Below are 72089 nucleotides of genomic sequence, written 5' to 3' on the forward strand. Positions count from 1 at the left end.
GGAAGGTGGGGATATTTCGGAATTATTTATATCTTCAAGAGGACCACCAAAACCAGCCACCAGGACAGTTATAGGGAATTGGATAAGGTCAGTACTGTTGGAAGCAGGGGTACAAGAACCACCAGGCAGTGTCCGCTCAGTGGTGGCTTCCTTAAACTGTAAATATACACAATAGATCATATCTTAAAGAGAGGTAACTGGCATAGTGAGTCGACATTTTCACGACAACTACCAGAGAACGATGGACACACCACCATCAGAAGGGGAAGAGAGCCCATTAACTTCTCTATTCAACCATATACATTTAAAGTCACGATGGTATATACCTCGTCAATGAATCATTGTCACATACAGGAATTTGGCATACCCAACACCAGGTGATAACAAACAGATATCTCAAGGACTTCAAAGTCAAATTCGAATAATGAAAGGAGTTTTACCTACCAATAAAACTCTTATTATTCATGTTGACTTTGAAGTCCAGGTAAATTCTACCTGGTTCCTTGAGCCATATCATAATGAAGACAAAGAGGTCCCAAACTCCCTACATAAAAAATGGACGCGCGGGTATGACCAGTAAATAAAAATGGAGGAATGACCAATGACAAGAAAAAGGAAAATAAATTAGTAGAATATAACCTCACGCGAAGAAGAAAGAGCAAACCCTATCTACAAGGTCTTCAGAGTCAACATGAATAATAAGAGTTTTATTGGTAGGTAAAACTCTTTTCATTATTTGATGCGACGTAATTAGGAAAAAAGACGTATCCAGGTAGGTAACTGAAAATTCAGTTGAAAATGTCCCTCTGAGGCGGACAAAACCGGTCCTAATTTATTGATTAAAATTGGAATAAGTAATACAAAAAAATGCGTTTTTTTTTAATTAAAAAACAATACTATTATTATGTTAACTAAATCTACCTTTATTAATTTAATTTAATAAAACCAAAGAGATTGAAAGACTGGAGAGGGAACACGCTATCATTTATGTACTAAAAAATACGAATCGGAGAAAGACAGTTGGTAATGTTGGTATTCTGGAGCTTCTTCAAGTTCGTGTGGTAAAACAACATGGCGGATATGATATTGTTATTCTCTCGATTTATACGTATTATACGTTATTATTCGGTAAAAAAATGTTTATTAATGGAAGAATACAAATGAGTAACAGCATTTCGGAACAATATGCATACTATTAATTATTTATACATTGATAGTTTTTCCTAAAAGATCTTTTACAATAACAATTCAAAACTTTTACATCAAACGTCAAATGGTTTATTGCGAAAAATCCAGGGCCGTATGCATAATATTATTTTGAACCCAAAATATATGATGTCTTTTTCAAAGTAAAAACTGTTAGTGCTAGTTAATGACATTCATTATTTACATAGATTTTATATTTCATTTCAGAGTTAAATATATTTTTAAGAATACCAAACAAAAAATTGTATTTATATGAAGTATGTAATGGAGTATATGTAGCAATTTTATAATGTTATAGGTATGAATTAAATTATTTCAGATTTCCGAAAAATGAAGTTCTTCGGAAATTGTGGATTGATGCAGTCGGGCGGGAGAGCTGGGTGCCATCTAAATATTCATTACTATGTGGGAAGCATTTCTCGGAAAGTGACGTTAAATGAGTGTTAAAGTTAAATGAGAGTTAAAAAAGTGAGTTAAATAGATAAAATATTGTAATTAACTATATAATCAAATGTTCAACATACCTACCTGTATTTTGTCTCTAATAGGTTTGTATAACCAAGTAATTTTATACACAATATGTCAAAAACAAACCCATGTTATATTTTTATTTCATAAAATATTTTCAAAATACACATGTGTAAATAGGTAGGTAGTGTAATAATTTTTTTTTTGTTTGTAATTAACTCTAATTATTTGTGTTTTTTATTTAACCGTTTTATCTAAACAATAATGCTATGTTATTTTATATAGAACAATATGTAAAAACAAGACCATATTTCTTATTCCAATATTTAACCATTTGCTATTAACTGATTTCTGTATAATTTTTCGTGATATTATTGTGTTTTTTGTGTTATTAAAAATAAAATACTTACATCCATTTGCATTATTTTTTCTTACCCTGAATCCTAATAAAGTTTTTATTGCGGGAACTTTTTATAATGAAAATACGTTTATCATAAATTGGTTGTAAGCTTGTGTTGATAAAAAAAAATACTCAGTGGGGCGTTTTTATGTCCAAGTATGGCCCATTTGCAGCAAAGTGTACCTAATTTCAGGGAAGTAGAACTTTCTCTCACAAAACGAGTACACACTGACATTTGTGTGCTACCTCTGGGGGAGGAGTCCAATCTCTTTGAATAAAACGCAAATTTTTATTATACTTTTTCCACTTAATTAATAATTATATTAGGTATATGAACTGGTTTCATTAAAATTATAAAAATTTGCGTTTTATTAATTTAAATTAATAATTATTATTCGCTATTGACTCTGAAGTCCCTTGAGATGTTGATCGTATTTTTTGCCTTGTGTTCTTCTGTGCTGGCCCCTTTTTACCCCCTTTTCTTCTCGATTATTCTCCTCTCTGGTTGTTCATCTTGTTTTACCGGCTGGCAGGACTGACGCTTGTATCGTGGCGTGCTTTGTCTTTGGTTATTCAATTTTGTTGATTGCTTTTCCTTTGTTCGGAAGCGAAAAAATTTTGTCAAACGTTAAAGTGCAGTTAAATTGTGAAATTTGTGCATAATGGAGCGTAATGAAGCCAACAACGTCGCGGAGGGACTAGCGATGGAGACCGACTCGAATGAATCGGAATTGCTGTTGGACGATCCAGTGGGTGAGCTAAGGGCAACAGTAAGATCACTGGACAACAAGGTATCACAAACTTTTTCAATCTTGACCCAACAGGGTCTGCCTGCAGTGGTGCCTACTCCGCAGAGGCCGATGGTAAACATCGACTCTCCGGTAAGTTTTTTACGGCCACCCGCAAGGCCTGAAACAGCGGAAAAACCCAACAGGATTCCGTTGCCTGTTTTTAGTGTCGTAGTTCAGGAGCCTGCTTTTCCGACGCCAGACAAAGCTCGGGTAGCAGAACTTTCCAGGCTCCAACTGTTTAACACAGATAATTGGGCAGGGGTTCGCTACGCTGAAACCCAAAAACAATATTTGGCGGCCCCGTCTTTCGTTGAGTTGGGACTCAACGATGAATTACGCCCCTACGATCATTCATCGCAAACGATTCATCTAATGGAGCGTACGATCGCCGGCCTCCAAAATGCGATGCTCGCTCAAAAGGAGTGTATTCGGGACGCGCTACAGCGAGTGGTCGACTCTGTCAGCAACCACATCATCGGTACGGCTCTTTTTGGAATTGGCAGAACCATCTCCGAGCTTCCTCTCAACCCTGTTCCTAGTAAGGAAGCAAGACGGCAGTCAACGACCCGTCTTCAACCTAAAACGCCTAAACGGTTTCCTACAACCAAGGCCGTTCAAACTATTCCACCATTTCAAGGTCCCAACATTCCTGCAAAGGGAAGACTGGTTAGTAAAAATAGACCTAAGCCAAGCGTACCTACATGTACCTATAGCTATACAACATCGCCGATTTCTTCGGCTGGTTTACCAAGGAGAACTCCTTCAATTCACGTGCCTTCCGTTCGGACTGTCGGCAGCACCAAGACTGTTTGCCTCATTAACAAACTGGGTGGCCGAACACCTCCGGGGAAAGGGTATGAGAATCGTCACTTACTTAGACGACTTTCTGATGGCAAATCAGTCCAGAGAGATTCTTATGTCGCAACTGACTTATATGATAGATTTCATGCAGGCGCTAGGCTGGATAATCAACAAGAAAAAATCTTGTCTGATTCCAAGCCAACAGCGGGAGTTCTTGGGTATCACGTGGGATACTCACAACAATCGGAAATATCTATCAACAGAGAAGTGCACATCACTTCGTCACCACCTGCAATTGCAGATCCAAAAAGGCAGTTGGTCGCTCAGGCAGGCCCAACGCCTCCTCGGGCGACTCAACTTTGCAACCTTCGTCACTCCACAGGAGAGGTTGCATTGCCGACGTTTACAACGTACGAGTGCTCAATTATCAAGGAGCCACCCTCACAAATCAACATCCAGTCCACCACAAGCTCGAGAGGACATCATGTGATGGATTCGAGCGGTGGGCTCCTCAGGAAAGATTCACAGGGCAACCTACAATCACTTCCTCACCACAGACGCAGCCGATTCAGGCTGGGGAGCACAGTTAGACGAGTGCCACCTATCAGGTACAAAACGCCAATCCACGTGGCACTCCAACCGAAAAGAGCCACAGTACTCTCAGCCATACAACTCCGGGAGCAAACGCTCAGGGGATCAGAATTACGCCTACAAACCGACAACAAGACAGTGGTGGCCTACATCAACAACGAGGGGGGCACAAAGTCCACAACCCTACTAAGTCTTTGCCGACAGATCCTGTAAATCGCCAACCAGGCCAGTATATCATTGACTGCACAATACCTTCCAGGAAAATACAACTGCGTGGCAGACCATCTCTCACGCAGCAAAATTATCTCAGAATGGCACCTAGTTATGGCGGCTACAGCTCCCCTATTTCAAAGATGGGGACTCCCAGACGTAGACCTGTTCACGTCCAGCACAGCCCATGTTGTCGCAACGTATGTCTCACGAAATCCGAACGATGCCCTTGCACTGTTCCACGATGCCTTCAGTCGACAGTGGGACTTCAAACTAGCCTGGATATTCCCGCCACCGAATCTAATTCCACAAGTATTAGCACACCTGAACATGGCAAGGGGAAAATAATTACTAGTTGCCCCATGGTGGAAGAAGTGTTTTTGGAGCGCAGACCTACAGCAGAGATCACTGGAACCCCCCTACCCGATCCCGCACTTGGAGTCATTTCTAGTGGATACGGTGACAAACCATCCACCTCCACAAGTCCTGGACCTATCACTCCAGTTATGGATAATTTTGGGTGGGCAGAGTTAGTTTCTAGCTGGTCGGTAGAGGACAGATCACTTCTCACTTCCGGCTGGCGACCATCCACTTTGAAGACTTATAGACCTGCATGGGACAAGTGGAAGACATGGTGCATGGACAACACGATAAGCTATAATACCCCCGAGCCAATTGAAGTGGCTAGATACCTGGGTCACTTATACAATAAGGAAGGTCTTTCATATAACACTATTCTTGTACATAAGTCAGCCATAGCTACTTTTGCAAAACTATGATCAGTAAAGACATCAGCAGTAACATAGTAGTGCGTCATATGTTAAAAGCCATATCCACCCGCAAGACTAGACCTACAAAACCACCGATTTGGGATCCAAGAATAATCGTGGACTACCTCAAGAAAACAACACCACTAGTATACAACCTGTATGAAGTTTCACGCAGAACAGCTATACTATTATTACTCGCATCGGGACGACGGGTTCATGACCTTACCCTACTCAGCGTAGCGGATAATGGCCTAGTTGATAATGGCGACCATATAATTCTATAGCCAGTGTTTTGTTCCAAGACGGACACATCAAGGCACCGCCAATCTGGATGGAAATTAAGCGCTTCCAGTTGCCAAAACATCGATCCAGTATTTTGGCTACGAAAACTTATCTGCGTTTCCAATGAGAGAAGAGAAGAGGGTGGTAATATTCCGGCATTATTTATCTCGTCACGAGGCCCCCCAAAACCGGCGACTCGAGCAGTCATTGGAAATTGGGTGAAGTCAGTACTCGCTGATGCAGGGGTACAGGAATCACCAGGCAGTACTCGATCAGCAGTCACCTCTCTAAATTGGTTAGAGAACCAGTGACGTCCCTAGACAAAATGCCGCCCCTAGGCAGCGTCAAAATGCCGCCCCATTTTTTTTTATATCTAAGAAATGTGTTGTATCGATGCATTAATAACAAAATATATACCACTAAAACATACAAAATTAAATTTAGATATTAAAAGCGAATAAACATAATATTAGTTAGACACTTACCCAAATCACCAGAGTCTGAGATTCTATTTGTTGATATGTCTGACAAATTTAGTTTGCAGAGTACCATTTAGTAATAATACGCAGATGTATTATTTTCACACTATTTTTCTATGCTATTATTGTACAACATGTAAACAAAATCATTCTCCTTATCATTCATTTAATATGAACATACTTTTAATCACAAATACACTATTAATTAATTGTCTCAACACTCAACCGTTACAATAAACAAACTTTCCTGGCCTTTTTTATAGCAAAGTCCGTAACTATGTCATCCAAATCTAATTTATATGCCATTTCTGCTTCAATAGACAATATTGCAAGTCCATTTAGCCTTTCTTCGGTCATCCTAGATCGGAGATAATTTTTAATAATTCTCAGTTTTGAAAAACTCCTCTCTGCGCTAGCCACCGTTATTGGCATTGTCAATATTATCCTAATTGAAGTGACCGTATTTGGATAGATTTCTTTCAAATTATTATCATAAATAAATTTTAATACGTCATGTGGCGAAGACTTTTCAGTCACAAGTCTACACAGTAATTTTAAAGCCTCCCCCAAACCAAAGCGAATATTCGCGGCGAATATTCGCAGCGAATTATTCGCCAATCAAGCTCGTATTGGCTTACGGGACAGAGCACGCTTGCGCGACCGCCTTGCGTCTTGAGTGCGAATTTGCAGCGAATATTCGCTGCGATTTTCGGGAACTCTGTCGACAGCGAATTTATTCGCGGCGGACAATTTCGCCAAGGGAATTAGTAAAATCAAAATGGCGAAGACATTGAGCAGCTGATCGAGTTGGTCCGGAAATATCCAATCCTTTATGATTTCTCTGACAGTGACTACAAAACATAAGAAAGAAAGATAAGATATGGGATGAAATTGGCAGGGAAATTGTTGAAAATGGTATGAAGGTCGTCATAATAATATTATGTAGGTATCTTTGTCTAACCAAAGTATGTAAAGTTTTTTGACAGGATGAATACGCTATTATAAATAAATAACTTTAATCTAAGGTCCCGATATTTAAAAAATACATATTATTAATTTGCGTCATGCACAGCCTTTAATAACAGAAACTTTATAACTTTGATTGTTAGGGCACTGACAGTTCTAACTTATTGCGATCGTTTGACGTTTTGGTTTCGACTTTCGAGCAGTCATATCAATAATGTTATAATTAGGTATCTTTTACATTACCTACTTCAATCATATTCGGTATCGGTCACGTAAATACCCATTTTATATTCGTTGATAATATTTTTTTAGGTTAGATAGGTAGTCTTTAAGATTATTTTTTTGCATCAAACATTATGCAGCATAGCATTTCTATTGTAGCTAAAGATATAATATACATATAGGTAGATAAGTAGGTACTCCATGTCGTCATTGTGGTATTTTGTAAGGTTTTAGACCAAAAACCTTACATACTACTTACTATCGGGTTATTTACAGTAGGACATAGGTACCTAGGTTGTTTGTTTTTTGATCTCAAGAGACCTCAATCACAAAAACGATATTATGTACCTATATACCTACTAGGTATATATTTCCTTCATTATGTATAGGTATATTGAGCTAATAAACTGGTTTTGCCCAGTGCCGACCGCGAACCAAGATAATATTATCTACATGTTCCATGTACCTACCTAACATAACCAATGTTTTCTGTTTCACATTAATTTGTATACCTACAAACATTTTAAACTTAATTGAGATGTTATTAAACTTCTGTTCATGTAATATTATGTAGGTAGGTATATCTTGGTCTGCATTAGGCAATAAGATTAATAATTTTATGTGCATGTAAATATAAAGGTCAGGTACCTCCTCTAAGTACATAATATTATATTATCATCATGGATACCTACCTGAATGATGTTGGAGATATACTAATGCTTTGTGATGAATTTAATTTTAGCAAAGATCTTCAACCTTTCAACGTAGGTACAAAGCACCAGAAGAAATTAAAAATGAAACCCCTGGCATTAACAGGAATAAAATAATATTTCATCATAAACATCAGTCGGGGTCATTCCACTGCTAGATGAAAGCCTCTTCTAGCTCCTTCCACTATTTTCGGTCTCTAGTTCTTCGCTGCTACATACTTTTATTGTACTTCACGTGAACAAAGAGATCAACTAAGTGAAGTGTCAATCAACAAAAGTGGCATTTGTGCACAATGTTAATGAATTTTCCAAAACATTAAGTGTGATAATATAATATACAAGGATGAATAAGGCGTGGGCGAGGGCCAAGGTCCATTTTATGATTCCTCTATTGATGTACCTATTTTTATTAAGAAAAATGTTTGCCGTAGAATGGGGTGAATACTGAATAGACCCTTTTTAAAATTTCTATTTTTCTGCTACACATTATTCGGACAAACATGAATGACTTAAAACCTGTTTCTATGGACATAATCATACTCTAAAATATTTTTCAACTACCATTTATTATCAAACAGCCAATTTTGTGTGATGTCTCTTTCTATCCAGCGTTGGGGTGATTATAGACATGGCGGGTGGATAGAATCGAATAATGGTAATTTCCTAATGTTAAAAATGTAATTAAGTACCTACTGTACATTACAAATTTATGTAGGTACATTTAAGTATGTAAATGAAAATCAAAAATATAAATTTAAATGTTATACAACACAGTATCATGATAGTATTTAAAAAAACATATACTTACATAAACATCTATTTATCCAAGAATTATTTGATACTTGAATCTGTATTTTATTTACCATATTCGATGGATGTATGTGGTGTATTTTGTAAAATATTTGGTATGTATTTATTATTTAACTAAGCGTATTTAATTTGCTACGTGACCTGTAGCTCTTTTATAATCACAAATTATTGTTGAATGTTCCGAAAATGAGTTTATGTGCCGAAACAGCTGTCAAGGTAAATGACTCAGTTAAAGTAGAATTAACAAAAATAACTATATTTCAAAACCATTATAATCCATCTACCATGTAAACACCATTTCAAGTAATAAAGAAATAAAAAGTCACCTAATTAAATAATATTATACTAGAAAAAATATACTATCTATATGCCAACTTAATTTTCATTTAAAGTTGTAAAACGCCCGGTTACTAAATAGAGGAAGGACAGAGTCTTCTGGCACGACCGAATCACATTGGAACGGTGTTATTGTCATTTGAAAGTAACAATACTGACACCTAAATGAGTCGCCTGCACTGCCAGAATCATCTGAACCCTGTCTACCTATCTATATACAATTTATTGTTATTTTTTTTCATATTTGTCCATTTTATTACAATATCGTGTTACTTTTAAAGCTCATTGTAATTCTAATAATTATATAAATATTTTTCTTGTATTCTGTGCAAAAATGATTATTAAAACTTTCTTAACCTAAACCAAGTATTTTTTATTGAATGATCCTGCAAAAATATTCAAGTACAGTTAAGTGACATATTTTGTTTCGGTGTATAAGCCATAAATAAATATACATAAATTATATTTAATATATACATGTATACTGTATGTATAGCCACGGTTGGTCTTGCACTTGTTGCTGTAGCTATGCGATCTGGTGTGGACCATTATCCAAAAACACTCAATCACATCCCTGGTCAAACAGCGGGCAGCCGTGTAGTGAGTCTGGCTGGCCTATGGTGGCACTAGAATGATTTCAATATACACAGTCTGTTAATTTGAATATGTTTTCGACTGAAAGTTGTAAAAATATTAGAAATCAGGATTTAAATAATTAAAAAACTGTTTCATTAAATATCATATTCATACCTATGCAAAATTTTGATTCCTTTGAAGTACCTATACAAAATACGGATGAATATAAACCAAACAAAAATATTTGTTACTGGTACTGCCATAGTAAAGTAAAGTTTAACATACTTCCCTAATAGAACAAAATTCCCAATTCTTGTCGTTCTGTAGATGTTTCATTTCAGTTTTTACCAACGATCCATTAAATATGAATTGGTCATAAACACTCAAAGGAAATCTGGCACTCACTGCCAGAATGTCCATGTCAGATACCTGCATAAAAATAAATGTCATGTTATGATATCATACGTAATGAATATGAATGTATCAGAAACAACATAGATTTTATTACGAATTTTACATTTACAGAAAATTTCCTGCGCTCATTTTTGAAAGTCTCCAAGTATGACGGGTATATTCGCACATGGGTGCAGTTAATGCACCCAATGATTTTCGGGAAACCTGCCCTTTCTTGAAGTCTGAAATTAAAAAATATTTTTACCGACACAAAATAATATTCCCGTTAAATTCTTATTGAGTAGGTAATTTACTTGTTGTGTCTATGCGCAGTTACTCTAGTTACATGACATGTACATTGTAATATTGTATAAATTGATCAGAGGGTATCAACACAACACTAAAGACTGTCAGCGCTGTATGGCGACTGTATGTAAGTATTACTAAGCACTGCTATTATAGCATCGGACACGTTTCCTATGCATCTGCTTACTGATGCCTGGCTCATTGCGCAGAAGACTTGGCCTACCCGTTTTTGGTACGCTCCCTCTGCGTAGAAACGCAAAATAGTCAAAACCTACAATTCAAATAACGGAGACATGTTATTTCAATAGCATATTACCTTCAAATCCTGTTAACCCTTCATGGTAAATGCTTATTTATAATATGTGCAGTTATGAAACTGAGTAAATCTATCTTATCTATGAGCCATGGCAATCTTGCCCTGTCATAAAGTAAGGTTATATTAAATGTCGATGTAATTTGTCGCACGCCATCTCATTATATCTTCAGCGTGTAATAAGCATTCAGAAGACGTGTACATTTTGTCAACACACAACTGTCACTTTGACATTCGTATATGTATTTAGTCTATGGCTGCATCCAATGCTGCCACCTTGTTTCAGATAATTAAAATACACTTTACGCAAAGTGGGTAAAAGTTGTAGCAATTCTGAAAGCGCTATAGTGTACGTATATTTTTCATATTTAATTCATAAAAATTATAGAATATTTGGCGTAAAATATTAATATTATTTACAATTTTTAAATCTGGCGCGTAAATAAAATTATTTAGTCTATGGCTGCGTCGCTGACGCTTTGGTGTGGGGCCAAGCGCGAAATTCGCATCAAATCCAAGCGGTAGCGACAGCGACAGCGAGGGCGTTGCGAATTCGCTGCGAATATTCGCTTTGGTTTGGGGGAGGCTTAACTCCTCACAAAGCTCCACTGCATCGACATCAGATTAGCCATTTGCAGTGAGTTTAATTTCTAAATTTTGACAATCTTCCAATAAATTTTCAGGAGTCATATTTCTTAAGAGGCTAATATTATACATAAATTTGAAAAATCTTCCGTGATATTTTAATTCCTCAAATCGATCTTCAATTGAATTTATAGCCTTATCTACTACCTGATTGAAAAACTCGACTTCAAATTTTTTTCAGGGTTATGTAGAGGCGTTTCATCACAGCTCTCATACTCGAAATGTTTCGGTACTCTTCGTCTTCTGCAATCTGTTTCTTTGGGAAATTCTGCAGGTATTTCGAGGGCTTCTGCTAATTGGTGTGCGATTATTTTCATTTGTACTAAGCCATTTTTTCTATAATTGCGCAAAAAATTTAAAACAGCTTCAATGGAATCAAGCGCGCTGGTTATATTAAATTCTATCATTTGCAACTGTTTACTGACTGGATTTATAGAACTCAAAATATCATACCAAACTATGAGACAATTTATAAATTTAAAGTTGCATATATTTTTTGATAATGCGATGGCATCATTTTTGGTCTGCAAACTATTTTCAGTGTGTGAATTGGCATGTTTCTCTTCAATATATAATAAGGCATCGTAAATTTCTACCAATTGGTATCTAATAGGCCTGATTGCTTCGATTCGGGACTCCCATCGCGTATCAGAAACTGCCTTTAATGTTAATGATGGTAAAAATTTTAAAAGTATATTCCATCTATCAGTAGATGCCGAGAAAAAAACATAAATCTTTTGGATTAACCCAAAAAATGATATCGCATCTAAGTTGCATTTTGCAGCATCATTTACCACTAAATTTAGCGTATGTGAGTTACAAGGTACATAAAATGCACGAGGATTTATGTCTCTAATATGCTTTTGGACACCATTCTTTTTTCCCCGCATATTCGCACCATTATCATAACTTTGACCTCTCATGTTATGTATATTTATGTTTAAATTTTCTAGTTCTTCAACAATGCGTTTTGCTAATCCTGCTCCAGTTTTATCGTCAATTTCTATAAAACCTAAAAAATGCTCACGTACTTCCTCTGAGTGTTTTCGAACAAATCGTACTATAATCGACATCTGTTCTATATGTCCTATGTCAGGTGTACAATCTAATATAAGAGAAAAATATTTTGCCTCATTTAACATATTAATAATTTCTGATTTGATTTTTTGCGACATTATGGCAATTAATTCATTTTGAATTCTTGGTCCAAGATAATGAGTAGTGCGGGGCTTACAGCTTATGGTTTTCAAAATGTTCCTTAATAACATTATCAAACAGTCCAAAACATTCAATTAATTTTAAGAAATTTCCATTGTGCAGTGTGTTGATTGTGGACTTAGGTCCGCGTAAAGCCATATTCTGCACCGCCATGACTTGCAAAACTGCACATAATCGAGTTAAAATTGACCGCCACCGTATAATTTCTTCATTGAAAAGTTTTTGTTGACAACAATCAATTGTTTTATTTAGCTTTAATCTGATTAGAATATCTTGCCAGATTGAAAAGTTTTCGTGGTGATTTTTTGACTTTCGTGGGTTTGTATAGTTTGCGACAAGTTTTTCCAATTATCATAGCCAACTGATGATCCCATTCCAGTCTCACATTTTTTTTTATTAAATATTATACAGCAAAAGCAATGCGCAGAATCATTTTTTACAGAATACACTAACCAAGTTCTTTCATATGTTTCGCCATTTTTCAACGTACGTTCATAATATGCATTGGAAAACTTTCTATTGCACGTATTGATAGGATAATCAGCAAGTTTTTTCTGTATAGGTCCTTTTTTTAATATCATTATCCTTGTACTTTCATCAAGAAAACTTGGCCAAAAATGTGGATCATCAAAATTATTGTCTTCTTCTTTGTCTAAATAATCAAAATTATCGTCGTCTAAATTATTATCGTTGGCATCGTAATTTACATTCTCTTCTAGCGTTGTAGCATCTGATTCTTGAATTATTGTTTCTTTAGTTTTAGACGATAGGTATTCTGCGCTGACTTTCTGATTTTGCTTTTCACTCTTGATAAAATAATTGTTAAGTGTACCTGTATTATTTGTAGCATTTGCCTCCTTTCGTTCTCTCATCTTTTTATACGCTGCTCCTGAAAGTCGTTGTCTTGCACTCATGTTGATGATTTAAATAAACCACAAATCCACACTATTATCAGCAAAAGATATGTTTACAAAAAACGAATTAAAATAAGGTACCTATTGTTATTCACAGCACAATAATTACTAACAAATAGTAGTAAACAGATGATATTATAATCTAGGTAGGTATCTACTAGTGTAAATTTGTATTACAATTAGCTGGTACTTAACGTAAATACCTATTATATGCACGAATACTAGATTATGTCAAATATCAATTTTACAATAGGTACATCCAGCAACTTTTAAATCTCGCGGGTGACTGGCAAAAATGTTTGGATAAATTAAAAAATACGGATGTATATACCTATAAATCTCCACCATAATTTTTATTGTTTCGTTACCTACGTTGACATATTGGTATAAAATATTATTTTGTTTCAATAACTTCTTGGCTCATTGGCGCCATATAATTGGCTTTTGCGCAGCCACTGTTATGAAAGGAACTCTTTGATCTGAGTAAATGACATTATATTATGCATAATGTGTCTAGGTGGCAAAAGACTCCTAAAAATATTTTTTATTGGCATTTGTATTACGAACCCGAGCAGTTAAAAATAATAGAAAAAATCACTGGCTGAGAGTGGTGACATCATACTAAAATCGCCGCGAATACCTACTCACTACTGGGTAATAAATAATATAATTAAAAAACATCCGGAGCCGTGAAGTACTACACATATTCGGTGCTCCGGCGCCGTTCCTGCTCCGGGTAAAACCCCATTACTGCTTGCTCCTGCTCCGAGCTCCGCTCCAACGCTCTGGTTATAATATAACTAAGATTAGGTACCTAGCTATTTCTATATAATACCAAATGATCCTCCTCGATTTGCCGCCCTTCGAGTATCTGCCGCCCCCAAGCGACGCTCAATCTGCCTACCCCCACGGGACGTCACTGTAGAGAACTACCCCATAGATGACATCCTGCAGAGAGGTAATTGGCGCCAAGAAGCTACTTTTAAAACATTTTACCATAGACCGATAGACACACAGACTTCTACAGCGGGGGAACAAAATATGTTGACCTCTCTGTTCAGCCCGGTGCACTGAGCCTAAAAGCCAAGAGATGCTATACCTAATTCTCATGTTAGGTACATCCACCTTATCTTGCAGGATCTATCTTGCTTTACCAGGTGATAACAAACAGATATCTCAAGGGACTTCAGAGTCAATAGCGAATAATGAAAGGAGTTTTACCTACCATTAAAACTCCTATTATTCTTGTTGACTCTGAAGTCCAGAGAACACCTACCTGGTTTCCTTGAGACATATCAAATTGAATAACCAAAGACAAAGCACGCCACGATTCAAGCGTCAGTCCTGCCACCCAGTAAAACAAGATGAACAACCAGAGAGGAAAATAATCGAGAAGAAAAGGGGGTAAAAAGGGGCCAGCACAGAAGAACACAAGGCAAAAAATACGATCAACATCTCAAGGGACTTCAGAGTCAACAAGAATAATAAGAGTTTTAATGGTAGGTAAAACTCCTTTCATTAATGCATTTTCACTATGAATTGACAGTAAACACAGACAGAAAATAATAAAATGGCCAGTTAATAACTTTGTATCAAATAAAGTATCATTATTGTTTATATATCCCCATTACATACGCACGATTGTCGATTACTTTTATGAGTGAATATACAATCTTGAATATCCGCTACTAAATCACGTCTATGGTTACTTCTTTCCGTTTGACGCGCTGAATGCCATAATCGCATACGTGAATTATGGCCGCAAATAACTATTTCGGATTTACTCACGGTGGAACGCAGTACGGGTATGTATTTAGATTTTTTAGATACATGCATTGTCAGGCTAAACTTTTATACGGAAATCGGGATAAATCAAGGCGTTTTGATAGAGAAAAGTGTAAATCATCGAAATGCCGCAAAGTAAGATGGCGGCCGGTCTGTCTATTCGATCGATTGTCTTCGACTGACTCAGTCGAATTTTTATTTAATTTTTTTTTTGTTTGTACTCTTTATTGACGACCGTATTTTCTTGAAACAGAACTGCTACCGCGGGCGCCGCTTACGCTGGTGGCCAAACAGGCTATGCTGTAGCTCCGGCTGCGACCGCTGCTAGTTACGGAACCCAAAGGGCTGCGGCCGCAGGATACGATACCGCATACCAGGCCGCTGCGACACAAGGAACTTACGCAGGTGATTATCACGCATAGAATATAAATCTCTAATGTTTTGACTTTATCAACAAACCAAAACAACAAGCAATCTCGGCCACAAATGCAGCTATTTTGTTATTGTCATCCAATGACCGAACACCGTAGGCAAATAATTCGTCCCTGAACTCTTTTTTTATGTCAAATGTATAGGTACTTTCTCATCGTGTATTTATACTGTAATATGAAGGAATAAGCAAGTGGTTATCACAATTCGTAACTATTTTGGAATCCTTCAATACTTCCCTAATAAGTCCATATTATAGTTGATATAAGTACACTTATCGTCACCTTACTATTAAGACCTTATACGTCCAATATTATGGAAATATGAAGTTTGTTCGACAAAATTTAAACAAAATAACATTTTCAATCATATCAAAACCTCGGTTCTCTAGACTAGCATGCTGTGATTTTGAAATTTTAAAAACTTGTTGGTCTTGTAATTTCAAACGTGGAATCAAAATGTCGTATTTCACAAACAGTGTTGGTAGATTCATCGATTAGAAAGGTGTTTAAAATATTGTTTTTAATACATTTTTTCTTCCTCAACATTCTTCTCAAACAGACTTTTAATAGTAAAGTGATATTATGTTGATATCTGTTAGTATGCATTGATTAGTCACAAAAATAATATTACCACTTAAAGTACATAGTATTGGGATTATAAGAGGGCTCAAATCCCAAAATCAAACTTCAATTATTGCAATGTGTAAACTTTAAGGATTTGTACACGTTTTGAACACCTCACAAAAACTATTTGCAGCTAACATGAAGCACAAGGATCGCACTAATTTTCTTCCGAGTTATACATCTAAAAGTTGAAGTGAGTGCGAATTCATTATATCGCGATCGATTTTTTTATCCCACACTTATTTTGAAATACGCCGCATGCCAGGAATCATAATGAATGGAATCACGCCCGTACAATCAGATCATTTGACAGTTAAATTTTAATTATAAAGAATAAAGTGTTGTACATTCGGTTTATTGTTAGGTTATATTAATTTTATGCGGTTTTTCAAATCTCCCATTAATAGTCAAATATTGTTTATCGCGATTGTGTTACACTCAGATCAATTTAATTTTGTATAGTAATTTCAAGCATCTGGGTTGATATTTAACCACACAGTTCGCCATATAAATTTTGCAGTTTGAAATGCTTGAGACTTGTTTTAGTATTCAACTGTGAACCCTTTACAATAAAGTTGTAGGGTATATCCAGTAGCGGCTCGTCCATATGCACTGCGGAACTGCAGCACTCCCAAGGAAATTGAGAAAAATGTAATGTTATAATATACATAAATTTATGTATATTATACGAAAATATCAATATTATTCAAGCGTGTGATAAGCTCGCCCTTGCACCGAAACATCCAATATCCAATAATATTATCATACACTGTGGTATGTGCTTAATATTGCACAGTACTGTTTCCGATAGAATTTGCTCGAGTTGACGAAGGGGGGAGTGGGGTTCGCTTTTGGAAGCTAAATCAGTACTGCAGGTCAGACAGTCCGATTTCAGTATTTCGCCCATAGAGGAATACACTTTCGTTGTTTCTGCATCACACGTGAGCAAGCCCACCACAGCGACAAAAGAAATATAGCTATAATGATTTATTAACATTGTTAAAAACAATTTATGCAAAGTTCTTTATTTTAATTATTAATATAATTAATAATTTATATTTAATTTTGAGGTTAATGGTAAAATATAATCCAAATAAACATTTGTTTTAATCAACCACAGCACCCCCAAATATCTTATCCAGGAGCCGCCACTGGGTATACCTATCATGTTTTTAAAATATATCAAATTTGGTATTTTGTAAGTCACAACTGGAGAGTTGGATAATTGATGGTATGGAGGAAGGCTTCAATTAAAGATGAAACATTCCGCATTTTAAAACAACCAACCAACGAACGTATTTATTTTACTATTATTTATTACAACTATATGATTCTCCATGAGTTTTAAGTAAGCAGAATGATAGTCAGAGTTTCACAGTAGGTACGTACATTTATAGAGGAAATTTATCAACAAGTAGAGTTAAACCACATTATATACTATTTTTAGACCAAGTAACATAACCAAATTAATTTGTTATGGGCTAGTATAGTAAAACTGCAATAAAATAAATTTTTACATTCAAAACTATAGATCTGGTTATTTCCACTGAGTCTAAATGTTGTTTACTTTTTTTAGATTTCCAATAAATAAAAAAAAATTAAATACTTGATGATTTAAAAAAAAAATTGTTCATGAGCACACACTCATAACTTGAATTGTTATTATATTACATTTTTTATATTTAAATAGCATAAAATAAAAACCAGTGTCATGCTGGCGTTACATTGCCCCAACATTGAACTTGACTACCGTTGCTGAGTTGGAGTTATTACTAGTAAAAAATATAATATAGCTGATTACATATTATTAACATGGAAAAAAGATAATCAACTTCTGTTGTCTGAGACTAACTTGTTATTAACAAATATTTTGCTTATAAAGTAAATTTGCTAGTCACTAAATTAAAAATGACAATTTACCAAGTATAGATTATTATTTATTTAATATAGTATAAGTATAGATTATTATTTGTATAGTATTGTTATTTCGCAAACCAATGTCATGAAATTGCTGAGTATGTGCTGCTTTCCCCGAAATTGAGTTCTTATACACAAGTTGCCCGTCTGCATCACACCATTATACTGCCCTTCTAATTATACACCCACGGTGGCCACGCGGCTTAAGCGTTGGACTATAAAGCCGTGGGTCCCAGGTTCGAATCCTGGGTCTGGCAAGTACACATTGTTTTTCAATTTGTGTGTGTCAGGGTATGGACCTAATAGGTTGAGCAAGTGGCTGACATCCATTTCTCGTAAAAAACTAAATCTGTCAATACAAACCTCCACTCTGTGGAGGCCCATATGATCCTATCAGGATCGGACATGGTCGAAAAAGAAAAAAAAAGAAGGAAGAAGGCAGTAACTCGTAAAATTTGTGAAATTGAGTTATGAATGACATCCGTTAGGTAATTTTGAAAGCTATATATTCTGTTCACCTTAAAATCAGTATTATCACTAAAATACCGTTAAAATCCTTAGTGAAAAAATAGACATCTTCTAAAATAATACATTTTTTTTAGCAAAAAGGCACTAATTGCACATATTCATTGCAGTTACTGTTTGTTTATTATTACTTTGTATTTTAACTTCTTACTAATAAAAATTACCACCGTTTTTTATCAATTCACAGTACTAAAGTTTGAGAAAAAACACATTGTGTCATTTATCTCGAAAGTGTGTGAGAGTTAGTTACTGCCTTCTTCCTAAGATGGGCAGTATAGTGCCTGTACACATGCATTGATTTACTTGCACCAATAGTGAATATTTTAAACTATCGCGATAATAACTGTTTACACGTAAAAGTGCTGACTGTCTCACCAATCTCATTCCTCAAGAGTATGTGAAACGCGATGTTGTCGTTTATTGTTGTATTTGTCATTATGGTACTATTTGACAGGTTATGAAAAACAGTTAATCTCAAAATGAGTGCGTCTGCGTACTGTAGTTCTTCTTTTACCGACAGGTTCGCTACTATCGTTCCACTATTACTTGGTCCAATTGGCGCATGAAAACTCAAGCTTCTGAAGTTTTTTTTGATTCATGCGTGTAATCTTGCAATTTGCACAATTATGTTTTTACATGTGCATTTATTTTGTTATGGCCGCGATAATAGCTACTGTCAGCAGTCAGTCCTTGCATGTGTAAACGGGGTATTATGCTGTAAAAATATTGTACATCCAAATGGGGTGATACTGAGATACTGTCTCGTGAAACACCTCCATTTAATTTTCAATCGATTCGAATCTTATCAAATTCAGGAAAACATGAATTTGCAAACTTACCTAATCAATATTGGTTTGCAGTCTAATAATTGATAGTCGAGAGTATAATAATGAAACAATGTTGTGTACAGCAGCGGGCGCTCAGGCGGGCACATACCAATTGGCGTACGGCCGTTCACCAGCCCAGCAGAGCTACGACGCCAGCAAGACAGCCTATTACCAGCAGGCCGCGGCCGCTGCCGCCGCCTATCCGCCTCAGCAGCAACCCGCCTACGAGCCCGCCGCCCAACCCAAGCCTGCCTACACCGCCACACCTACTTACGCACAGGTAACCCACAACAGAATGTCCTTCTTCATACATGCGAATGTGGAGACATTGCACTATTGCCATTTTCACTATATTTTTGTCATCAAAGCATTAACTACACAGGCTAAAAGTAATAATTATGTCAATTTCTTACTGGTATCAATGAATTTTATATATTATTAATAGTCTAGTAAATTCCACTCCATTTTATGGCATAAATATTGTATTTTCATTTTATGCAGTTCAACAATAATTATATTATTACAAATATATATAAGGATCTTTCAAATGGTCAAGTAGTGATGTTGTTTATATGTGTGTAGACGGGTGCAGCTCGCGGGGCCCAGCCAGCTAAGGCGACTCAATACGGTGGATCCTACGGCACCGGGAGCACTGCTGTAGCCGCTTACCCTGCCGCCCAGACTTACGCTACGCCTCCCGCGCCTGCCCAGCACGCTACACCTCCTGCCAAGCGTGAGTTCATCTCGTTTTATGTATTGATATATTCTCCAATGTTAAAGTAAAGTATGATGAGAATGTATGAAATTACCAATATTGTTATCCAATGAGATATGAATAATAACATATTGTGTCACATGTTAATAAACAAACAACTGCATTGATAAAGGACCATTTAAAAACTACAGTAAAACCTCGTTAATATGAATTCCACGGGACGGAAAATCGAAAAAATTCGAAATATGAAATGTATGGGAGGAAAATTTTGAAAGAAAAAAATTTTTGATTTTCATTAATTTTGTTTACGAATTGATTAAGCTAATAAGTCAATCATCCATCGATTAGCTTCAACGGTGCTTGAAATTACATGCATGCTGCGGTCAGATATAAAACAATTAACAAAAATAACCGTTTCAAAACCATTAGTAGCTATAAACTTTTTGTTTACTCATTTATTTAGAAGCTGCAGCTGCCAGCAGTACTACGTATTCTGGTTACGACGCAGCCCTCTACAGTGCAGCCACAATGTACGTGGCACAGCAAAATAAAGGTGGCGGAGGAAGGTATTTATCTTCTGACATTTTCATATTATGTCCTTTCTTTGCCTTCAAAGATTTGTTTTTTTTTGTCATTTCAAAGTGCAATTAAAATTAGGTGCATATTTACAAATAATTGATCTAGTCTTAGCCCCGTTCATCCAACAAAACCGCATAATATGGCTATAAGCCACATGGCATACGGAACGTATGATTTGGGTTCATTGAGATTTTGTACATAAGCATCTGGCCGTGACCGTATACCAAATGACTGTACCATAAGTTGAACAAACTGATTGCCAAATTTGAAAGATTGCAACTGACAGCCCAATTTGTTAATTGTCATAAGTTTTCTTTTCTTCGTGTTTCATTATAATTATTGACTGAATTATTTTGATTATTGTCTAATGGTATTATCTATTTTACAATTATTGATCCTATAATTGGTGTTTCATTTTCTTCAATCATGACTGCTTTATTTATACTAAACTTTGCTTTCGTAGATGAAACTAATCTACAACACCGCAAATTTCATAAAAGCAATGATACTTTTGAATTCAAGAGTTTCCTTATAGTAATCATGGACTTTTCAAGTGATTTCCTATATATTGTATTGATTATATTTATTCAATAATGTTTATTCGGATTATCCAGCCATAATGTAATATAAGAAATAATAACTATATAATAGTGATTTTAACATCTTTCATCGCCATTATATTACTACTAGGGGTATCTAATGGCAAAATGTGAAAATTTACGTTGTGTATCTTTTTTTTTACATATTAAACGTAGCGTCCTTGGTCATCAAACTTAACAAAAAGTGACGATAGAGAAAAATATTCTTCTGTTTTTGTACAAGAAATACTTGATCCAAATATACGAGCATGTCCAAACACCATTATTTGAATGGAGCATAATTGAACACGACGGCACCCGAGTATACAGACTAGCACGCAGTTGGGTGAGCGCTCGACTAGTCTGTATATAGTAATAAACGGTTATGGTGTGAGGTAGCACGGTAATAAATGGCATTCGACAACCTATTTCGGTGGATGGCCTATTAAACTCTGATCCTCTTGTTGCCTTTGAATACGTAATCTATAATCTATACTGCAACATACACAGCAACATGTGGTTTCAATTTACATTCTAATACTTCTAGCTCCGGTGGCACTGGCTGGCAAGGATACAAGAAAGGAGGAACAGGGGGCGGTGCTCGCATGCGCCCCAAGCAGTCTCCCAAACCCCAACAATTGCACTATTGCGATGTCTGCCGCATCTCTTGTGCCGGCCCACAGGTATAAATTATTAACAGATTTTCCTAATCTCCATGTTTGTCCAAGTTCATATTTGGAATGGTTGCATTTACTGCACAGCTCGTATATTATAGTTCCAAAAGTAATAGAACAGTGATTACCATATTGAAATAAATTTGCGCAATCTTGATGAACACCGAGGTCTCTTTATGTGTTGTTAGACTTTCAGTTTTTATTTCTCATTGTTAAATTGAGTGATCCTCGTATTAGGCGGACTCGATATCATATTCAACCACTCGCCTGCGTGCAGAGAATGAAAATAAAATGGTCTATATATTTGCAGACATACCGCGAGCATTTGGAAGGGCAGAAACACAAGAAAAAGGAGGCCAGCATGAAAGTGTCAGCAGGCACGGCAGCTGCTTCATCTGGGGGCGGTGGAGGCAGTGGCTCTGGAGGACGGGGGACTGGCGGCTCTCTCCGTTGCGAACTGTGCGATGTCACTTGTACAGGAGGCGATGCTTACGCAGCACATGTGCGCGGCATCAAGCATCAGAAGGTTGTGAAACTGCACACCAGGCTCGGCAAGCCCATCCCCTCCCAGGAGCCTAAAGTCGTTGGAGGAGGAGGTCAGTACATTATGTTTTTAATAATCGGCCCCAAATATTAGAAATATTATCAGTGGCGGCTCATGGATAAGATATCTGGGGGCGAGCTTAATTCACGCTTAAATAATATTGATATTTTCATATAATATACATAAATTTATGTATATTATAATATTCCATTTTTCTCAATTTGCTTGGGGGTGCTGCAGTTCCGCAGTGCATATGGACGAGCCGCCACTTAATATAATAGTAAAAATGGGCAGCCTTGATTGAACATCGATAATTCCTACAGATAAAACAGCAACAGTGTCTGGCACGCCGAAGATAAAGTTTGTCTCGTCAGGCGGACTGAGCACCGTTAGCGGCACCAACACGGGCGCTGTCCCCTCTGAAGCCGGAGCTGCTACCGATGGGGAGGGAGCAGGCGACGACATGGGAGCAGGAGAAGGGGAGCCCGACATCCAGCCAGTGGGACAGGACTACATCGAGGAGATGAAGGGGGACGATGGCAAAGTGCTGAGCTTCAACTGCAAGTTGTGCGACTGCCGCTTCAACGATCCCAATGCCAAGGAGATGCACATGAAAGGGCGAAGACATCGCTTGCAGTACAAGAAAAAGGTACAGTTCAATTCTTTGATTGTCAATTCACAATTTTTATCTCTTGTACCATATAAAATGTTGAAGTATTGTTAGCTATTCTCATAATCATATTTTATGTCCAGCGAAATAGTTTCAATCCACTGCTCGATGAAAACTTCCTCAAGCTCTCCACGGTTCCCTGTTCTTCTTTGCCATGTAATTCTGCCAAACCTTAATAATTCATCGAACCAGCATACAGCCTCTCAGTCGTATTATGCCCCTCGTGTATCACATTCGTCCAGCAGATATTTTGTCGATAAGCTATGTGTCAGACCCATATCTATTGAAGAGTTTTGGCATACTTGATTACATTGCCTACTCCCACTTGATTTTTTTTCTACCCTTACGCACAATGCCTAACATGCACTTATCCGTGTCGCATTGTGCAACCTCATAATTTCTGGATATCTCTGTAACCAAGAGACCAAGTGCTGCATGCATATCCGAGCACTGGAAGCACACATTGGTTAAATATCCGCTTGAGGCACTACGGAAGGTCGCTCATGTAAATGCCATTCAGATGTCCGCATGCATTCCACACCAACTTTGTTTGGCGGACAATGTCCTCACACATACCATCATCTATAGAAACTAATTGCTATCTGAGATGGATGTAGTTCAGACCTGCTCGAGCTGGACATCATTGTTTCTGTGTCAACCAAGTTGATCTTTATGACTTTTTGTGTTCAAGACATACTGTCCAACAAGATCTTCTTGGCTACGTGTTAAAACTGTGAACTAACAAGCTCCTCCCATTTTCTATTACAGCGCCTTCCTGTTAGCGACGAGTTATCCACGTGTTAAAATTGTGAACTAAACAAGCTCCTCCTATTTAGTTGACGACAGCGACTTCCACCTAGTGCCTAAATCTTCTTGTTGGACAGTATCTTTAAACTTTTGGCTTTTTTTCTCCTAATTCTTGTATCAAATTTTGATGGTCATTCGATCTCTTGTTGAGACAACAATGTCATCCACGTCATTTCATATTTGACAATACATCATTTAAAAGACAGTGAACTTACCCCCACGATGGGTGAGCAAGTAACGTGTGCTTATAATGTCGGGTCCCGGTTTGGCTAATTCCCATGTTTTTCAATGTGTATTCGGACCTGTTCAGAGTATGGACCTAATAGGTTAAGTAAGTGGCTTCATCCATTTCTCCTAAAACCAAAAATCTGAATACAACCTCAACCCTGTGGGTGGGTACCCACCCATATGATCCTCTTAAGATAATGTAATATAAACTGAAATTTTGAATCTTAAAAATATCGGCAATGAATCTAATTGCCTCAATTGCCCAAATTTCATTCTTTCTAATTGATGTTGTTGACATAAAACTATTCTGAAATGGAAACAAAAATTTATCAATTGGACAATATATTGGAAACAACCGTCCGCATCTCTGACTTGTTCAATACATGACTAGTTTTGCTTATGATTAGCAGTAAAAGGTTTGAGAAGAATGTTGAGCCTGATGTTTCTCCGTAATGTCAAGAGTTCCGTTTTTCAGATGATTTGAATTTGTATGAAGCTAACTGACTGCGAAATAATCCTTTGAATTATCCATTGTACGTATTAACAATATGTTTGGCTTCCCAGGTGCAACCAGATCTAGTGGTGGATGTAAAACCCTCGCTACGGCAGCGTAAGCTTCCCGGACAAAAGATGCAGCGCATGTTGGACGAGCTGTGGGCCCGCCGCCGTATGCACAAGGTTTGAAAAGCCTTTTAAAAGTAGAAATTATTTGTATATGTAATTAGATATGATTATTTTTAAACCAAAACAGTGCCGTTGTAATCTAAAATGTCATGAAGCTGAGCTGAATTTATTACAAAAAATTGAAAATAGATTTTGAGGTTATACCTCCATATTTGATATTGCCCTCAACTATCTCACCGTTGCTTCTGTAAGGTCGGTATAAAGAATCATTACATTATTTTTGTTGATAAATTGTACAGTTGAACCCGCACGCCTATGGCGGCAACCACTAGATGTTACCACAAATCACATGCCGGGTGTTTATTTCAGGTGTGATTTGGGCATGGATATTTTATGGGAGGTATCCACAGCCATACTATATACTGGCCGAGGGTGCCGGATCATTATTTCTTCTTTCGTTTATTTATCAGGAATTTTAGTTGCCAACTTTGAACGCAATCCGGTATACAGTTCCCGTTAATGAAAATTTTCATTATATGGTGAAATTTTATGAAATCTTTATTACAAAAACCTAATACTTAACATTGGCAATGCATTCAAAGTTAGCAATGAAAGATCCTGCAAAAGTGATGACACTTTAATTGGAATGCACTATTCGGCACTCCGGCCGTGTATATTGTGGCTGTATGTAGGGGTGCCGCACGCAGATGGATCAATTAGTCAAGGAAAGTTGGTACAGTAGAACCTCACTAATAAGAACACAGATAATTCGAAATTTTCACAAAAAAAGTCCCTTGGGACATTATTTTCATACAAAACCCATACCTTTAATTCGAAATGATTTCATGGGATACCAAAATATTCAATAAATCTTAATAAAGTACACTATTTCATGAACCAGTCATTGAAAATTATGACAGATTTTTCTTATAACATAAATTACTTATTTTAAGAAGTTAATATTAATAATCCTGACATTTTATGACCCATTAACACACACGGAATCGGAAATAATCTATGATCATGAACGAAATTATTGAAAATCAAAATTAAAAAAAATTCAAAATTTTTATATTTTTCTCCCATACATTTCATAATTCGTAATTAGAATTTTTTTTCGATTTTCGGTCCCATGGAATTCATATTAACGAGGTTTTTCTGTATATAGTCTTTCTCTGTCAGATTGATGACCATGTGACACTGGTACCCCCGCATGTCCAAACCATCCTTGCAATGAATACCTAGCCTCCAACTTAGCGTCTAGTGGTTGTCGTGTGCATATGGCTTCAATGAGGTGGGAACGTTCTTGATAACTTCTTATACCGTTTTGGAAAATTCACTCTTCATGAATTTTGTAGCTGTGTGATTGTAATCGGTACGGTTCATAATATAGAATATATTATATTCTTGACATTTCACTTGAAATATCACATAAAAATTTATTTCAATTTCTCTGGAATCTGTAGAAAAGGGGACTATTGCCATTGCAAACTGTTAATGTTCATGCATGGAAATTGGCAGTCACATTTTAATGTAATTTTGTAATTTATTCACATAATTAGATTTTGTTATTAATTTTTTAGTAGTTGTGTCTGTTACTGTAGATAATACACATTTTTATTTGTAGTGAATAACACTCATGAATAGATAATAGTAGCTATTAAAAAATAAGGATAAGTAAGTGAACCATGGTACAACTATCACCTCTTCCTCATTTTTATACTGCAGATCATCAGACGTTAGTCTTTCATTCCTATGTATAAGATTTATAGATTTTTATATTGCTTACAAAAATTGCGCAAATTTTATGTAAAAAAAGGCTGTCAAATATTTATACATAATTTTTGGCGGCTATACGTTAAATGTTAAATCGGCTTTAATTTGAATGACAGTATAAGCAGCGGACGAACCTTTCGCTTTGCATTTGTAGGGACGACTGTGTCAGTAATGGTATCATTCCTCGATAGCTCAGGCGTATTCAACCACTTAAGTGAGACTTACCGGTATCTGTCTTGTTTTTTCCATACGTGATATAAAAATTTATCATGTATTTAAAAAAGATAGTTGATACCTGTATTCATAGCTAATTATATTTTGTGGCAAGATACACCTTAACTATCGCAGGTTATAATTATGACTATCGTTTCTCACACTAAAGCCGGAATTAAAACTCGCGAGTTAATAATGAAATTACAGTCAATCCCTGTGCAATAGCACAGAGAGTGTCATGTGTTTTTATTATATTTCTCAGAAGTTTGATTTCAGACTGGGTATTAGAAACGATTCATTGCAGACGCAGCGTTCCGTAAACAAAGCGAGAGTTCGGTGCGCGGATTCTATTAACACTTTGCTTATCTAATTGTCTGCAGTGTGAAATGGAGGAAGAGGAGCGCGTCTACTGGGAGGAGAGGCGGCGCTTCAACGACGAATGTGATTACTTGGAGTGGTGCCGGAGGTCCGGTCCGCCCCTCCCCCCGCAGGGCCACGCCCACGCCATGCAGCACCGCGGCCACGCCATGTCCCCGCCGTTTATGCCCCCCATGCACCTCGCGCACCCCTCCCACCCCTCGCATCCGCCCATGCCGCATGTGAGTAATCCTAACTGATTCAAATATTCTCAATGAACTTGTGCAATGCATCAAATAAAATGGAAGGTGTGCAATCTGATTCCTTGACTCATACGTAAGGCACGGTTCATCATATGTTAAGACAAACCAGAATGAGAACATGAACTTTCCAAAAGATGATACTTAATACAAAACCAAAAATTTTGAAATCTCATAATATTTTATTAAATATGGACTTGCTATAATTTACCGCTCGCATGCGGATAAATCCCTTCTGAATTACTTCATTATGTGTTAATCCTAGGATGCTTTCTTTAAAAGTCAAAAATTATTATTCAATAAATTGTTGTGATGTTTGCAGTTCATGCCGCCCCCCGGTCGCCGTCCAGAGTCTTCTGATGACCGTCACGTGATGGCCAGCCACTCGGAGATCTATCCCGGAGAAGAAGAGCTGCAGTCCATACAGCGAGTGGTGTCTCACACTGAGCGTGCTCTCAAATCCGTCTCTGATACCCTCACTGAGCAAGCTCTCAAGCAGCAACCCAAGGTAGCTGATTATTGAACATTGCTATTTTGTGCACATGGTATCCCATCAATGTCATATTGACAGCAGACAGCAGTTCTATTGTTGAAATTTGACAGTTATTAAAAATTAAGACATTAATTTAATGTACAGTTCTATTAACAATAATTGTTGATGCTAACTATATTAATTCTAATTCGCGGTGTTTTATTTTATTACAGAAAGGAGTTCCTGCTAAACCGGAAAAACCTGCAGATAAAGCTAATCCGCCGGCTATTGGAGATAAGAAAGAAGAAGCAGATAAAGATATTCCCAAAGAAGATGGCCGTGATAATCAATTGTGAGTGAAAATATTTTTATGAGTATCGTTGAAATATTGATTATAATTCATGGATCCAGTCCAAAGTGGTGATGGAAATTGAACGATCCTGCAGTTGAAAGCTTTGATAATAAATATTTGCATTTACAGATTCTCGTTCCTGCAAGAAGGAGAGGTATCAGGCAACAGTGGCAGCGGTGCTGTGCGCCTGCTGAAAGGAGTGATGCGAGTGGGCCTGTTGGCCAAGGGTCTGCTCTTGAAGGGAGACCGCAACGTGCGCCTGGTGGTGCTCTGCGCTGACAAACCCACTGTCTCCCTGCTGAAGAGGGTTGCTCAGGAGCTGCCCATCCACCTCTTGAAGGTATCTCATTTATTATCTTTCATAATCGGATTTCATTCATCTGTACATTGGAACAATTTTAATACTTGACTGAAATTAGAAACCTTATTGTTCATAAAGTCAGGGTAAACTGAAATGCAACTCGATCCATACATAACTTGTATTAGAGAATACAAGCTTGCGTACACCGTAAAGTATCAATTATTGGACTGCTCAATTGAAACGGAAACATCGTTTTGTTTGTGTTTTGACTCTGAAGCAGCATGTCCCAATTTAATTTAGTCAAGCTTAATTTTGGTACCCTTCCTATATTTTGTATAATATAATCTGTAAATGTAACTGACCTCAAATATTTTTAGCCTGGCATAAAAAAAATATAAGCTACGGGTGAAAAAAAAAGATTTGGAAAGCTGCAGCTAAGATTGCATTTTGAAAGTAGATAGACTTGAATAGTTATTGATTTAAGTTTTTTTTTTTTTTGTTAATTCTACTTTGAGTCATAATGCTGACAGCTAGCTATTTTGGACTATAAACCCATATTTTGAATGGTTAACCATAACCACGTAAATGCCAGTTCAATGAATATAATAGTTGACCAAAAAAATGCTAGAATCATACTTGAAGGACTTGTAGTTTGCAAGATATAGCACCTGGATCTACACCACAGCTCCTACGGTGCGCGCCTCTTCACTGTGCTACTTGAATCTTACAAAACATACTAAAGCAGTCACTAATCACCTAGTAAGGAATTTTTGTCACTGTCGGAAAGCTACTTTTAAAGCCTTAAAAAAAGCAGTAAGAAAAACAAACATCTTTAAATTTTTGCGTCCATTGGCTGCCTAAACTAATTTTGAACTAAGCATCGTTGTTTCTTTCAAGAATGTAAAGTACTGACTTTAGACATATGCAAATTCCGAAGATGATCTGCAATGTAACAGCACACATCTTCAAATTCAACGCTGTATGCAGTGTTTTTTAAAGACTATGACGGGGGTATATATTTAAACCTATAAGTTGGAGGGGTCTGTAGTTCCCCAAATCACCATTATGACGTACCCAAGATTTAAAAGAGTTCAAATTATTAGGTATGTGTACTAATCATTATGATTCTCTTCCAGGTGACTGAGGAATTCAAATACAAAGTGGAGCTGTGCCCGGCAGAAGGGGCCGTGTCCATTACGGACGGCAACATGACCGTGCTGATCAGCCTCACTTCGCCTGTGATGCGTGAACCCAACGGTGAGACCCCCCTCCCCCGCACACTTGACGATTTTCGATACACCAATTTCATCTTATTTTAGCTTTAGGAATTGACCTCCACCTAATGATATATATGTACATTATATGATATATATAGTTACGCCTCAATAGTCGAGTTGCAACTCCTTTTGCGTCACTTCACTCACCATATACTGTGTTTCAGTACTATGTTGCGATCTGATTGAAATTGGTATTCGAAATCGGTTATCGCGCAGGTTCGGGGCTGGTAAGAAGGCTACACGAAAAAGAACAAATTATCTATTTGAATCGACCTTCGCCGGGTCGTCCGTAACATCGGACCGCAAGTGGACGGTCTCATTCTAGGTTCTGTTAGTTATTGTTTTCCATTCGGCTCGAGTGGAGTCTGATAGATATTTATTTCTCTTCTGTTCTGTTCGCCCTCCGTCTCCTTTCGGGAGAGATACTTTGTTCATTATTTCATTTAGCCTGTGTTTATATGTCCGACTGTGATTTTAATGAATAAGCTTTTAGGTTATTGTATCATGTCCCAGAGAAGAAAGGATTTTTGATCATCTATATCACGTATCGCCGGCGGACGCCGAGCGCCACAGTGATATAACTGTACCTGTAGGGGGGCAAACATCATATTTGAATATATTAATATAATATACCCCTGTCTTTACCTGTAATTCTTTAACTTAAAACAGATTTAACTTCTGATGTATTCCGCTTCAGGAATGTAATTCGAACGGACCGTTTGCACCGCAAGGTGAAAAACATTCAAAAATTAATGTTGAATTACTTCGGCTTATTTTAACCTGTCGAGGACCCAAATACTTTAATCATTGACCAAAGAAAACACCCCATGCTTTAGAAATAATTAAAAATTAGTATTTTTTTTTTTTTTACCCTATTCCACAAATATTATCAACTGTTGTGGTGTCTGAATTAGTCTTTTTTTTTTATATATATATTTATATATTGAAAAGCGTAACCAAATTTTATAAGGCTTAATTTGACATACTTTTGGCTGTCCTCGATTCGGATGTACAAATGTTTGCTTAAATTTTTTATATCGGCCAATATGAAACATTACCGATTGAAATTTTATTAGCGGATGTCTCAGCGTTACATGTAAAAGTCTACCGGTCTCATCATGAGAATCTCTCGTGTCGGACGCACCGATGGGTTAAAGGACAGCGATCATATCTTATCTATGTAGTGTAAGAATTTCACTGGACGAATTTAATCTTGGAATGGAAATAGAAGTAGAGTTGTGCTAGAGTTAGAGTTGTTTGGATGTTTGCCCTGTTACATGTATGATTGAATGGTCAAACACCCTTGTACCGTTAGATGTCGGCGGTGGTGCAGAAGCGCCCAAGCGAGATGAGAAGGATGTCCTCCCCAAACAGAAGTGTCTGCACGCTCTGGCATCACTAAGGCACGCCAAGTGGTTCCAGGTACAATCATTTCACACAAATCCCACAGCAAACAATATCATTCTTTTGTCTCAGCCTTGTTAGCGTATGGCCGCCGCCCGCGGCCCAAATGCAGCGGCCCGATAGATAAACGAAACCAAGTTGTTGAGCCATCTTTATTGCTCTGCGATCGACGGCCGTTTCTTTTCCTCTTACGGCTCGATCCGTAGAATGTTCTAAAAGGCAAACTTTCAGTTCACTCGCCAGTCCAAACAATTCAATTGAATGCACGTCAATACTATAAAATATCAATATTCTATACATGAATAATTAATTAAAGATGATTTTTTTTTTTGTTATTTCAAATTTAATTAATAATTGGAATCAGATAATCATAAAATTAAAACTAAACTGAGCGCTTTGGAAATGTTAGAGCAATAAAATGGAATGAACACTTGCGAGTGAAGAAATGCGGCAAATGTGTTTTAACTATTGTAATATCTCCAGGCTAGGGTGTCCGGACTGCAATCTGTCGTAATGGTCATTCGCATCATGAGAGATCTCTGCAGGCGCATCCCCACTTGGACTCCGCTCAATTCATGGGTAAATACTGCAAACTTTGCGTTGTCATTTATACAGTAGGCGCTCGGTAATCCGGCACCGATATTTTTTCACCTATGCCGGATTGTCGGAAATGCCAGATTATTGGATTTCTATAGGAAATAATTCTATCACAGATTTGCACAGTTGAAACCTTTATTAGTTTATGTAAACATACACAAAAAATTGGTAACATTGTTTACTTAATCACAATATTGATAATAGGTTGTCACAATATCATGTAGTGTTTTTCTGTCAAGGTTCGGGCACCGAACTGCCGACTGACTCCGCTTTGTAATCCGGCAGTTAAATGTGAAACCTGCTGGATTATAGACCAAGAGAGCTGAGTTGCAAAATATTGGACTAATGGACGTGCCGGATTACCAAGCGCCTACTGTACTTTTTAATTAACCCAAAAATCCACCATTAATTGTAACTTTATTGTAATAGGTATATAGAATAAATACTTCCAGTTGAACACGAAATTATTTCAACCACTATGGAAACCACCTGAAAATGCATTGCAGTTAGTAGAACCTTGATATAACAGACAAGATATCCGATCAAATGTAAAAATTGTTAAAAACATGTTGCTAATGCATGTTTAAATCCAATTGTCACCGCTTATAATCAGTGCTCTGCACATAATAATCACGGCATACCTCTCGATCTCAAATTCGAGTCATAATGCTGTCCTGCTCGTAGACTGAACGTAGCATTGACGTTTGCAACGCTAGCCGCTAATTCATACAGCTGCACAGCGTAGCATTTATTACTACATTCAATAAGTTTATAACGGTTAGAAGTAGATAAAGGTAGGTATCACATCATGACTGAAAGTGAAATAGCAAATGAAAGTTAAGATAGCGAGAAAAACGAGACAACACACCCTAAAACAAAGTAATCAGTGATAAGATCGCGTCTCAACCATCTAATAACATTTATTCACTATTAGTCGAAAATGAAATAAACTATTGCACACATTTTCGCAATTTGATGGAGTTGATTATAAAAACAGCAGATTTTTCTACTTTTTTCAAAGCAGGATTACCGAAAGCAAGCATGTCAACGTAATGTCACTCCACAGCGGGTGTGTCTGGATGTATTATCCGAAGACGAAAAAACAGGATCTTGTTGGTGTTTTGACATATCAGACTTTCGGCTTTCAACGGACACCCCTTCACCCGCATTCAAGCTCAAGATCCTATGGGGGTTTATCTCGTCAACCAAATCGAAAATACTTCTTCGGATTGCAAATGATTGGACAATAAATTTTCCTTAACTTTGTAAAGTCTCAGAGAGTGCTGGCTAATAAGTGCTATACAACTATGTTATACAGGCAATGGAGTTGATGGTAGAGAAGGTAAGCAGCAGTGCAGGTGTCCCGCTGTCTCCGGGAGAATGTTTCCGAAGAGTGATGGAGGCTGTAGCGGGTGGACTTCTCCTTGAATATGGACCCGGATTACTTGATCCCTGTGAGAAGGATCATCAGGTGAGATAATCCATCTTAGAGCATTTTTCTTTTTTCCTAGTTGATATTATTCATAGTGTAAATAAACATGGTAAATTCTCAAATGATCAATCAAATTGACATTCCTACTAAAAATTCTGTAACATGATGTGGCAAAATGTTCGTTTCTGTACTTTTAACTTTAAATCCAGCTTCTGGATAAACTACAGGAGACCAAGTCAAAATCCACACCAGATTGATTGTAGAGCCTATAATGTTTCTTTTTAGTTTTACATCATTACCAATTAATGAACTACGTGTAAGGCCTGAGTGGACAGCATTCAGCAGGGCGCGCGAGTGACATATGCAACTCGAACGTATAACCGTGTCTGAAAATGTTCATAGACAATGTCTTTTTTTGGTTATATACGTTTGAACTGCTTCACATGCTCACAAGTCTTCTTAAATTGATTTCCATATGAAATATTATATATACCATAAAATTATAATGTTTTTTTTACATTGCAGGATGCTCTTGGAAATCTACCTCCACAGAAGCGTGAGGATTTAACTGCATCCGCTCAACAAATCCTGAGACAGATTGCTTTCAAACAAATTCACAAGGTCGGTGTTATTGATACTACATACTTCATCGTAATAGTGTAAAGAATAAATAGGTCTCCCATATTCTTCATGAAATCTTAATACAATAGAAATCATTAAAATTACAATATTTTCAAGATTTTGTAGCAGTGATATTTCTTATTAAAATTAGTCTATTGAATGACTACACTACTTGGTTAATTAATTTTCTTATTATAATATCCTTTTGAACAGGTCTTAGATATGGAACCTCTGCCTCCGCCGTGGTTCTCCCGCAAGAGGAGGCGTTCAAATACGGAAACTGAAGGTGAGTCATGTTTTCATTGATTTCCGTCAGCTATTGAAGTTATAAAACATGTACTATAAGTAGTCGTGTAAATAAATTCGATCTTTTTTTTTATTGCGAGATGGTATGGCCAGAAAACTAAATGAATTTTCTTATTCTAGTTTTCAGTTCCATAAGAATTAGAATTTTATTTCAATAGTACACGTACCATCAATTGTTGGCCCTCAGTTTTAGAATCTGTAGGACCTGATTCGAATTCTGTGTCTGGCATATTCATATGTTGTATTTTTGAATCTGAAGTACGGTCATCATAAATTACTGACATGTTCTCTAAAAAAAACAAAAAAAAAGCCTCTGGGAGGCGGCATAGATTAACATCGCATCGTAAAACCAAGGGCTTTATTGCTTTATCATGGCTCCTAGCACTTAACCAGTGGCAACATTTTTACCTACATATCTATATCCTGCCCCCCCGTCTTCGTCCATTAGGCTACATACCATGAACTGCGCTATGAAATCGCAGCCATGGCATGTTTGTAATTGAAGTACATGTATCAATTTATAAACAATTTTTCTTTTGAACTGTTCACAGGTGATGGCAAAATGGTGAAAACTGATGGTCAAGAGAAAATGGACACATCCGAGGGAGCAGGTGGCGATTAATATTTTTAGATTAGATAGATGGGTTTTTTTTTATTTTATTTTGTGATATCAAAAGTATAGTGTTTTCCTTATAAGTACTTTTTAACTTTCCAATTTTATTGTTTCCAAAACCTCTTATTTTACGATAATACCTATCCTGTATTACCTCTAGCAATAAATATTCACATTTTTCTGTATTTGGGGCATTATGATGATAGTGTGTCCATTAAGACAACATAACCATTTTCTTTCAATATATACCTATAGATTAAATAAATTACTTGTTGAATGACCAAACTGAAGTATACTTCTAGTTTTTCATATGGAATATTATGATGATTTGTTTTATAAATACCTATAAGAGAGTACGATGTGTTGATTACCAACCGAGAGACATACATAGAAAGTATTGAGTCATAGTAATGAACCAGTGTCTCGCGTCTCTTTCGAGTTTGCTAGGACCGAATTGTATTTTTTGACATTTATTATTTGACACTTCTGACGGTTTCAATTATAATAATAATATATTCCGTTATTAGTCAACGTTGACCTATCAACTAGCACTAATAGGTATGGAACGTACGTTATTCATGTTTAATTAATATTAGTAGTGAAGCTATTATTTAATAAGGAGTAAACTTATGTTAATGTATTTTCAGAGGCAACTCTGAATACACGATATAAAGTAATGGAGGTTTCAAAGTGTGTAGATAAAGCACTCGTTTTGTACTTACAAAATTGCCTAAACTTTTTAGTGGTCAAAATAAGTCTTTGAAATCATTATAAGGACCGATCCTTGTTGGGAATGATTTTGTTCATTCGGCGGACGAGGTATTTTGTGATGGATATATTTAATCTATTAAAATTTAAACTGAGCACCTATTCTTAGATATTGTGTAACATCTTCATAATGATAGTGTGAATCATCATTTAGGGAAAATCAATTACGTAATGTGATCTAATAATTTTCCAAAGTAATCAATAAATGAACAAACATACCATATTGTTTTTATTTGTGTTTCCTAACCATATTTACTTTTGAAAGGCAAAATCAAAGAAGTGATATTCTAACTTATCAAAAGAGCAAATACGAAAAAATCACTCGTGCGGTTATGCCTTTCAAAAGAATAAATTCCTAAAGCTTGACTTGTGAAATAATAATTGCAAGTATATTAATTTATTAACCTTTTCTATGCTTCACGGTATTACTATGCCAGTATCTTGACAGGCCGCAGATTTTTAATGATACATTGAATGTAGGCGAAGCTCAAACTAAATCACTAATACTGATAATTTGTGGCTTTCCTAATTATTATTGAAACAGATGTCAGTGTTTTTATTTTTTTAGATTATACAAATCAGTCAACAGTGGCTAGTAATTTGAGTTTGAAGTCAGCAAGACAACTCATGAAATTTGTATGTCCGACATGTCGATCTCGGCCTCATAGAATGAGAAAACACGTTGGAAGGCATAGAATCGGTTAACAACAAAATTACACCACATTTACAGACTAGACCAGGGGTTCCCAACCTTTTTGTACTCTAGAGCACATTCTAAAATATCGATAGGGTGGCGGGCACCACCTATTTTTTAATTGACAAACTCCTTCCATAACTTCTCATTTTCCCATAATTTATTAATAAATAATAAACAAAAATGTTTCAAAATAATAAAACTATCATTCAAATTGCATACACACAGAGAAACGTAAACAAAAAACACAAATACAAAGAAAACATTTTATAAAAAAATAGAATATCAATAAGTCAATGTGATCTTTGGCATTGCATATCATTGGCCAGTGCCTCATAATTAGGAGAGTATGACGATAATCCTGTTAGCAAACAATCGTAAAGATGCTCATCGGTGAGTCGAGATCTATATCTTGATTTTATTAAGTTCATGTTTAAAAACAATGATTCGCATAAATATGTCAAACCGAAAAATGATTCAATTTTATATGCTATAAAATTATAGGTTCGTTGTCTTTTACTCGGTCCACTCATTTTAGAACTATAATTATAGAAGGAATATCAAAACTCCTAATTCGTGTTTCGTCAGACGAAGATGTCTCTTAACTAACTGTCGCGACCCGAATAGGGCAGCAATCGCAATCACAATAACAACAACGCGGTTCCAGGCGGGGAATGCTATTTGCACATCACTCCTTGTAACCGCCGAAAACCCGAACTGAGCCTATGATCGCCGAAGCAATCAGGACGGTACGAGCACGTGACTACTGTCACGTGCTTCGGCGTTCATCGGCTCAGTTCGTGGCGTTCGTTCACTTCGAGTTTTCTACGTGTGTCAGGCTAGCGTGAAAATTCTGTCTCTGTCGAATAGTGGCGGGCACAAGGTTGGGAACCCCTGGACTAGACCATGGAACCTGAAATGATTGTTATGTACAGGTAAATCATTCTACAGTGGCACCATAGACGATTCGCGTGTGTATTAAATTGCTTGCGACAATGCCTGTTTCAATGCTAGCAAACAATACCACTACACAACTGCAAGCCGCATTTGCCGTACCCATGGTGACACTGTAAAACGATTTACCTATACATATTACTGTACCCCTGATCTGCGCTCTTTTTGTCAAATATTTTAGATCAGTATTTGAAAGACAGGAGTCTCAGTATTGCGACACCCGACACCAGTTCTTCCAATAATCTGGTACTAATTCAGTCAGATAATAAATGTATTTTAGCAGAGCTTAAAAGCATACATAAGTGAAACAGCAAATAATTTTCAACAGTAGGTGGGATGAAATTTTTCACTCGTCACCAATTGGAGACCGAAAGTCGAGGTGTAAGCACGTCAATTTGTTTTGTGATGGCGTCGGAGGAATATATTCTTAAATCGTGTAGAGATGACTAAAAAACATTGCCCATTTACTTAAAAAAGAAAACATGTCGATATACTATCATTATTACTAATATAACATTAAATGGATGCATGTTGAATTTTTATGACAAATTATATTTCGTTCGGCTCGCAACATTTGCACAATTCGCGCATCACCTAGTCATGATCTTTTTAGACCATGCCTCAACTGAAGTATAGCCTTAAATTAATAGATTCTTTCAAAGGTACTGGTTCCGAAGACATTCACCCTATCTTCATAAAAAAACTACTAGATCTCATCCTCACTATCTATAATAATTTATAACACATCACTTGAATCGAAATATTCCTAGCAATTATCGTAATCTGTGCTGGAAGGTTTTGTATGGCGGCAAGTGAGAGGCCGCTAATTTTATAGCAAAAATAAACATTTTTTTTTAAATATACTGAAAGTTTATCATAAACACTTACCAATCATATGCTAAATATCTCTATTGGACCAGTATTCTTCCAAATTTTAAATTATTCTGTCTTCAAAGACAGGCGAATAAGTTCGTGTAAGCACTGTACGTCCGGCCATATCCGCTTAGTTCACTTTGGCACAGTTGTCTCTCTGACTTGGCTGGCTAACTGTAGACCTATATCAATACTTTCATCTTATGCAAAAATATTCAACAAAATTTTTTATGCCTAACCATTTTCAGTCAGTGGCGATCGGTGAGTTATTTTACTGGGAGTTCATTTTTTTTTAAAGTACTTATTACATATTATACTATTTTTCATTTGTATGAGAAATCCATTCTGTTTTTCATCGATGCAATTTTTTCAATCCCACGTTTGTTTGCCAATCACGAGACATGGGAAACAGAATAGTGCATTTAATTTGTCACATCCACATAGCTACGAATTTTGTTCACATTGTTTTAATTTTAGGATAGGCACAGGTCTACAGGTATTTTTAATATGAAGGCGTTCTTCAAAAGTATTAGAATGTTTTTTTATGTATTCGGCATCAAACAGTGCCATTTAAAAAAAACTAATGTACACAGTAACTAAAAATATGACATTGAAAAATATTTAACAAGCACGGACCACCATTTGACATTTGTTAGCATTACACTAGAGCTTATAGAGATGGCGTTGTGTCACCAACCACCAATCACCAACTTGCCAACGCGAGACAATGGACGATTGAGAATATTATCGTCAACAATGCCATTTATCATTCAATTCGAATAAAAAAATAGAACCTTCCGTTAATGTTCTGAAGCAACTGAAAATATAACCAAATTAGATTTAATGTGGCCCGTGAAAGCAGTAACTCAACAAAATAGACATTATTTAAGCATGTAGCCGTGATATTTTACGATTTCCACCCTACCACATAGATTAAACTCCCCACAGAGCTAGTTTGGAGAGATATCATAATTGGTAAACATTGTGAATTAAGTTGTCAAACTGAGAAAAACTTGCTTGAAGTTTATTTTTAAATTGTACTTCGCTTAAATATGAGAAATGTTATCAACATGTGCGGAAATTTAATATACGTACTGTGAAAGGAATTTATTTTCATAATAATATTGAATAAAAATTGTCGAAAAATAATAATTGTTCGTGTAGCCGAAGATACCCGACATAATTCGAACCTACATTCGGGCTGAGAGCGATTCAAACTGTCACTCCGATTCATGAATAAAAAATATGTACATATTGGCTATTTCACGCGACAGAGGCATTACTGAGCGCTTTGGGACGAGCGATATGGAATGGCGCTCCCATGAACGTATACTATAATAAGTATTTAAAATATATTATATTAAACTGGCGCTAGGGGCCGTTTAGGTCCATGGCCGACTGCACAACGTTTCTCCAGGCATCTCTGTCCAGCGCTCTCTCTTCCCAGTTGACTATCCCCAGCCTTTCCGCATCCCTTTGAATGTTGTCCGCCCATCTCCGTCGAGTGCCAGCTGGTGTGCCTTTGTAAATCCTATAGAGAGTTCTAGATCGTACAACGTGGCCCGCCCATCTGAGCCTTCTTGACCTCAGAATATTAGAGATTCTAGATTGGTATCGGTCGAAGAGCTCAGCGTTTGTGCGGATGCGCCACCGGTGGTTCTCATTGATGGGTCCAAGTATTCTCCGGAGGATTCTGTTTTCAAACACTTGGAGCGCCTTTTCTTGTTTTTCCGTTAAACCCCACATTTCACATCCATACATGACGATCGGTTTGATGACTACGTTATACACCCGGAATTTCGTTTTGATGGACAGCATTTTGGACCTGAACAGACGACTCAGCGCGAAGTACGCTGCATTTCCACTTGTCAGTCGGTCAGCGAGCTCTAGGGACATTTCATTTTTAGAGGTAATGTTGGAGCCCAAGTACTTGAAGAGAGAGGTTCTCTCGAACGAGGAGTTTCTTATTCCAATGTTTCCAGAGGGTTCAATGCCTCTTGTCATTTTCAAATACTTGGTCTTTCCCACATTTACTCGTAGGTTCAACCTTTTCGCTGTGTCCTCCAGAGGAGTGAAAATATCTCTGACTTCTTCAGATTCTCCGAGCACCACCAAATCATCTGCGTAGCCCAATATTTTATGGGACCCATTCAGGGTAACTCCACCTTCTGCTTTCAGAGCTTCTCTAACGGCTTTCTCTAAAGCTTAGTTGAACAGCATTGGTGATAGGGAGTCGCCTTGTTTTAGTCCTGTTGTCACCTCAAAAGATTCTGATATACTACCCTGCATATGAATTCTACTTCTGGATCCGTCCATGCATACTTTTATTATATTTATAAGTTTTGACGGTATTTCAAATTCTTTCAATATATTCCAGAGAGCTTCTCTATCAATAGTCATATGCGGTTTTAAAATCTACAAAGAGACAGTGTACATCTTGGGTGTATTCCCATTTCTTTTCAAAGATTTGATCGGTAGTACTGCGGTTTCGTCTAAAGCCGCATTGGTAGTCACCCAGAATGTTTTCGGCATATGGCAGAATTCTTTCGAGAATAATGTTCGACAGAACTTTGTATGCAGTAGGAAGAAGAGAGATGCCACGGTAGTTTGCACAGTTGAGTTTGTCCCCTTTCTTGAAGATAGGACAGACCAGTGATTCTTTCCATTCTTCAGGGATCTTTTCTTCCTCCCATATTTGTTACAGTAGCTCAAGCATGGCACTAAGAAAGGTTTCTCCTCCATGCTTGAGAAGCTCCGATGGAATATTATCGTTTCCTGCCGATTTGTTATTCTTTAAATAACTCAGTGCTCCCATCAACTCTGCCTTATTTGGTGGCGGTATAAGAGGTTCTGCTGTCGCGATTTCTGGCGATTCCAAAGGTTCATCTGGTACAGAGCGTTGAAGTAAGTTTTCAAAATGGGACTTCCATATGTTTAGCACTTGCTCTTTGTTTGCAACTATCAGATCCTGTTGATCTTTGATTTGTAGCGTGCTAGGATGAGAGCCTCTTTTTTCAAAGCTCACTTTCGAGAAGAATGATCGAGTTTTATTTCGTTTTGCTTCTTCTTCCATCTGCTCAAAATTACTTTTGATGAAGCTTCGTTTGCACTTTCTCAGATGCTTTCGGACATTTTTGCACGTCTCGCTATATCATGGGTGGCCAACCCGCGGCCCTCTGGGTGTCAACTTGTGGCCCGTGGAGCAGTGAGAAAATAAAAATAATATCAAATGCTGCCGCTAGATGTGCTAATTTTGCAAATTGAGATTCGATATTAACTCAAGATTTGAAAAGCACCGTGTCCTTTTTGCTGCATTTGCAACGCCATTCTCCGTAGACGTGAATTTATTACCGGGAAATTTACAAATGAAACATTGTGTAATATGTTGCGATGAACAGTTAAAGGAGAAATTCCATCAGGTTGGGTTGGAAGAGTTTTACAGGATAAATTTCCTGCATTTTACAAACATGTTCTAATGATGACTTCGCTATTTACATTTACAACACTTACACGTGTGAACAGCTTTTTAGTCGGATGAAGCATATAAAATCCCGAGTGAGAACACGAATCACTGATGTGCATTTGGAAAACTCTTGTAGGAACAACCTCACTCGATATCGATATTGGTGCACTTAGTTCTGCCCATAGATGTATTAAAAGTAGAGATAGGCAACGATTTGGCTTCCTCATACAACTGAATGAAGCATGCCGACGACAGCCGATAACTCACGAGAAATGGCGACGCGATAAAAAAAATGCAGGGCATAACGGAGTATTTCCTTTAATCTTTATAGCGTACCAATATAATGTTAACGTGGAAATTTTGCCGCAAATTGATTACCAACCTGTTTCACCATACTTTATCACCATACTTGCCGGCTTCACCATACTTTCATATACAATGCCGCCCCTAGGTTCTGCCATACAAAATCAAACTTCTCACTAAAATTTACTATTTTTATATTATTTTGTTTATTTTTTATTATTTAAAAAAAGTCTAATCTAATAAATATGTTTGATTCTCATTTTTGTTTTATTTTAATAATATATATATAATTATATTTCTTTTTTGTTTTGTATCATAAAAAAAATCGATTGTGGGGCCCGATAGGAAATCCCATTTTTATAATCTGGCCCGGCTGCTGAAAAGATGGCCACCCATGTGATATATCGTTTCTGTGCTTCTTCGCTCTGCGTATTTTGCAGATAGAGCGCTCTTTCTGCTCTTCTCTCCTCCACCATTTGTCGGCAAGTATCGTCGTACCAAGGGCACTTTACTTTCTTGGGTGCCAGTCCTATCAAGACTTCCGCAGCTTTTACCATTCCTTCTTTTAGTCTCTTCCACCTCTCATCGATACTCCAGGCTTCTCCTTCGGTGAGTTTTACGACTTGGTTTTTTAACTCTTTTCTGTAGCTATCTCTTCCGTTTGGAGTTGTCAGCTTTTCTATATGGTACTTCACTCTCGTCTTCGCATTTGCGTGGGCTGTCTTTTTAAGTTTTTCCCCAAAGGTTGCTATCGATAAGTTGTGGTCCGTATCACAGTCAGCGTCTCTGTAGCTTCGAATGTTTTCAATAGCTTTATGGTGTCGTCTATCAATTAGAAAATGGTCAATCTGGTTAAAGGTCTTCCTTTTCCTTGAATTCCAAGTCACTTTGTGTATATTTTTACGAGGGAAAGTGGTACTTCGGGCGATTAAGTTTTTGGCGCTGCAGAAGAGAGCCACTTTTTTACAATTTTAAATTAATGATAAATCAAATATAAATGAAGTATTTTCTTTTCTCAGTGGGTGTTCATCGCTCTAACGCTCCCAAGAGCGCATCGCCACTGCTTTCAGTATGAATTTTACCTTGACAATCAAACCTAGTTGCTTATGTACACTACCTGGAGCCCAGTCTCAGTCTCTGAATGAAGCACCATGACCGGTTGCGCAAGCCTACTTCTACCGAAATATCTCCTATATATTCGATATCTCAGTTCAATAGAGGAACAACTCAAAATTTAAAAGTTTTGAGTTAATAATGACATTTGATGCAGAAATGTCTTCTCTTTATAATTCAGCAAAAAAAAGAGTCAAAAATTTCTTCAATGTGTCATAAAATCGAATAAACGCTTTCTGAGATTATCAGTAATTCTGTTTTATACTGAAATTTATTGGCTAATTCCTTATTAAACTGTACAATTTCATTGTGCATTGCTGAATTACACTAAACTAAATATAAAAAACATACACTTTCGTCAAAATCAAGGCATTAAAATGAGAATTTCTGCAAAAAAATTCCAACGCCATTATCTTGGAACAAGGTTTTTTGAGTTGGTCCCCTATTGAACTGAGGTATCGAATTATTATCCTACAGCTTTTCCAGGTTTTGGCGAGCGATTGTGTGCCTTATTCGTCATGTCCGGTGGGTTCAAAAAAATAATCGGTTCTCGAATCGTTTAAAATGGGTTTTCCATAGTTGACACCCGCATCGTTACTTTCCATGCCAATTCAGTGATTTTTGTTCATTTCTCGATATATTTTCGATCGACACGTGACTTTATTGACAACTGAGGAATTTATTTTTTCACAATGTTTGCAACACTCAAACCAACTCACCAAAGATGGCCGCTTTAAATTTAAAATGCGTTTTAACCGATATACAATCAATTTTCACAAACTAATCATAATCAGATTAACCGATAAACATATTAGAAGTGATTTATTTATATTTTTATGAATTAAGTTCTTTGTTTTAAGTTAAGTTTCTACACCCCTGACGGAAAGAATGTCTTTTGACACAATGTTATAATATACATATTATTTAAATCATCATCAATCCACTGCTGGATGAAGGTTATCCCAACCTAATTCTACTCTACTTGGTCATATAAATTGCTATATTTTTTAAGTTTGTGATTTTATATACCTACCCATTTATAACGTCATTACGTATCGTCATCAACCTGTATCAATCCACTGCTGGATGAAGGCCTCTTTAAGCTGATTCCACATCTTTAGGTCGTATAAATTCCTATTCTTATCAGAATTGTTCTATTCCTCTCATATAATATGTATTGCTTCATTATTTATCAACATTTGTCTCGATATGAATGTCCCGCACCGGGAAATTATATTGTTTAAGGTTAATTTTTAATTCAAATTTTGATTTTTTAAATATTATTCTATGGCTTCAAGCATTTATTTTTTATAGACGATGAAACAAAATAATGTTTAAATTTATTTTTTACACTGCTAACCTTCTTCTATTATCTCAATGGGACCCAAAGGAGATTAATATCAGGAGATAATCACATAATATATTGCTTTATATTCGAATGATTGAGACGTATAATTATTTATCATATTTAACTGCACATACCTACACATATATTGTATTAAAATTTAAATGTCAGTGGTAGCAATCGGCGATTGCCAGCTGTTCTGCTAGGCATAGCAGCCTAAGGCGGTGTTAGACGATATTGTGAAGGCCAGACTCCTGAATAGACTACGCATATGAGTCCAAATTTATATTGGCAGTGACGATTTGCAAATCGTAAAAATGTCAAACTGTCTGACGTGAATAAAAAACCCATCCCGAAGGGAAAACTATGGGGCCATCTATGCATACTTCACAATTATATTAAAATCCAACACCGCCAAGCCGTCTGCAAGACCTAGCGAGACAGACTGGCGACCGCCAGCTGGCTCAGCTAGTACTAATAAATGTCAACCGCCACTGCCGACAACAGATGGCATTGAAGTACATATTATGTTTTGCCCTAGAGGCGCTGGCGGTAAACGTCAGATATCTAATGTCAACATAATATTGTAAAAAGCTGTATGTACATCAATTGTGTTTTGTCTTTTATATAACTATAACCGTTGAAAGTGTTATTTTGTGTTTAAATCCCCATTTAAGTATTTATTGTGATTTGTAATACAGTAAAACAACATGTTTGTTTGCAAAATACATAAAACGGAAATGCCGCATTGTAATCAGTGTTGCCAACCGTACTACAATTATAGTATTTGTACTATAATTTTCATCTGTGTATTATGTACGATATAAAACAGGTATAGTACAAGAAATGAAAATATAACTAATATTAAATTCTACAGGTACTACTATAATATTGGAAAATACATAAAATATACTAAAATTTCGATATTTCCGTATTATAAATTGGTGCAAAGTGCTATAATTTCGCAATATAAGAAAATTTGGAGAACCTGGAAAAAAAATTGCTCAAAAAACGTGAAAAAATCCCTTGACTTTGGCCTAAAATGAAATTTCTTGAATTCCTCGGTAAGCATTTTTGGTCGGAAGAGGTACCTAAATAAAAAGGGGTCTCAGAGTTTCTCAAATTCTCCGTTATTTTTTTCTGAGAAGCAAAAACCCTATACATTTTCAACAGATGACGAAGAGTTTTATATTTTTGCCCCACATACTATAATTTTGGAGGCGTACTATAATTCCACTTTGAAAAGATGGCAACACTGATTGTAATATTGGATAGGCATCTAGCTTATTTAAAGATTAATTAGCTACGTACTTCAACAATGAATGGTTTAATAATGCAACGTCAACGGGCAAGTACTGATTAAATATGAAGTTGTCACCTCCGAAAGGGGGGGGGGTAGGTAGGATGAGGAGCTGGACCCCCCTGATGATGATGTGTCACGGTGATATCGTCTGCTGGCTTCTTTCGGGGACATGCTTATGTTGATTGACAACGCGGAAATATTGGCGAAAACGGCGTTTTATTGTTCGGAATACAGTTAGGTACAAAGTACTACAGCGTAGGAAATATTCAAAAATATTTTTTAAAAAAATAAATAAATTTAAAATGGCGGTGACGCCGGGAGCGCGGCGCCACAGCCGACGTCCGCAGAGACCAAAAACCGAATGAATCAACCTTTTTGGGAGCAGGTTAACTCAGGCAAGAATTAAAAATATTACCTACAAATTCTGTCACTGAAAAATGACAAAAGGACAGCCTTTACACCCCATGTACCTGGCTGGTAGGTACATTGGGTGTCACATTTCTGAGAATTTTTGCTAACCACAGAAATATTCAACCAGACCTTTTCCAGGTACATGCTTTGAAAGGGACTGCATTTGCTGGGATTAACATTACTGCACTAAATTACAGCTTGCTTGTATGCATCTTGTATGTTTAAAATTGAATAAGTAAAAAATTTATAATGACACTAGGTTTTACTTTGCTTGCTTCTAGAATTATTGTAGGTATAAAGAAAATGCAGGATTTTACATACATTAAGGGCTAGAATGATTTCATTAAATTTTGTAGAACTTGCAAAAGGGTGACTATAAATTTTCATACATCTAAGCTTACGGGCTAGCAATTTGCCTCGCAGTCGATCTGTTCATGTTTGCATGAATCAGCCCAATGATGATTCAGGCCTCATGGCCTTGGATCCTCTGAGGATGCCATGGTTTAGGCGGTATCAAGATTACCCAAATGGATAAAATGTTATTTAATTTCTATGAAATCGACGAGTCCCATCTTCACATTTGTTGACACGGTCAAAATTCTATCTTACTCTTAACACAGCGATTTCTGAACTGGGAGGCGTGAAAAGTTTAACACAAATGTAGCCACAGGTTTTCAGTTTGTAAATGCATAGTTTATAAAGAGCCTGGGGGGCCGGGCATAACAGATATCACAAATTTACTCTTAATAGTTTAAAAAAAGTCGCCTGCGGTGCTACTTTGTTTCAAGGCTAATAAATATTTTAAACATGTGGTTGTGCGTTGTAATTTGATGTGATATCTATATGATGATTGCTATATGTACTTAAATGATAATTCTCGTGTATAATTTAGGAAACACTACTTTAGAGCACCACACTGCCCTTAACCTCAGCGATAGGATGTGGGGCCCATGATAGAATCCATTTGTCAATGAACGATGATGAATTTGGATTGACTACTATATTGAAAAGGAAAAAAGATGATAAAATTATCACACAATAATTCATTGAAAGTAAAGTAAAGTAGGTACTTGATACACCCCTGTTACAGGCGGGCTTCTCCCGGTGTAAAATAATCATTTAGTAGTCATAAGTCGAAACGTAACCCTGACCTCTAGAAACGGCTTCATAAAACATCTAATCTGATTCCTTGCTCAACTACGTAATTTTTTTTTTTATTCATAAGTAAAGGCCTTCGTCCGGTGTGTGAAAATCATATACTGGGCGGAGGTGTAATTAAGATAAATTTAATTTGACTTAAAAAAGTATAAATGATGATGGATGAGAGAGATAATTTTAAGACTAAATATAAGTATTCATATATAATAAATTTTGCCGCGCTTGCCGGCAACGTTCAAATTTCCACGCACCTGCGCCGGGGTGGTCCTCATGATTCGTCAAATCAAAAGCACCACGCGATAAAATTTGGCCAATCACGAGAGTCCTTTTTGCTGGACGGCGTGGGTACGCGAAATTTGAAAAAGAGAAAGAAAGTTAGTGAGCGTCTGGTTTTCAAATCGTACGGACCTGACGACTACAACTGTAAAAATCCCAAATATAATTTGTAAAACTAAAAATTAAGAAAATATAAGAAGACCACGTTACGAGCACGAAAGGCCGTGTTTTATTTACACTCCAATCGTTTAACCCTTTTTTTTGTGAATCCGGGGTTCGATGGACACCTGAGCTAGCCGCTGGAACCCCGGGTATCTCATACTGCTACCATTCGTAATATCATATTGTCGCTGATGATCGCTGGACCCCCCCCTGATGATGTAATGTCATCGTCAAGTCATGGTGGTATCGTCTGCATCTTCTTTCGGGGACATGCTTATGTTGATTGACAACGCGGAAGTACAGGCGAAAACAGGGCGTTTATTGTTCGGAATATAAATACAGTAAAGTACAGCATACAAAATATTTAAAAAAAAATAAATAAATTTAAAATGGCGGTGACGCCGGCGAGCGCGGCGCCACAGCCGACGTCACGCTCCTCGAGAGTCCGAAACCCGAATGACCCTAATAGGGGCTGGTAGGGCAGAGTAGGTAGTAATAATACCCAACAAACAATTCACAATTATTCTATCTCTGAAAAATGACAAAAACAGCCTCTGGCATATGTACCTGGCTTGTAAGTAGGTACCTCAGGTCTCATATTTCAGACCTTTTCTAGGTACATGCTTTGGAAAGGGGCTGTGAATTTCTTGGAATTATTACTACCTTCTGCATTTCTTTGCTTGTTAGCTACATATTTTGAAATATTTGAACTAGGTACAAATACATATTTTTTCAAAGTAATCTCAAATCAGATATTCTAGGTGCTAGGTACATTGTATGGCTGGGAACTTTGCTTCCAATATTGGTCAAAATTGGATGAAATGTAGGTAATAATATAAAAAAAATGATATTAATAATTACTATTTGCTTACGGGCTAGAAATTTGCCTCGCAGTCGATCTGTTCATGTTTGCATGAATCAGCCCAATGATGATTCAGGCCTCATGGCCTTGGATCCTCTGAGGATGCCATGGTTTAGGCGGTATCAAGCGACCTCTCTGGGAAAGGCCCTGAACCGTAATTGGGCCGATTAAGATCGACCACGATACAAAGTTTTTAGCGTGTGTAACTGGACAATGCGGCGGCTTGATATGTGGGTGGTTGCAACTCCTGCGTTAAAGGATCGAAGCCCCTCCGAACCGTCGGTGGCCGGTCAAACTGGGAATACAGCACTTTGACGCCTCGCGGTCAGTGGTTCCACAGTTTTCCGGACCCACCGTAAGGATGCTGAGAGAGGAGGGCGTCGCGCACAGCCTCTCTTAACGCCGGTCCGAAGATCGAACGACACTTCACCTAGATGCATACCACGCGACCACTTTTTGATTGCTTGCTTGCCATGCCTCCAGTTACACACACTGACAGGCAATTTTACATGAAAAAAAAAACTATGCTAACACGTAATTACACAGGCTAAAGTTTTTTTTTACATAGGCTTAGGTTACTAGGTATAAACTGACGCTAAAATGTTGTATATTTAAACTGACTTTACACCACATTCAAACACAAACACTATTTCGAGTGCTTAAAGTCAGACAACGTTATCTACAAAAAGTGTTTTTTTTTTTTTTTGAGATAACGTTATTTTACATTTACGGCTACATGATAGTCAAACAACGTTATGTCAATTTTTTCTAATTTCTTATTAAATCGTCAGTAAAGTTTAACGCTAACTACATAAGTAACCCTTGTTTTCATATTTTTTAAAAGCTATCCCTATAAATTTTAACATCATCATAAGCAAGATAAATGTACAATACACAATAAATTATAAAATATTAACATTAGGTTTTAAATAAACATTTCCCTTGTTGAGTAACAAGAATCTAAAATAACGATTTTTGGCTCTCCTGTAAAGTTGCATCTTTGTAGATAGTGTTGTTTGACACTAAGCCCTCGATTTGAAACTACCTAACCTATGACGCTATGCTACGGCTGGTTGAGGATGCTGCTAGGCTGCTCGCTTTGCTGCTGGAGGCTGCTTTTCTCTGCTGAAGAAGGCTGCTTGGCTCTTCCGAAGTGTGGTAGATGACGCGCCGGTGGCGTCGACTACGCATGTTTGCATGAATCAGCCCAATGATGATTCAGGCCTCATGGCCTTGGATCCTCTGAGGATGCCATGGTTTAGGCGGTATCAATATTTATGCGAAACAGGATTTTCTGCATTAGCTGCAATGAAATCCAAATATCGACCCGGTTTAGTAGAAAAGGAGTACTTTGTGCTAATAAACAACCACATCCATCGCATAAAAAACAAATTAATTTAAAAATGAATACATATAATAAAAGTAGATAGTAAAATCTTGTTTATTTTTACAATTAAGTTTTTTCATTGTTGTATTAATTACTTAGTACATTTTTGGCTATTTAAAAAGGTGTTTGTATTATTTAAAGAAATAAAGGGGGGAGTCGCCAAGATTAGATTTTTTTAAAAGAGAGGCGTAGTAACATAAAGTTTGGAAACAACTGCACTAACACATGGTCCGGAGGTATAAGCGTGCCAAATGCTTGCTCACTCGCACTAATGGTTCATTTTTATTTATGGCTCGATGCCGTTCAAAGCTCTGAAGTGAACACACAATATTCACTTTACAACTTAAAATTTTATCTGCTTCAGTGAAAGCGGTTTGGTGACAGTTTCGTAGTGCTTCATTCAGAAATCGACCACCTGGAAGAAACTATTGAATGGTAAACAAGTTCATTCAATTTATACTGACTTCAGCTAAGCTTTCAACACAGTCAATCACAAACTACTAGCTACTGTGCGAAAACATCTTCTTGGCTACACTTCTAGGCGCTGTTGTTTACTAAATGGGAGGAGCTTATTAGTTATAATGGAAGTGCGGTTAAAATGGGCGTAGCATGTTAGTTCACAGTTTTAACACGTAGCCAAGATGTTTTCGCACTATAGTTGAATTTTCATGTACTTTTGTTTCATTAACTGTTCACAAGGTGTGATAATCAACGGCCGTTCGTCCAACGCGTTCCCAGTACCATCTGGTGTACCACAAGACACATCTAGGTCCACTATTTTTCTGCATTATTATTATTATTCCAATTATCTATTATATGCTGATGGCCGGAAACTTTACAAGGAAGTCCAAAACATTGATGACATTTTTCTTCTCCAGAAGAACCCAGATAATGTTCATAAGTGGTGCTTGCAAAATCAGTGCCATTCATTTGCCGCCGTTTTCTATACCATATAGATGACAAGGCGTCGCAAATCCGCAATCTCAGGGTGATTATTGATTCTACTACCACTGATTCGATTATTTCCAAAGTCAGTTCAACGTTAGGTATTCTTTTGAGGATATTATTACCGAAGGATTTTAAAACAATTTGTACCAAAATAAAATTATTCTCTGGTACAATGGCAACACGAATACTGTAGTTCAGTATGGAACAGTGACTACTAGAGATGGGAAAACTGGTCGATTTTGAAGACTAAGTATACTTACTACCAATATAAAAAAATACTTAGTATATAAACTTGTTCCAAAATACTTACTAGTATTTGGAATACTATATAGATCGCGACAAAAGTTTCATACTCAACTGAAACTAAAACCAACTCCATATTATTAGTATTTTAAAATACGTATCAGCTCAGGGAACTCAGACTGTGTATCGGCTTCAATATAATTGCTAAAAATACGCTGAGCTCCGCTTGTCGAAGAGTCCTATTTATTATAAAATTTTAAATTTATGAGTTGTTTTTTTTCTGTTAGGTTACAATATTATTGTTAACAAAAATGAATAACAGTGATTTTTTTAAATTTTAAACATGTTTTGAGCAGTATATAACAAGCTTAAGGGCGGACATGCTCAGCGTAGGTCAAAATTGAGCTTTTATTGCATTTTCAAAGCATGATCCTGGACATTCCTTAAACGTTGTAGATAATCTATTTATATAATTTTGAAGCCTTATTATCCTTTATATTTATTTTAAACATTTCATGACTGCATAAAGTATTTTTATTACATAAAATAGTATTCTTTTAAACCTCTCGCTCTAATGTTTTAGAATATAGTCATATTTCAGTACATGCATGTGCAGTGGTGTTGAGATTTTTTACATTTATTAATTTTTAAAACTATTAGTATAATTTATATCGACATTATTATAGTGAAATATTTACGATAAAAAATTAAATTGATAATCTCTGTGATCCCAAATTTGACAAGAATTAGGCATTTTATGATTCAAAAAATGGGCAAGATTAACACATTTGAAGATAATTTTAAAGATACTAATTATAAGCTATGTATTTGACCATTCAAGTGTGATAAACATCCTACGAATAATGATTGCTTTATAATAATTATTGACCTAAGAATAAGGTAGTGTTTTTTTGAAATACGCCATTTCTTTTGGCATTCCCCAGTGGTTAAGCTACAACATACGGCCATAGCCATAAATTGACAAACTAAAACTGAAGTAGGGAGTAAGATCATGATAACGCGCGTATTTGAACATGTGTTCAATAAATATATGTTCAAGTGGCAGATGAAGGCTATGAATTAAAAAAAAAACGATAGGACCAAAGCTCTCCAATCTGAAGGTAAAATTGCTTTTTTAGCATTCGACCTGCAGCAGTGTTTGCCAACGCCTTCTCTTAACTCAAATATAGTGTACTATAAAAGGCAATTGTACGCATATAATTTGACCGTAAGAAATTTCAAATCGAACCAAACCTCATGTTATATGTGGCACGAGGGAATAGCTGCAAGGGGAGCCAACGAAATAACGTTTTGTGTGATAAGTCTTCTGAATACCTTAAGTCCAACTGTTGAAAGTGTTATTGCATCCTCTGATTTTTGTCTGGGACAAAATAAAAATAACATAATAACTGCAGCTCTATCTTACTTTGTAAGTACATCACCAACTATCCAGGTCATGGATCATAAATATTTGTTCCCAGGCCATTCGCGACTTGAATGTGACACTGACCATTCACGTATTGAAAAAGCCAAGAAAACTTCCAACATAGAAATTAATATACCCCATGATTGGTATCAGTTTGTTAGAACAGTAAGGGGCAAGAAATCTTTTATTGGTAAAGAGATGTCTGAGGATGAGATTTACAATTATTCAAGATATCTCGCGAGTGGAGAACTACAAGGTTCTAAGTGTTTGTCCTTGGAGAAACAAAAGTAACAATGAGGCAGCTTAGAATACTACTTCTTCGTTGGGTTTGTTTTTTCAAGGACGAACACTTAGAACCTTGTAGTAATAGGCTCACGTTCTTTCTAATCAACTGGTGAAGCGAAAAATTAATACAGTTGGAGAAAATGTCATTTGGAACAAAATTAGATGGTTCAGGTATGAGAAGGAGTTTGGTTTAATAAAATTTAAATATTCATTACATGAAGATGACCCATTTCTTCAACTTGATTTACGCCATACGACAAGAGGAAGAAGGTACATTGTTAACATTAAGCAATGCTATAACAGTCCTCTGCCAATAAATCAATCTAAGAAAGATGACCTCATCAGTTTTTTGGTTTGATAGATCCGGTTTATCATCCATTTTATATAAATTTAAATACCTATTTTTTTTTTTATATAAATACTATAAGTAGTACTCATAAACAACTGTTTACCAATATTATTATCACTTTTAGTTTAATTTTATCATGTTTTCATTTCATTTCCATGCTCTTGTTTTAATTTCATAAGTTTTTCTATAATAAAACATCTATTATTGTAAATGATATGTCAAAATGTTGAAAATATTTTTATGCTAAAACCCCATAATATGTCATTAAATGCTCAATAACTAATGTATTTACTTAATTTTCTTTTTTTAATAAACATATTTTAAAAATATATTAGTTTTTACCAACTATTATTAATACTGTTAATTTCATTTTATCATGTGTTCATTTAATTTCCAAGATCTTGTTTTCATTTCATAAGTTTTCTATAATAAAACATCTATTATTGTAAATGATATGTCAAAATGTTGAAAATATTTGTATGCCAAAACCTTATATGTCATTAAATGCTCAATAACTCATTGAATTACTTGATTTTCTTTTTTTATCAAATATATTTTTAAAATATATTAGTTTTTTTATAATAATAACATTAAACAATCCAATTTCCATCATATCCTGATTTGTGACACTTCTTTAAACCTTAAAAACCTTCTCCTATAAAATTCGAAAAAATGACTTATATGCTTCTGCCATATAGGTATGGAGTTAAACCATGTTTTGTCCAGAATACATATAAAGTAAATTGTATGCTTATTATGTGATGACAATATGACATATTATTGTGTTATACATTGAACCAATATTAATTATTTTCTATTAGTTTGTAGAGACGCATATGCAGTACGGTTGTGAAAAGAAAGGATGTCGAGAAATAATATATTAAATAAATAAATTACTTATTTGAAAAATATTACACAACAAATTTTCACAGACGATCTGTTTTTCTGGCACAAAGTTCGTGCTCCACTTAGACGAGCAACTGAAAAAAACCATGAGACATCTCGCAGAACATGCACGTGTCACAATACATACAATCAGAACACAGAGTATTCTACCAAAATCTTGTAGCCATCGAATAAAATTATTATTCAATGACTCGAGGTATGCCTTCAAGTAATCTTTATAATGGTGCAATCCACTAAGGCCTTGTGTACACATGGCGCGAATTGACTTGCGCGCATTCCAGGTACATGTGTCCTCATTGAGCCGTCCACAATCACTCGGGATGTGTCACATGTCGCTCGCGGTCGAGGTACAGATGACTTCATTGATCCGTCCACATGCACTCGTGGCGAAGCACATCTCATTTGGACAATCTCTAAGACTTATGTGATGCAATAATTTAGCAATCGAATGTTTAAATACATTTCAGGCACATCTGCTGAATTCTTATACATTGAAATTGGTCTCTCATTGGTTTATTGACATTTTAATTATTTTTTGTGGAGGACCATAAAATTTATACTTATACGAAGCTAAGTAATTGAATAGTATATTATTATACTTAGGTGAGTAATAAATATAAACATTTTTTTCTTTATTTACAGCTGAAATAAGATATTTCTGTCTGAACTGGATCTCTAATGCCTAATTGTTTTTTTAACATTTCATAGGTTTTTTTTAAAATAAATTGTCATTTAGGTAGGTATATGTATATTACACAGAATGTGTGAAATTGCGTATTACACGAAATCGGCAATATTTTGCCAAATTATTCTAATCCTAATTTTGCATTATTCATGAATTAGGCAATTTATCTGCCGAGTGCGTGAATTTGGCAGGGTATGGAATTGTTAAACTGTCAACATGACAGTAGAAAAAGTAAATTTAATACGGATGGTTTTATTAGTTATAGGTAATTGTACATAATACCTATAATATTATTATTATTAGGTTAGGTTTTTTAATTCTGAATTCAACTGAATGTGCATTTTGAGGTTAGCTAACAAGTGTCAACAAACTATCAAATCATACTATCACAAACAAACGATCGACCATTGCCTGCGACCCAAGTACGAATCAAATCGCGAAAATACCTAATAAAATTCTTCCGTTATCATATTATAGTTCTAGATTTTTTTTTTTGGGCATAGTAAATGGATATGAACGTCATTGTAGTTATTGATTGGTATATTTTTATATAATCAATGACGTTTGACACATTTGGTTAGTTGGATTAGTTGCAAAAAACACCACCGGAGCGTGACCATCTATTTTGACCAATGCATGAGCATTTTGTCACATTTGGTTTAGTTGCAAAAAACACCACCATAGCGCTACTATCTAATTTGCCCAATGCATGAACTAGGCAGAAAAATTACTGCCGAATTCACGCACTTAGCAGATATTTTGCCTAATTCATGAATATGGCTTGCATTTTTCACGAAATAGGCAAAATTTTGCCGATTTTATGTAATACGCAATTTTACACATTCGGCGTAACATGTATACAGTCGAACTCGGTTATTACGATCTAGGGCATAGCGAGATCTCGGATGTAATGAGGAAACATTCTTTGACATTTTGGTTTATGATTTTCTCCATACATTTATACACTCTTATAACGAGCAACTTATCGGATATACCGAGCTAAAATACTGTTAATGTGTCGATTGTTTAAAAACATTTCGACCCTAAGCAATAAAATCCGATTGGACAGGATGCCGCCAAGGTCGGATTACGTTTATGCACTAGTTAATTGGTGTTTCGCAGACAATAATAAAAAAGTATCCACACATATCGTGAAAAATCCAAGGTTTGTGAAGTCCGTAGGTACCTACCAGCGTTCATTACAATAAACAACTTCTTTTGTAGTTTATGAATGCTATGCTTGTTTCAGGGATTTTTACGATGGTTTTCAGATTTTGTATTTTCGACTTTTTATGTAATGTTAATACCAGACGAAGGTCTCCCACAGGAGACCACCTCAAAGGGCGAACCACCAAATCATCAACTTTCCCAAAACACCACAGCTTACGTCCACTCTTCGTGGTTCTCGCAACCCTCGGCCGAGCGGAGCCCGCCTCTCCTTAAATCCGACTTTCAAATTTGTCCGCACTCCCGCCAAAACACAGACGCGGTCTGTCGAAAACGGCCACACGAGATAGCGCCGCCACTGGTCAATCCGTCGGTAAAACAGAGAGGTTCGCGACCAACAAAAGAACAGCACCATTTTGATGCGCGCGGAATGCTCTCTCTTGCCTCGGACGTCGAACAGCCAGCATCTCGAGCTAAGAAAAACCGCGTCAGCAGCCCGCCAAGCCGCAAGCATCTTCAGCCAGAAAAATCGCGTCGGCTGCCCGCCAAGCGCAAGCCCTTCTCGCCTCGGACGTCCAACAGCCAGCATCTCCAACCGAAAAAAAACCACGCCGCGATCATCTCCAACCAGCGACACCGCGTCTGCAGCCCGCCAAATTGCGATTCCCCATGACCGAATACTAAAATACCCTGCAAATAACTAACTACGATATAATAAACCACTGCCAAGCGACAACGTGTGTTTCTCTTAATTCCACCCCGCTTCTGGCCTCTGTGATACGGCCTTCACCATTCTCCTTGACAGAGAAAGGCCGGTATTAATGCGAGGGCTTAGTGTCAAACAACACTATCTACAAAAGTGCAACTTTACAGGAGAGCCAAAAAACGTTATTTTAGATTCTTGTAACTCAACAAGGGAAATGTTTATTTAAAACCTAATGTTAATATTTTATAATTTATTGTGTATTGTACATTTATCTTGCTTATGATGATGTTAAAATTTATAGGGATAGTTTAAAAAAAAATATGAAAACAAGGGTAACTTATGTAGTTAGCGTTAAACTTTACTGACGATTTAATAAGAAATTAGAAAAGATTGACATAACGTTGTTTGACTATCATGTAGCCGTAAATGTAAAATAATATTATCTCAAAAAAAAAAAAACACTTTTTTGTAGATAACGTTGTCTGACTTTAAGCACTCGAATGTGACCACTCATTTAAAAATACCTATTCTCTGATATAACGAGTAAAGCTTATAACGAGCAAATTCACTCGGTCCCATCTTCCTCGTAATAACCAAGTTCGACTGTATTATAAAAATGATTAAATTTCATTAATTTTTACATATTTTTTGGAAGCAGTTGAATAGTTATAAATTCTGGTGTCCATATTATGCTCTGCCTGGAATTGGTATGAAGTATTCATTCATAACTCTAACTACTCATAAAACTTGAATTATTTAAATAGTTAGTTTTTAATATAAAACTATATAACATATTTTTGTATGCAATGGAACTGTACCCAAAGCATTTTTTTAAATGGAAAAGAACCTGGAATCTATTAAAAAGGTAATGTTTCTATGATGTAATTAAAATTAGGTACCTGGTAATTACAGATAAAAAGCAAGTACGTAACCTTTTATTTTGAATAAGGAAAACCTGCAAGGACTTGAAGACTTCATATACCTACCTTACTTATATCACAAAAGAAAGGTGAAAATAGTAATTCTTTTATGTTAATCACTTCATTTGGAAGATGTTTTTAAAAAACCCTCGAAACTCTAAAAGTACTAAATACTAAAAGTAATAAATAAGAGAACTTCTAGCAGAAAAGCTACATGCTGCTGCCGTATTATCCTCAATGAAAAGTATGATTTACTCTACCTCATAATGCGGGAAAGATAGAAAACAGACGCAGAGGTAGGATGTGATTCTTTTGACGATGCAACTTCAGTAAGTGGCTTAAACGTTGGTAATCTTATATGACTGGCTCAGGATTGGGAGATGCATGCCCCCCACAAAAGGGGGGCTGACAGAGTTGCAAAAAAACAGTATCCATCGCGAGTCTGCCAAGTATGTGCTGCGCATAAGAGGCGAGTAGAGACCAGATACCTTTGTCAAGAGTGCAATGTGCCTCTTCACAAAGGATCCTGCTGGCAAAAATACCACACAATAAATAAATATTGATTGCATCATCAAAAAATCTGAGTTTTATTCCAATGTCTCCATAAATATATCTTTTGTAAGCATTTTAGTACAACACTATGTAATGAAAGATTTTTCTGAAATCATGCCGGTGTGGGAGGGTTTTCTATTTATTTTTTGCCGGTATTGAAAAGGTTATAATAATATGTAGTTGTGTGATGCAAATTTTGATGTGTGATGTGTGTCAATATTCGAAAACTTCATAATTCAAGTGGATTTATTCAAAAAATACAATGGATACCTTTAGTTTTACCTGGAACACCGTTTGGAAAAACGCTTCTGTAGAGTCACACTGCCTTTAACCCTAGCGATAGGTAACGGGCCCACCAAAGAACCCGGCCTGGGGGCCCGTTTCAGGATGTGGGGGTCATGGGTAGATGTACTGCAATTTGGTCGCCGGGCACATTCGATAAAAGACACACCTAAAGAAAAAGAAAGATCCTGACTCCTGATATCACCCAAATTGGAATTGGCCAACGAAGTCGTGAGTTCCTTTTCCTTCCAGGTCTTTTAAGTGAAGTTGTGTCACCAAAGCTGTCAGCGAACTTCAAGATTTTGTAAAATAGATAGGTACCTACCTATGTAAAAATATACACAAAACATTCAATTAGTTGTGTATCCAGTATTTTGTATTTACTTACAAGTTAATTGCAAGTGACTTGAACTGATTATGTTCCAGGAATTTTACACATACATTTTGGTATCGTAACAGGTACAAGATCGACAGTATTTCCACCTGAAATAGGAATTACAACTAGAGCAACCTTCTCCCCTACTGTTTCGGGTTGAAACCAACCCGATTCACATAGGTTCAGATTTTCTACTTTCTGTTTATTTTGTAATGGCTTTTTGTAAATGTCTGAACTGCAAGAATTTGAACTATTTGACTTTCGCTTGCTTCTTGTTGAACCAAAGGGTATGCATGGTCTCATACATGAATTCCATCGTGGTTTTCCTTCACTGAGTTTCTTATTTCCAGTATCTTTCAGTTGATTTTTATATCTGGGTGGTTCCACTATTTTTGGTTGATATTTAATTTTTGTTTCTTCTTTTATTTCTGGTTCATCTTTTATGTTTAGTACATCTATTTTTGGTTCGTCTTCTATTTTTGGTTCATCTTTTATTTCTGGTTCATCTTTTATTTCTGGTTTATCTTCTACGTTTGGTTCACCTTTTATTTCTAAGTCATCCACAATTTTCTGTACCTCTACTTTCTGTTGAACCTCAAACTTCATTTCTTGAACTGGTGTTGTATCTCTCTCTATTGTCTTTCCTTTCCAAATCTTGATATTCACACTGGATGGCGTCTCGATGATTTTGTACGGGCCTTTAATATTAACAGGGATTTTAATAGAGTTCCCGTCTTCTAAAATGAAAATGTTTTTCTTTTCCGAATCTACAATCAGATAACTGTCAGGATCCGAAGGTGTAGGAATCGATTTACATTTCAGCAGATTACATTTATTTTCACTCTTCTGAGGGTATACAACTCGTGAGAGTCGCTTTAAATAAATATCTTCGTCGAACGAAGATTTGGTGCCTAAATGCTTTTGTGCGCCTTGATCTTTCGGATTCCTTGATTTTGAGAAAGTATCGTAATTTAACACAGTATCAGTGGGCGATATCGGTATACCACTGTCATTTGCCTCCTGGGGATCATCGTAAGTGACAGTCAAGATCTTGGTTATTCCTTGAGTGTAGTTACTTAAATAGGTATGATATTTCTTTCTCCTAGCATAATATACTGCCTTTGAATTGACAGAAGAATCAAAGTTTCCCGAATTATTCATAACGTCAATTTTACTAATAATTATGTTGTGTACATTTTAAACTGTAAGAGATTTTAATTATTATTAAAATCTCATCTAATAGATTATATTCAATTATTTATTCATGTCAAATTTCTTGTTAATTTTTGGAATTTGGAATATTTGCATTGTAGTGTTGCAAAACATCAAAGATGTTCATTTTTTTTTCTTTAAAAAAAGAACTATAATAGATACCAACTTTTATTAAAAATGTATTTTGTAATGTAATTTTTATAAATAGGTAGGTAAAAAAAGTAATTAAAAAAAAATCCATGGACAGAGTGTACTTTCTACCCTCTATATTATTTTTTTTCTTCTTCCGACCATGTCTGATCCTAATAAGATCATATGGGCCCAGTGATGTCCCTAGACAAAATGCCGCGTCATTTTTTATCATCTCTCATGACTTCAATATCTAAGAAATGTGTTGTATGGATACATTACTAACAAAATATTATATCTCTTCTTCTTCTTCTTTCACCCTGTCACGTCCCAACATTGGGGCATTGGGCAAGCACAAGTTGGCGCCACTTCCCTTGGTCCATCGCCAACTCCTGCGCCTCCCGCCATGTCAGACCTGCAGCACGTAGGTCGCTTTTGTAGCATCGCTGCAGGGTGAGGGAGGGCCGGCCACGGCGACGGAACCCTTGAGGCTGTGCCACAAGGGTACGAAGTGCCGCACTCTTTGGCGGCATCCGGAATACATGTCCCAGCCACGTAAATCGTCTCTTCGTGATGACTTCAATCACCGAAGGCTGTTGTGTCTGTTCACAAACTCGGGTGTTTGTAACGCGGTCGTACCAATGTACCCCTAAGATTCGGCGGAGACATCAATTCTCAAAGCTCAAAAGCCGAGACTCTTGAAGCTTAGTAAGATGCCATGTCTCACAGCCATACAGGAGCACAGGTAGCACGCACGCGTTAAACAAACGACATTTGGTCCTCACAGAATACAGCCTTGACCTCCATGCGTCTCCAAGTTGGTTGAACGCAGGCCCGCCACACCCATGCGGATTCCAAGCTCACTAGAAATACCACCATCATCGGCAACCGTGGCACCCAAGTATTTGAATCTGGACACCAGCTCGACGGGCAGACCAGAAACCCGCAGAGGAGTGTCGGCGTCAATGCATGCAGCACTGCACATGGATTTAGTCTTAGCGGCATTCAGATGAAGACCCACACGCATCGAGTTCGCGGCTAGCCTGTTCACGGTTACCTCTAACCTTTCGATCGTCGAGTCAAACACGACTGCCTCGTCTGCATACTCCAAGTCGCACAGTCTTTCTTCGCATAGATCGGTTGTGTCATCATGATGTAGGTGTATCCCACTGTCGGGGCAAACCGTCTTACGCATTATGAAATCCATCATGATGATAAAAAGAAAGGGCGCAAGTACACATCCTAGCTTGACTCCTGACGTGATTTCAAAGAGGTCAGAGGATGTTCCGGCTGCTCTCACGCGACACTCTGTATTGGTGTAGAGAGCACTTATCACGGCGACCAGTTTCCGTGGGACACCATAGCCTATCAGAATTTGCCACAGAGATTCACGATGAGGACTGTCAAATGCCTTTTCATAGTCCACGAAGCAGCAGACGACAGGTATATTCATCTCTTGGTACTGTTGCAGGAGGCATCGGAGAGTTGAAATATGCTCTGAGCAGGAGTTCCCCGGGACAAATCCACTCTGCTGCGCACGCAAAACGTCCAGTATGGGACTTCTAATCCTGTACAGGAGAATCTGCGCCAACACCTTCTCGGGAACGCTGAGGAGAGTGATTCCTCTGTAATTATTACAGTCTTGTGGGTTACCCTTTTTGTGCAGAGTAACAACGGTGCCATCCCTCCAGGCTTTGGGACACTGCTCCCTTTCCCACACCTCGTGCAGAAGGTCACACAAGGACGGCAATACAGCGCTCAGTCCGCAGAGCAGAAATTCTGCACAGATGCCATCATCTCCAGGAGCTTCCCTGCGCTTCAGTCTTTTGACAGCCTCTTTAACTTCAGCAGTTGTCGGAGGATCTTCGCAGAATCCCGATGCAGTAGTGATTCCGAGGGCGGTGATCTCCGACGGAATATCGAAGGGATGCAATGGAGGTGGGCGATTCAGGACATCACTGAAATGTTGGCGCCATAGCTCCTGGACCTTTGCAGGTTCAATGACTGTCACTCCATCAGAGTTGCGTAATGCAGTGACCACTGGACGTTTTGAGATATCCGGGGTTCCAGCGGCTAGCTCAGGTGTCCATCGAACCCCGGATTCACAAAAAAGAACGATATATTTATGTTTGTTAAATTAAATAAAACACTAAGTCTTTCTTGTGCGGGTCTTAGCGTTATATATTTCAATATTAATTGGACAACGTTATTTTGTAGTCTTTTACATATTTTGTTTTTACAATCAGTTTCGCAGGTCCGTACACGGTTTACAAAAGGACACTTACTAACTTTTTTTTTTCTTTTTAAAATTCCCCGTACCCACGCCGACCAGCAAAAAGGACTCTCGTGATTGGCCAAATTTTATCGCGTGATCCTTTTGATTTGACGAATCACGAGGACCACCTCGGCGCAGGCGCGCAGAGATTTTAACGTTGCCGGCAAAATTTATTATATTTGAATACTTATATTTAGTCTTAAAATTATCTCTTTCATCCATCATCATTTATACTTTTTAAATCAAATTAAATTTATCTTAATTACACGTCCGCCCAGTATATGATTTTCACACACCGGACGAAGGCCTTTACTTATGAATAAAAAAAAAAATTACGTAGTTGAGCAAGGAATCAGATTAGATGTTTTATGAAGCCGTTTCTAGAGGTCAGGGTTACGTTTCGACTTATGACACCGGGAGAAGCCCGCCTGTAACAGGGGTGTATCAGTTTTCTACCGCAAATTGCTCTGGTGATGAGGAAGAGAGCACTTGGATTATTCTTGCAGGCAGCAGATTCCGCATCCCGAATGAGGTCATCCAGGCGTCGGCGCTTATCGCGGCGGGCAGAATGCTTTACCACGCGGTCCATTGTCTGGTATTCAACGCTGCGCTGTGGGTCGTATATACCATTGTCTCGCAATTCTTTCAGGAGCTTCCTCTTCTCAATCATCTCCCATGTATGAGGTGACATCCAGTCCGGCCTATGCGTATGCCGCTCTCCTAGGGCAGTAGTTGCGGAGCTCATTATAGCATCACGGAATAATATCCATTATCCTTCCAAGGGATCCGAGTCAATGGAAGACGTGAGAGTTCGAGCATCATATAAGCGCTTCCGCAGCTCCAGCTCATAGGTTGCACGCACACGGGTACTTTTCAGTTTTTCCGCATCGAGTCTGACCGTCCTTTTGGGTTTTGGGACTCGTTTGAGGTCTATACGGGATTTCCCGACCAAGAGTTCGTGGTCACTGTGGATGTCTGCACCTCTATATGTCCGCACGTCTAGCAGTTCATGCCGGTATTTCGCTTTGACCAATATGTGGTCGTTCTGGTTTCTTGTATTACCGTCTGGTGATATCCATGTATATTTGTGGATGGTCTTATGAGGGAAAAGACTACCACCAATCACAAGACCATTCATTGAGGGAAAATCTACCAGACGGGAACCATTATCGTTCATTTGGCCAAGGCCATGTTTTCCCAGCACAAAGGGTCCACGCGAGAGGTCAGATCCTACTTTGGCATTTAGATCACCAAGGATAACTGCATGATCACAGCTGGGGATGTTTCCGGCGGCTTCCGCCAAACTTTCGTAGAATGTATCCTTATCTGCATCGCTAGCAGCCTCTGTGGGAGCATAGCACTGCAGAAGAGTGATGGAGCCCGACTTGGTCTTGAAAGTAGCACGGAGTAGACGTTCGGAGATAGGTTCCCAGCTGGTGAGGCACTTGCAAGCTTCCTTGGACATCAGCAATCCGACTCCACTACGTCGCAATGTGGCATGTCCGGAGTACAATAGACGAAACCCACGAATAAACTTCTCGCCAATGCCAGTGAGTCGACACTCACAGATCCCGAGAACATCTAACTTGTATTGAGAAAGTATTTCAGTTAGATGCTCGGCCTTTCCAGGGACATTTAGAGTACGGATATTGTAGGTTCCAAAACAAAATCGTTTACCGAATTCAGGCGAGGTCGTCAAGATGGAAACGGGGGTCCGAGGCTTCCGGTGCTTGGATTAATCTGTTGTTTTAGGGTGTGCAGGTGATCATCCCACAGCACCCGAGTTCACTGGTGGGGCTGCCACCTTAGGGCCCGTCAAGATGCCCTGGTTTTCTGTAGGGGTTTTCCTTCCCGTAGCCAGAATGTACCAGTTTTTTAGGCGCTGGTGATTCGCCTTGCACCCTCCTCTATCTGCTACAGCATGCTGCATTGCCTAAGGACCCCCACGGAGAGGTTAGAGGTAGGATTTGTTGGCAGAGCTATCATGGATAGTCGACATACTCAGCATTTCAAATGGAAGCATACCTGATCTGGCATCAAGGCATACGAGGGCCAAAGGTTGGTATGACTTCAAATATTATATACCTACCACTAAAACATACAAAATTAAATTTAGATATTATATAAAACGAATAATTAAGTTAGAGACTTAGTCACAGTCAAAAGTCCTATTTGGTTGATATTTCTGACACATTTGGTTGGTACAATTTAGCAATACACAGATTTATTATTTTCGCACCATTTTTACTATGATTTTATTGTAGCTACATTTAAACAAAATAATTTCCCTTGGTATCTATTTAATATACACATACTTTTAATCATAAATACATTATTAATTAAAAGTCTTAACACTCAACCATCAAAATAAAAAAAACTTTCCTGGCCTTTTTTGTTGCAAAGTCGGTAACTATCATCCAAATCGAATTTAAATGCCATATTCTATACTTCAATAGACAATATTTTACGATTCCACGGTTGCGGTAAAAATACACCTGACAACTTCCAAAACTCGTGAGTGACCGGCAAAAATATTTGGATAAATTTGAAATTTGTTATGTACTAACCTACCTATAATTCGCAAATCTGCACGTGTCATTTCTGGTAACTAAGTGATATCCAAGGGCAACAGAAGTTAACTAGACATCACGAACCTGACAAAGAAATTACAGCTTTCTTAATCCTCTTATTACATTTTGTTTCCAACCAGTGAGCTGAATTTTTTAATGGAAAGATATTTCCGTTATTAAGTACCTACTAAGTTTAGGTAGCTATTGCTATGTAGATATAGGTACCTAATGATTTTCCTCGATTTGCCGCCCCCAATCGACGCTCAATCTGGCTAACCCCACGGGACGTTACTGTATGGGCCTCCACCCTTATCTATGGCCTACACAGAGTGGAGGTTTGTATTAACAGATTTTGTTTTTACGAGAAATGGATATCAGCTATTTGCTCAACCCATTATGTCCATACTCGTGACTCATACACAAATTGAAAAACAATGTGTACTTGTCAAACCCAAGATTCGAACCTGGGACCCACGGCGTTATAGGCTGACGCTTATGCCGCGACGCCATCCTGAGTATATAAATATTATTATCATAATATAATATGTTCAAAAGTACTTAGCGAAAGCAATAATCATAATATATTTCTTTGAATGCAAACTGACAAGATGCCTGTTGATAAATGAATTAGTTATGTTTTATCAACTGTTCCCTCCAAAATGACGAAGAGTGAAGGTATTCTATGGAGATCTAACATAGCTAAACTTTGTCAGTCATATTTATTTATTTTCATTAAACTAAGAAAAAAAATTCCAGATCGTGTTGGTTAGTTTTTAAAATTCCACTGCTCCAGAATATCGAATACTGCATTATTAATATTGCCTGCTAATTTTACAAGGATACATTTTCCACACCGTGACCAAAGTATTTTTTAGGAAAGTCTTTGGTTTACATTTTTATTTTCCTTAATCCACTTTTTGTTTCTTCAAACCCCACTGCTTTGCTTAAAATTTCAGAGAAGTATAGATTTTTCAACGTTTGCTGACTAGTGTGGTTCATGATGTAGCGCATTACGCGTGAGGTGACCTCATTGTTGTTCTGGCGATTTCAGCATATTTCGCTTACTGACAAAACTCATTTGAAGGTTTGAAATGTGCTACGGGATGGGAGCATCAGTCTGATAACATTTTAAATAGGTACCAAGAAAACGACATTACACTTTTCGCGTAGCGGCAGCTTACTGTGACAACACAACGGGATGATAATGCATTTTAAGCATTATACGCAACCATTGAATTCACAAGCTAAATCAAGACTAAAAATAATAAGAACACAAAATCTTTACATTAATAATTTATTATTGCATTGCAGTTTTTAGGCATTTATATACAAATCGGACCATAGCAAAACTACACTATAATAATATTTACATTACATATATTGTATAAACCTTGTTTCCTAACATAAATAATACTTAAAATTACTTATAAATAAATTTTAAACGCTATAGTGATACTGCTCTTTACATTATGCAACTATTTATGTATTATTAAATGTATTTTGACATCAATGTAACGTGTTTTTTAAAAAATCTGATAATTAATATTCTTGACATTCGCTTATTACAGATTCCAAGAATTACTTTGTGGGTTTCTTACACCTTTAACATAAGTCACACACCAAGTGTATGGGTAATAGTCACATTCAATTTGTGTGTGTTTTGGTTTGGGTACGGGCCCACATTGCAGTCACAATATGTCACATTGTCAGTTAAATGTCGAGTGATTTAAAATCTAAAAATTATTGAGACTTCTCCAACCAATAAACTGCACACATAATTAATTACACTCAGTGTTGAAAAATATTTGTTATTTTGATATTTGGGAGCAACATTTATGAACAGTATGGGGTGTGCTGCCTCATCAGATGTGCCCGACTGTGACCCGAGTGAAGATGATGGCTGAAGACAGACAAAAGAAGCACACATGATCCATTTATTCTAGTTTGAAGCATATGATGATAACGTATAACGGGCATGTACAGCTTTTCAAGTAGGCTGTGACCCACTATCCACTATCAAAACTAGCAGTGATCTATCACACTCTCCCACGTTGTCTTTGACTATCAGAAAGAAATACTCAATTTCCTATTCGTTGCGAAAAAGATTGTTAGTTTCGGTCTTGATCGTATTCGATTCTGTTCTCATACTGTGCATACAGTGAGGGGAAACTACGCTTTAGTTTAAAGCACAGGGTTTCAAAACTTCTCTTTCTCTCACTCCTGCAACAAGGCGTTGTGATAGATTACAAATCAAAGGATACAGTGAGGTCACTTGGGCTTCCTCATGGTTAATTTGAAAACGACAAAAGTAAGCTGGTTAAAAAAATAAAAAGGGAATGGTTAATGCTTCCACTTCAAAATGTCAATGTAATCATATTAGGTATATCACAACCGAATGTATACTTTTTTACATTTTCACAGCTCAATTCCTATGATGCGATTGACACGTTGGACATACCTGATAGTTATACAACATTGGTGTGCAGCTCGATTAAATTAAGTATTTTGCAATCAAAAATACACTTCACAACATTTTACACAACTGACGAGTGTAAGAAAAACTTAAGTAGTAGGTATTATATATCAGCAACAATGGTGGTTGTCCTATCGTTTTATTAACTGAAAGTACTGTTAAATTTCATAAAATTAATATTGAATATGCAATGCGTAAATATAATTTGGTGATTTTGGGAATCTAAGATTATTATAAAACTAATAGTGTTGCCTTTATGACATAAAAGAAAATATATTACTCAAAATCACAGTTGATTTAACTAAATTCAAACAAAATACAAAAGTTATTTAGGTACTCTTTTCCGATGAAAATATGAAGTAACTATGCACTTCTGAAAAACAAACGATTTCATTATCAATACTGTTCACATCCTATTTTTTAATACGCTAGTACGCTATTAATTAAATAATAGCATAAGAATGATAAATCGGCAATCTCCATAGCTTAAATTTTCCCATGAGGTATTTGGATTATCATCATTGGCTTTTTGCTACTATTTTTGATATTTCGTGACATGTAATAATTCAATTGCAATAATTCTCAAGAGATAGAACACATGTGACAATATTCAAAACTACCGAAGATATAAATTATCATATTGAGACAAGTGGGTCTATTCTATACAAAAGGCGGCTATCGACGGTAGTTTATCATATTTATGTATCGAGGTATTATAATTGTTACAATAAGTTAGCCATCTAAACTGTCTATCTCACTCTAAAAGTTAACACAGCCGAGAAAGGGGCTGTTAAAACATAGCACTTTTTGACAGTTTAAACAGTTAACTTATTGTAACAATAAAATTAACCCTCCCAATACATAAATATGATAAACTACCGTCGATAGCCACCGATAACTGCCTTGTGTATAGAATAGACCCACAGGAAGGCAGAGCTATACCAGTGCTACATTATTTATATTCATGAACAAGCTCAGCGGAATAATTCCTTCAATGATATTTTTTAAACTCATTCATATTTAACGCTTCATTTATATAGTTATCATGCTTTTGATTGGCCGGGTGTATTCTGCAACATTTTGCATTTGGGTTTAAAGTTTTGTCTTTCATTAGTTAATTTCAAGTTTTCACATGTAGGCAGTCAGCATCAATAACTCATTTTTTTTTAAATACATTCATATTACATCAAAATTATATCAAATTAAACACAAAGAAAAATATGGCCAATCACGAAATATGAAATTTTATAAATCATAATGTTTTTAGATCGGGTCAAATAATTTATCAAAATTGATTGCGTATTGGTTGGTGACAACTGATATTCAAAGTGGGCTACTCAAATAATCGTACATTATTAAAATAAACGTATTATTTACCGGGGATGTGTAGACTACTAACTCTCATGTGAGTAATAAATATTACTTAGAATTGTTCAACTTAAATTATGGCTTCATCGATCATTCTTTCAAGCTTGAGAAAAAATAACTCATAGTCTCCTATCGTGGCTATTTCAAAATTCTCTACTGCGCATGGTAATATGAAAATAGTCAATAATTGAAAGATTAGGCTTTTTTTAACAAAGTAAAGTTTGCTAGGATAACAGCTCATCAAGAGCTTTATCTCTATTGCAATTATTTTGTAGCAAAGCTTTCGACACTCTGCTTTCAGGAAATCCCAAATCCATCAGTTCACCCATCGCCAGCAGATACTCTATCATCTGAAAATGGAAACAAAGATATATTAGCCAACTGCAAATTTGGAGATGTTGGGCGTAAAATCATTGATACACAGAATTACAAAATCTTAACGCTAAAGTGGAAATGTCTTACAGAATAACTCATAATAAGACATCTAACGAAAATATGTAAAAATCACTTTTATTGCAATGTAAATAGAACTCATTTTCAATTAAATTTTTTTTGGCTCTACAATCCTGTGGATGCTGCTCTGCCTCGTGAAGAGGTTTCTTAATACAAGTTCTTAATAAACAACATGTGAATTTACAAGCTGACACATTACTACTCAGCCATCGCAAGCACATTTAATAATTAAATTAGTACATGCTAAATGTATTTTTACAATAAAAATGTGACAGTACAGCAATATATGTATTAGTAGAATAGGACAATAATGATGTATAGAATTAACACAGCTTCAACACAAATCCACAATTCAATATTTTCGGAAAACAACGTTTTTATGTTTCAAGCTTCAATTATTTGTTTTAACGTGAGATTATTTTTTCCATTGTATTCTATGTCGAAATTAGAACCAAATGGAAATTTGTTTCAGCCGATAAACTCTTAAATGTAATAAATATAGGCAAAATAAAATTGGACGTAGCGCTACTTGTACCTCACTTTTTAATTTATTCCGCATAAGGCACATATTTCCGTGGCACTGTCATGAGTTTACCAGATGCTACAGCATGGGTGACGCCTTTTCCAATATTGAACATTCCCTTATTGGTTGACTTAAACACGCACGAAATCAAGCAAGCTTTAAATAATATGAAACACGGACTTGGCGCTTTTTGTAATAAATCGAGACTTAAAATATTTTTTTTTTCGTAGGGTTATGTCGCGTTTTGGTATTTATAGATCAATACATATTGTGTAAAATTATACAAAGAATACGTGCATATTTTTTTCTCGATTTTGACCAAATGTGGACTTATCGCTTTTTGGAATTAGAAATGAAAGAATAAAATTTGTATGAGCGGATTCGGGCAGATCAAGAATAAATTATATGCAACATAGTTTACAACAGCTCTTATTTTTCACACATCCTTTTTCCATCCATTTTACATGGGTTATTAACCTCTGGGTCGTGAACCAAAATTGGGTCAATTGGCAATTGCGGGGGTCATGAAATATCTTCAACATCAATCACACTCTTTAAGCCATGTATTCACTAGGGAACAAATGGAGCAACATATCGCTGGACATGGCGTTCAACATCTATATCGACATCTCGGGAACAATGTCGCAGAACATTTTGCTTGTAGACACCAGGACTCCCATCAGTTACTGCCTGTGGAGGTTGTGTTGGTCAGTGCTGCATACATATTTATTCTAACGAGTACTTTATCGAAACGTAAGAGTGAGAAAAGGTGGTGGATGCGGAAGTACTTACTATAAAGAGAAAGAAAGTAGAGCAGATATTCGAGTGACTCATGTTGAGCGAGACATTGCGCACCATCTCTGACATCTGTCAACATCTGACGCAGGACAGACGCGCGGCCTATGCGCTCACTTGCGAAGCGACAGCATGCAACATGTCCCCGTCAAGTAGAAATTCCGCAATATGTTGTGTACAACGTTGGGGCACAGTGCGCAACGTCACGTAGACTATGTTGCGCGTCACATTGGGGAACATTTTGTCCCCTAGTGAATACAAGGCTTTATATACTCACATACAGTATGTTACAAAATATGTACCATCATTATAAAAACTAGAGCCACTGTGTTTCGAAAGTAACAGCTTTTTGGTTCAGAACTTTTAAAACTATTACCCTAATCTTGATCACGGCTCAAAAAGGTTCCCTGATTTAATTTGTCAACACTCTACCATTGCTCAATTGTCTACAAAAATTTCCACCAGTATTTGAAAAAATTCTGGCAAAAAAAGTTATTTTAAGTTTTGTCAAAGGAATCAGAATTTAAAAAAAATGGTACTTTCTATAGCAAAAAAGTGAAGATGCCAAATGAATGCGTCGTGTAACTAAACCAAGTGCAACTATTGATTCTGCACTATGCACTAAGGATGACTTAGTTAGCCTAAACGACATCTCAACATTACATTACATTACGCAGAAAGTTTTGAATAGTTTAGCAATATATTTATCATGTGGAAAAGTTTACGCATAGATTCACAACGTAAGGCGACAGTGTCAATATGAACGATAAAAACATATTTACCTTCTTATCATCCTGTCCGAAACCCTCACAAGCCCGGGAGACTCTATCAAGTGGAAACCCCATTCCACTTATACGTTTGCATTTCAACTGCAGTGTCTGTGAAAGGTTATCGAACGGATTGCTGAGATTCTCTTGTCTCAACGATTGAGAAGTAGATGGGACGGGACGGTAAGCAGGATTAGACGGAGCAGGGCTGCTGTTATGAGACCTCTCTCGAGATCTTAGACGGGATCCAGCGACTTCGTTATCTAACTCCTTGACAATATCGGGGACACTACGTGATCGAGATTTGCTGAGTTTTAAAAATTCGGAATCGTCGTCTTTTTCGTCTTCTAATTTCTGAGTAGTATGCGTTACGTGAGGGTACTGGGCGTAATTCATCTGAGGGTAACCGGGGTAGTCCATTTTGTAATAATCATAAACATTTTTGACCGTATGATTATATGAAACGTTTTGTTCTCTTTGGTAGCTATCACTATTTACAGTATTTTGCTCGCTAGGCTTACTATATGTATATCCTTCATTAATTGGTTGATTGTAAGTTGGATTAACTTGTTGGTAACCAGGATTAGCCATTGTGTAGCCGTATTCAGGTGAATAATAGCCATTGACATTACTCATTCCTACGTTAGTAGTGTATGATGTTACTTTACCACCAGTGTTATCATAATAACCG

The 72089-nt window shown here is 36.8% G+C and overlaps 3 protein-coding genes and 2 long non-coding RNA genes across 11 annotated transcripts in view; 2 read left to right on the plus strand and 3 right to left on the minus strand.

Annotated features, from left to right (window-relative positions):
- The first annotated feature begins 6566 nt into the window (after positions 1 to 6566).
- LOC147072813 (uncharacterized) lies at positions 6567 to 10047 on the plus strand. The gene is made up of 2 exons (XR_015070516.1): positions 6567 to 6940; positions 7929 to 10047. It is a non-coding gene; the product is annotated as an uncharacterized LOC147072813 (long non-coding RNA).
- Positions 9403 to 11218, minus strand: LOC147072814 (uncharacterized). 2 transcript variants are annotated; one of them, XR_015070515.1, is made up of 3 exons: positions 10634 to 11218; positions 10136 to 10253; positions 9403 to 10047 (listed from the first exon to the last, which is right to left on the minus strand). It is a non-coding gene; the product is annotated as an uncharacterized LOC147072814 (long non-coding RNA). The 2 variants fall into 2 exon arrangements; XR_015070514.1 differs by having other exon boundaries at positions 9406 to 10047; positions 10142 to 10253.
- A 3904-nt stretch (positions 11219 to 15122) lies between these two features.
- On the plus strand, positions 15123 to 35902 carry Zn72D (Zinc-finger protein 72D). 5 transcript variants are annotated; one of them, XM_085945799.1, is made up of 20 exons: positions 15123 to 15212; positions 15446 to 15597; positions 19600 to 19796; positions 20099 to 20249; positions 20695 to 20797; positions 21936 to 22071; positions 22373 to 22658; positions 22930 to 23255; positions 24876 to 24989; positions 27305 to 27523; positions 27864 to 28049; positions 28247 to 28365; positions 28495 to 28705; positions 29803 to 29923; positions 31259 to 31365; positions 31831 to 31926; positions 33263 to 33415; positions 33902 to 33997; positions 34211 to 34283; positions 34855 to 35902. In XM_085945799.1, the coding sequence occupies exons 1-20, from the start codon at positions 15163 to 15165 to the stop codon at positions 34923 to 34925; spliced, it is 2967 nt and encodes a 988-aa protein (XP_085801925.1). In that variant the 5' UTR covers positions 15123 to 15162; the 3' UTR covers positions 34926 to 35902. The 5 variants fall into 5 exon arrangements, 4 of the variants coding, with proteins under 4 accessions (XP_085801925.1, XP_085801926.1, XP_085801927.1 ...); XM_085945800.1 differs by having other exon boundaries at positions 19603 to 19796; XR_015070511.1 differs by lacking the exon at positions 31259 to 31365.
- Positions 35903 to 63218: 27316 nt separating this feature from the next.
- LOC147072816 (protein CFDP2-like) lies at positions 63219 to 63914 on the minus strand. Its single transcript, XM_085945725.1, has one exon. It carries the CDS (start codon positions 63912 to 63914, stop codon positions 63219 to 63221), a length of 696 nt encoding a protein of 231 aa, XP_085801851.1.
- A 2388-nt stretch (positions 63915 to 66302) lies between these two features.
- LOC147072817 (uncharacterized) overlaps positions 66303 to 72089 on the minus strand; it is a 7068-nt gene continuing 1281 nt past the window's right edge. The window contains exons 2-3 of one of the 2 annotated variants that reach the window (XM_085945853.1): positions 71414 to 72089; positions 66303 to 69210 (exon numbers count right to left, since the gene is read on the minus strand). The exon at positions 71414 to 72089 is cut by the window's right edge and continues 1074 nt beyond it. In XM_085945853.1, the coding sequence (XP_085801979.1) occupies positions 69085 to 69210; positions 71414 to 72089 (802 nt within the window). In that variant the 3' untranslated portion in view covers positions 66303 to 69084. Of the gene's footprint in view, positions 69211 to 70061; positions 70407 to 70908 lie in introns of those variants that run through there. The other variant, XR_015070530.1, reaches the window with a different exon arrangement.

The sequence above is a fragment of the Rhyacophila brunnea genome, unplaced genomic scaffold, assembly GCF_057557595.1.
Source record: "Rhyacophila brunnea isolate RB1 unplaced genomic scaffold, BYU_Rbru_1.0 scaffold_19, whole genome shotgun sequence".
NCBI classification, from domain to species: Eukaryota; Metazoa; Arthropoda; class Insecta; order Trichoptera; family Rhyacophilidae; genus Rhyacophila; species Rhyacophila brunnea.

What these genes read in the sequence shown, in the direction of transcription:
- Zn72D (XM_085945799.1), top strand. Translation starts at nt 15,163, where the DNA reads ATGGCCGCAAATAACTATTTCGGATTTACTCACGGTGGAACGCAGTAC. An exon ending in GCTTGCAGTACAAGAAAAAG is followed by an intron (nt 23,256 to 24,875) that starts GTACAGTTCAAT and finishes TTGGCTTCCCAG; the next exon opens with GTGCAACCAGATCTAGTGGT. An exon ending in CCTGTGAGAAGGATCATCAG is followed by an intron (nt 33,416 to 33,901) that starts GTGAGATAATCC and finishes TTTACATTGCAG; the next exon opens with GATGCTCTTGGAAATCTACC.
- LOC147072816 (XM_085945725.1), bottom strand. Translation starts at nt 63,914, where the DNA reads ATGTCCAAGGAAGCTTGCAAGTGCCTCACCAGCTGGGAACCTATCTCC.